Below are 72,089 nucleotides of genomic sequence, written 5' to 3'. Positions count from 1 at the left end.
GGTCTGCAAGGGTTAGCAGGAAAATGTTTCTCACGTTTCTGCCCACGTGCAACAAAAGGTCTGGAAATTCAGAGAGAGCTGGCACCACTGTGAATACACAGTATAGCACAAGGAATAGCTCAGAAGGTTAAGGCACTTGTGTGGAGTTAGTAGTAGATGTTTATAACAGATTTTGCAGCTTCCAGCTTTCCTGCCTGAAGTTATAGCTGAGTAATCTTTGGGGAGATATACTTTGTATAATCTTCTATAACACAGTAACCAACAGACTCACACTTTAGTATAACAGATAGAAACACTAGTAACTTTCAGAGGTCTGCAAATTCCTAGCAAGATTTTCTTTCAACAGTAGAGAAGTTCTGAAAATGCCTTAGCTAGGGAGACAACTTATTTAAGAACAGGACAATCAGCAACAAAAACAATGATATGAGCATATATCCACCCACAGTGAGGTGGGAGGAATGGCCTGGCAGACTCTGAAGGTCACCTGAAGACCTGTTTTCTCATGACTCTGCCATAGGATACAGCTCTGCTTCCACATCAGGCACAACATCACACAACCCAGTCCTCAGAAGAAAAAAAAACAAACCAAAAAACAAACAAACAAACAAACAAAAAAACCCAAAAGATTGACTTGGCTCAATCACTAAATTGGTATGAGAAGCATCAGTTCAACAAAGTCTTGCCCACTGGGCTACACAGCAGCTCCCAATAACTCAGTGTTCTCTGCTCTGGGTTAATCAGCCGGTTGCTTAGGAAATGAGACTGTGATGGTCACAATGTTTTTGGACACACAAGGTCACATCCTGCACAGCTTACAAGTTTGCTAGCAAACTTAAAGTCCAGTTGACAGAGGAATAGACGACTCAGAGATAAGTAAGATGGAAGAGGCAGTTAGGCAGAGGACATCGACTGACTTCAGCATCTGGCTGAGAGGAAAGATTCTTAGACATCAGAAAACATAGCTGGAAGGCCTCTTTTATAAAGTTTGCCAATGCAGAAAAGTTAAGTTTGCATAAATCATGAAGTAGAAATATACAGAAATCACATTTATTACTTCAGTTGCTCATTTTGTATGACAGAAAGAAAGAAATACCAGTTTTTTTTGATGGTATACTATTCCCATATTTGTTTATCAGATGTATACAAATCCTACTGCTGTTTCAAAGCACACATGACACCTGGGACTAAATGCTTCCCAACTGCACAGCAAGCAGCAAACAGAGCTGTTTGCTTAAGAAGCTAAGAGATAACTACAAACATTGAGACGAGTAGGAGTTATTTAAGCATGATTGATACTGCTTTCCCTCTCCCTTGAATTCTTGATTTAACTCAGTTTTCACAAACTTAACCCTTTTCATCCTTATGTAATTTCATTTACTTAATAAAAACAAGACTGAGTGTTTTCTTTTCTGTCTGCACTAATGAAACATGTTGGTATTAGCTTGCCACAAGACACGTGCATGCCACTAACAGAGGAGTTTATTGCCAGCATAACAGTTAATGTCATTATCAGTATAACTAGAAGCATGTTCCCTAAGCGTGTCATCCTGGACCATACAAAGGCATGCAATTAGAACAGAGAGATGTTTGTTTTAGAGAAATAACACAGTTCCACAAGCAACAGGAAAAGCGCATTTTACAAAGAGCTGGGTAAAGGTTATTTTGCTGATTTTCACTTGACAATATGCACTTTCAGTGTTGAAAAGTACCCTGTAACCTTCAGATTAGAAATACACATGCTAAGGCTAGCTGAAAATGTGCCAGTGCCCTGCTGGCTTCTGTCTCACTGAGGTGCTCAGGGTGTTGTGGTGGAACAAATAATCTTTCCCTTGGAGCACAAGTGGAAGACTATTGTTCTACATTTATTGTCTGTCATTTATATAACACTTCAGTGCAGTAATAAAAACAGTGAGGAACTTTCAGTTTTCAAACTAGTGTATATAGACCTGATGCATGCTTTACTGTCATTCTTTCAGCGTCAGAGTAAAGCCTCTAACTGATGCTGAAAAAAGTAAATATTATGCTTTCTCATAGTATCCATAGATTTCCACTTTCCTTTAAGTTTAACGTCAATCACAACCTCCACCTACAAAGTCATAGTGGAGAATTTCCAGAGAGGAATGGGTGTCAGGACACCAAATGCAAAGGCTCAGATATGACACTGCCTTTGCAGAATCTGTGTTCAGCAGTTAATGAGATGGAACTGGACAAACAGCAATGCAGGTCACTAGAGAAAACAAAAATGCTTTTTCTCACCAAGATACCAGAGCTGTGATGTGTTCCCACTGGACACTTCTGAATCAAACATCTGTTACTTCTCCTCTTCCAAACAGCTGATGAATTCAAAACAGCCCTTTTCTAATTAAATTCTTTTAAGAAAGGCTCATGAAGCAGATGCCTCGCAGAAAAATGGAATGCTGTGGTACAGGTGGATGAGCACAGGTAGGCAGGTAGCTGGTCATGTACTTAATTAATTTAATTAATTAAATCATAGAATGGTTTGAGTTGAAAAGGACCATGGTGATCATCTTGTTTCAACCCCCTCTGCTGTATGTGGGGCCTCTGACTGTAAATGACAAGGAAGTGGTAAAACAGTACTTGGTTTACATTCAGAAAATCTAGGTTCATTTTCCAGTGGTCAAGTGACAAATACTAAAAAAAAGGAGTATTTGAATTTTGAAAACACATTATGGGTGGAAAAAGGAAATACACTATGCTAGGTTCTGTTTGCACATGTTTATCCTCAGAAGCAACAAGACAGCTTCTAGTTCTTGCAATACCAGGCAAACCATTGGTATTACTAATAACCATACATAAAAAAGTTGACTCACTCAGCTACTGATGAGAGTCTCCAGTCCTCAGGAAACAGCCTTCATCCAGGAGACATTCTCCCCTTGGAAGCTAGCCCTTACATAAGGCAAGGGAGGGGGAAGACCCTGATTCTATCCTTCCCAGGCAGGTGGGAAGCACAGGTAAATTGTTTGTATCTGTGCTTCCTGCTTCACCAGGTGCTCAATCATCAGTTCAGGTCATGACATAACAGTTCTCCTACAGCACAACACAACATCTTGAGCCCCATTTTTGAAGGTAGAATAAAAATGCCTCATGACACACAGCCTTTACCACAGTGACTGGAATGGACATGCAAACTCTCTACAGTTCTCCAGTACAGCCCATGCAGAATCAGCCCTAGGAAAACACAGCCACTATTTCATTTTAACTTACAAGAAATTCTGTACTTTACACAGAATAGATGTATATTTCAACAAGAGCTGAGTGGATCATTAGAAGCTGTGTAGGAAAAAACATTATATTTTTCAAGAAGAAATTAAAAATTCTACAGCAGTTATATTAAGTGTCTCAGCATCCATACAACACAGAAATCGTTTGACAAGAAACACTATCTAGTTTGACTTTTTGAACTGACATAATTAGTTACGTTTTAGCCTGAATGTACAAGTTTTTGAAGAATATTATTTTGCTATTAAAAAGTTTTAAAAGCTATCTAAACACAATTATCCTAAGATTGTAAGGTTGGTAATGGAAGCATTGACCTTTTTGCTTCAACAAAGAATTACAATGAACATCTGGCCTGCAGTTTCATCTCCTAAATTAATATTTCTTTGCCATGGTTTTTTCACTTAGGTGTTGCAGTTAATTGAAATTCTTCTTGATCTGTTAAGCTGATAATTACCTCAAACAACTCGCAGCCAGACTACACATGTTCCCTGTTTTATGCTAAGCTGTACCATCATTATTTGCATCACTATAATGTTTAAATGCCCTAGATGTCACTCTGGTTTTCATCTTCCAGGTGCTGCACCAATGTATAGTTAGTACTACAGCATCAATAAAGCCATTTTTAATGTTGAAGTGCTCTGTTGCTTGGAGCTAAGTACACATGCACAAATCATTGGATGAAAAGCAGAACAGCCAGCCCTTTCTGTTTAGATGAAGAAGTAACATTGAATTGAACCAATTTCATCCAAGATCACATACAGCAAAGGAAAGAACCAATTCAAAAGTCTTCTGAACCAGGGCTGCAGCTTCACAACTCACTCACAACTTAATGCACTACCTACAAGTCTACAACTCGCGTGATACCAGTGCACCAAAAGTTAAAGACAACAGTGATTTATGTTAAATAAATCAAATCCTTTAATCAAAAGGAAAGTTTGCAAATGATTTGTTGATTGGCACAAATGAACAGTTTTTAAAGAACTTCTTGTGTAATTGGACTGCAGTAGTCAAACCGTGCTCTCATTTACTCACGCCAGTTGATCTGTCAGTAAATGAGCAATAGTGACATTATTTCCTGTATGCCCTTGGTTAAACAAATCTCAAACTAGCCACAGCTATTCTAGCTTCTTCATGCTCAAATACTGCCATGTTTGGAAGTAGTGCTTTAAAATAAAAGCTACTGATACCTACTCCTAGAATTTTTTGCCTGTAAATTCACATAATTAATATTATTCTCATTCTTGCTTCAGAAAACTACAGTGCTATCGCCAATTCATAAACCAGCTTCAAGATCTGTTCATGTTGGAAAATTCTCAAGACACAAAGAAAATGCTCACTAAAGTTTAAGGTCAACAATATGCCTCAACAAATATATACTAAAATGTACCAACTGCATTAAATACTCCAGGAAACTTTGTTGGTTATACTCAACTTTTACACATACATACTATATACATGTATATACACACACATTTCCCCCTCCCCCCAGATATTCTTCAATTCTCTGGCAGTGTAACTGTAAAATCATTAAGATACTGTATATGCCTCATTCTTGAATATCATTGGTATCACATGAACTTCAAAAGAAACAGGAGCCTGTTTTAATTAATAAAGACACAGAAGTGTTTACATAGCAGGAAAACCTAGAGATCTTATTAAACCCCGTCCTGCTCAGAGACAGTGTGGTTTTGTCATGTGTATGTTAAACTGGCATGGCCAAGTCTGGTCACAAACCAGCACAGCATCTGCAAGCCTTTCACATACTTTCAAATGTCACAGCGATAAACACATAGCCCTGTGACAAGCAGAGGGTTATGTCTGAAAATGACTGAAGAGAAAGCATTCACAAATGAGTAGGTCTATTTATGAAAGAAACCATCATAGAATTCTTTAGACTGAAATTATGGAGAGTTAGGAAGAGAAGAAACCTAAAACGTATTCCTACAGGCTTAGGCAGAAATTACATTTTGCTTTCCTTATTTCAGAAGCATCCCTGCCACATGCTTACTGGTGCTACGTGTACTGTTCAGACATTATTGCTTGTTGACAGAAACACATGTTTTACTTTGAAAGTAAGTATCTCTCCTTCTTAACTTCAAACTCCTCCTAAAGAGCAAGAAAAAACATCCACTCCCAAATCTACATTCAAACACTGAGGCCAACTCCAATGAAGAGTTCTCACAGTAGAATTACAGCCTGAGATTTTTTGGAGTAAGTTTAGAGTACTGGTAGCCTCTAATCTGCTTTCGTACATTCATATAAGCTCTAGAAAAGGATGAATAGGATGTGGGGGTAATTCATGAGAAATGTGTTTGGACAAGCAGTCTATATTATGTGCTTCTTGGATGTTGTCAGCTTCTTTATATTATATTTAATGAGCAGAATACTCAGCACATATAAAAATATAGCAACAGTCTCCTCTGACATAGAAAAATACGTATATTTGGAAGAAAAATGTTAATCTGTCAGGCTGCAGTTAATATTGGTATGCCCAAATTTCACATCAGTGTTAACTGTAAGCTGACTCTTCACTGATAACACCTCTTGCAAAGACAGTCAAGTAATCACTGGACAGTTTGCATTTACTCAGAAGTTAGAGTCATATTTTTAGGTCTGAATTTACAGAGCCTACTCTCTTAGGTTCAAAGAACCTCCAGTCTTAAGCAGATGAGGAAAGTCAACCATAATCGGACATGCAGCCCACAAGTGGGCAGCAACTGTACTTTCAAACCAACCTCAGATGTGCTCTAACTTAGAGTGAAAGAAGTAGGGATGAGAGAAAGCCTTAACTAGCTTGAAGGTTATGTGAACAAAAACAGCTACAACTTCTCACCACAAAATCTTCAGCAATTGCAGCCTTTAGGCTTGGCCTAAATGTTGCAGGACAACCACAATAAGTGGGATGCACTGCCTCTATGCTTTTATGAGACTGGAAAAAACAAAGGTATCATTTATGTTCTTCCTGCTCTCTCATCTCTTTAATAGCTATGTATTACTAGAAATTGATTGTCACAGTGAGTTGGAATGTAGGCCCTGCTTTCAAAACTACTCTCACTTTTTAGAGAAGGCCAAAATCAGAGCACAGTTTGCTGAAGTGCTGCTGAGCACAAAGCACTTGGAAGAAAAAAAGAGCAACATAAACAGAATAAAGCAGGTTGAATATTACATATATGAGCAAGGTCAAGCAACATGACTTAATGTCTCCCTTGATGTCCTGCAAATTATAACTACTCATTCTCTCAAATGACCAACTTCTAGGCAAACAGGCCATATAACTGAGTACAGGGATGAGTCAATCAAGCCCAGAGATGCTCATGGAGAAAGGAAAGTTTTACGTGTTAGTGAGCACTGAAACACATCCAAGAAATATATATATATATGTTGCATATGCATAGGAATTTTGAGAATCCAGCACAGCAAATTGAAAGAGGATCTTGAGAACTCTAATTTGTCTCCTTGTTAGAAATAATAATAAAAAAACAGCAATAAAGACAAAGCAAACACAGAGTCCTTAAACCAAGGGGGTCAGAACTGAATACATAGTAGTTTCACTGTTCTAGTGCACCTCCATAACATGCTCCACCATTAGGCTTGTGCCCGCATTTCTAACTTCTGTTTTGTTTAACTACTTATAACGGATTGGAAGGAAAACCTCCCAACAGGGACGTACACTAATTTACTGAAAACCCACAGGGACTCAAACTGCAGTACAATGAAACATACCCTGGAGCTTTCAGAAGACTAGCAGGATTTGATAGAAAGCAAGTACTCCCAAACCATCACTGTTCCCCTTTACAGACACTCAAGCTCAGTGGAAAAAAGTAACATTCTCATTTGTGAAGTAGATCCAATTTTTCAACTGGGCTGCTGTCCAAAGTCATGTAACTTCCTCAATTAATTTCCCCATTTCAGCTTTGTGGAAGTGGATTCTCTCCACTGACCGAATTTGTAATTTTGGTTATTCACCATTTCCAAAAGTAATGAAACGCTGTTTGCCTACATGGTGGAGGCTTTAAACCATGATTCTTCACAACGCTGATTTTACTATGTTTGCAACCGATCAAATTCTGTCAGTAGCATGTAATTTTGTTCAGTTCTCAGTTACTATTGTGCAGAAAGGGTTAAATTAATCATTGATATGAACATGAAAGTCTCAATTTTGATTTTAAAAAGCTGTTCCCAGCATCAGTCAATTCAGCTTTTTGCACACAGCATGATGACACATCTTCAACATGGCAGAATTCAGACAGCAGCTTTTAAAATCATTATTTCATACAGAGTCTCTCAGCCCTCCCTGCTACTCTTCTTGGACCAGTTATACTTCCTGGGCAGGCACTAGGTACACAAAACCAATCCCAGTCACCATTAAGAACCGAGATAATTAAGCTCACTGACATGCATAGATCACTTCCAAAAAATCAGATGAAGCTTAAAAGCATTCTTTGCTGAGAAGCAATAGAAAATATAGCTTGACAAGTTGTGTGGCAATTTAAAGCTACTGCAGTGTTTACAGAACTTACCTAATGGAACCAAACAATACTGAAGCACTGAAAACCACCATAGCAATTCTAAATCAACTTCTTATGAAAAGTTAAGCTGTTTGTCACTATATAAAAGCAACACATCAAGGTCACAGATAACATTACTTATAGACCAGAATAGAGAATACATAAACATAACTGTAAGAAGCTTGTTTGCACCTCTAAATCCTTCTTGGGTCTTAAATAGGAAGATCCTTTTCTGTTTTAAGCACATTCCTTCAGTGTTTCATGAAGGAGGGGCTCTCTGCTGCTTAAGGAGCTTCCCTTTACAGAATGTTGAACAATGAGTTTGGAAAAGTTGTGGCTGATAATAGCTTACACATGGTATTACAGAGGAGTCTATTTTAAGTATCCCTCTCCTTTGAGAAGGGATTTTAAAGAGGTGCCATGTGTTCCAAACATGCTGGCAATGTGCTGAGCTTTCACAGAGCCTTTGGATCTTGCTCTTGAGCTTGCTATGGAAACACGCAAGTCCACCCTTACCCTTACCAACGTTCAAAGACTGGTGGAAGTACATTTTATTTCCAACACGTGTTAGGCTTAGAGAGAGCTCCAGTACTGGGGCATAACAAGCAATACTACAGAAGAATGCTAAAAAAAAAGATTCGTTGTTAAGTATATAGATAATAGAGAGCACTCGATAAATTTCAGCCACATAAAAGTACGAATAACAAAACTGTCATCATTTCTGACTACCCTCCTCCTGAGCATAGGAGTTCTTAAAACTCACTATACATTATTACAAGGTAATAGCACTTAGCTAAAGACATTCTGAAAAGAAATTGTTCAGGAAAAAGGAGCATGAAACCTTTTTATTAAGATGAGTCTTCATGTTTTCCTCACTTTTCATCAAGTCCTAATCTAAAAGAGAACTTTAAAGGCATTACAATGAAACACTGCCTTCCAGATAAGAAGTTTACATTTCCAAACATCACCTAGAATTCCAGGAATTATTCTTTCAGCAAATAACAGGCAGGGAGGACAGAGTGACCTTGCAGTGTTTGCGCCTTCATGTAGAGTTGTCTGCCAACTTAAATCGTACCTGAGATTTCTAAGATGTTGAAACATTTTTATTTCACTTCCATTCTAGTCACACAAAATTAATGAAACTATTTCTAACATTAATTACACAGAAAGGTGAAATAAACGTTAGCAATTTTAGGATCAATCTAAGATTACTAAATTTTGCAGGAAAAGAAGCATTCACTTAGGTCTTTTATAAATGCCTTTGCAAACATCTACAGCTATGATAAATTGCTTGAAACAAAAGAAGCATGTAGGTGATTTTTTTTTTCTTTTGTCTATGAATTATCTCCAAAGTAAATGTTTTCAACAAAACCATTACCAACACTGTTCACATACACAATTAAGTTCTCATGATAACAAGGTCACTAACAACTATCTGCCATAGGTGACTGATCACTCTACAAACCAGGCAACTGCATTCCTGTTTCCTGCACATCTACATCTTCAGTAAAGGGAGTAACATAAGGGAGCTCAAAGTGGCTGGAGTGGGGAGGAAACAACGAACCTACCCACCTTACTTTAATCATAAACCAGGTGCTTTGTTTTCATGTAATGAGAAACAAAAATAAACATACAGAAAAATAATTTCAAAATATTATCTGATTGACATTTTTCCTCTATAGACACATAGGCTGATTACTTCCCTGCAGTATTCGCTCACTTGTAAGTCATCTATTTATTTTACTTACCCCACAGGGCTTTGACGTCATGATCAAACATAGGAGTTTCATTGGATGATTCTTCACTGTGAAGGGAAAAAGATGATGGCCACCAAGTCAGCAAAGCTATTAAAAAAAATAAAAAACCAACTCCTTCAGTCTTCACATACCTTTTCCAAACATCAACCATGAATGAACTACAGGCTAACTTGGTAAATACACCAGGTGAAAGTTATCTCTAAAATACATTAAATCTGCCTGAATTTTAATGCAAAGTGATGAAAAACTCATGTGCATATCTATGCTAATGTCAATATTTTTAATGCTTCAGGACAAACGTAGAACTCTGGTAGAAGAAAAGATTTGAGCTTTACTTCATGACTGTGACGTTACAAAGGAGAAACATCTCAGTGTCTCACAGCTAGGTCCATGATTTATTTTGTAAATAAGTATTTTTGCATTGCGAAGTTTTCAAAACACTTGCGGGAGCTCTTGCTTGCTTCTCAGTAAAACTTACATTTTATCTCCTGAGCCAGAAACGTGCCTAGAATTCTTTTTGGGCAAGTGGCACAATGGTATTTTGCAGTCCCAGGGAATATCAAAGAACCCACCAACTAATTTCTTTTCCCTGATATTTCCATCTCCAGGAATTATGTTTACAAAAAAGGCCATTCATTTCTCTGGAAGAAAGCAGGGACTGGATAAACATTACCACCAGGGAGCATTTCCTATTCTTTCTAAATAATCCATTCATGCTAGTGCATGAAAACTCACAAAATGCAATTGCTATGCTAAGGAAAAACATAAGCTTTCCATACAGAAAGGATAACAAACTGTTCCAAAAGTGTCTTTAAAGATTTTCTTTTTCATTTGGGAGAACCACGTAGGACACACCTGCCCCAACTGGTGCTGCATTGCTCCTTGCAGCACCCCAAAGCAGCACCCTTTCCTGAGAACTATGCTCATTACATCCTATCACTCTTTTCTTTCCCAGGAAATGTTTTCTAATCCACAAAACCAGTTTGAAACACCGTTGCTCTGTTCCTTGTCCTGCTGCCCCACCACATGAAATACAAGCACTTCAGGGAGCAGTCGCATACCACACTTGTCCCAAGCCCCTTTGTTACAAACCAAACAAGCTCACGGCCCAGCTGAGTCATGTCAGGACACAACTGGGGTCTTGCATAGTTGGAAATAGTGCACCTCAAAACCCAGCACCACAACCGATTATCTTCAAAACAACATAATCTGTCCCCTAAACATATCAAACAGACAACACTACAACTGGCATTTGGAACAAATCTGGGACTGTCTCCTAGAAAAAAGACATTTTATGTACCTGCGCACTTTTTGTTTGTTTTAAAATGAATGAAGTGACCATCAGAAGGCTTGTGAAGAATCAACAATTAGATTTACAAACTGAAAGTTGATTTATAACTAAAATGACCATGCACATATCTTCATATATGGATGCTTACTTAGGAGAGTGGGAGTATGGCTTGTAATACAATTGTTATAAGAATTATAGATTATGTTCTACACCGGAGAAAACAAACCAAGAACTTGAAACACAAAGGCATCCATCTGATCTTGTTTCTACACAAGAGAATGTTACACATTCTTACATTTCCAAAGATATAATTTTAGTACATTGTGAGGAATTCTGTGAATAGTCACACATCCATTAAAAAACCCACATTCTACAGCTATATATTGAGACTGCCAGTGATTCCAACGTATTCAAATTTTCCTGGGTTGGGAGGAGAAATATTTGGCCTTCCCAAAATAACTGAAGCAAGCTCACAGTTTTGATTCCTTATAGTACTTTACAATCTTCCTCACCCACAAAAGGTAGAAAAGCATAAGCCTCAGGTGACAGCAGCAGGCACAATTGCATTTAAAAGCTTTTTATTTACTGAGTACAGTTTGGGCAAGGCTGCTACACACTCCTTAATGCGAAGTACATTGCCCTGATAGAAAAATGGATCTTAACTGCCAACACAGATGGAAAGTCCTTCATTCCACAAGGAGAGTCAGCCAGCTCAGACATGTATATCATCTCCATCTGCAAACAAGATCCAGTGATGTTATTGAATCCTGTTACCAACTGTTATGCCTCACACAGATCTGAAACCCCCACATTTCCTAGAAGCATATGGATTAATTAGTCCCAGTGGCACTGGATAACACACAACCCTAACCCCCAAAGTCACAGAAAAACCTTCAAAAAGACACCTTCAATGAAAACACATACTCTAAGTATGAATAACACAAAATAGTTTGTAGAGCTTTGTCTCTTTGATTTATTTTATTTTTTTTAACAAATATTAAGCCACTTACACCATTTCTGACTGCATGAAAGCCAACAGCTGCTGGGCCAGGCTGGTACATGAGCAAAGGGCACAAAGATTTCTGAGCAGACCATAGTCTTTATTGAATCAGTTCTAGGACATGCTCTTTTAAACAAGAAAGAAATAGCAGATGGAATAGGTAGTCAAGAGGAAAAAAAAACAGGAGATGAGAACACCCTACTTTACTCTTAATTAGCTTGTTTCTGGTGTGCAGCAGCAAGCAGCATAAGCAGTGCTGTGCCAACTACTGCCACATGTGGATCCTGAAAAGCATCACATCCTGCAGCAGTAATCTAATCATAAGGATGAGCACAGAGAGTTTTGGTCACCACTGGCTATTTTCTATTTTCTCTAAGAGAGGAACAGAGGTGCTTTGTTAACCAGAAACCTACATGAATCTGGAAGTACTTTCTGCTTTCCTTTTCTAGTGTTTCAGGAACAATTAACAAGAAGGTTGGGTTATAGTGTATAAGATGAAGCTTTGTGGTAAACTAACAAAGAGAAAAGCTTACAAGAGACACCAGGGGCTGCATTTCTACTTTGGCAAGTAGTACAGTGCACACATCTCTGAGCCAAAATGCTACGTGTTGCACTGTTACAAAGTCTGCTACTTTATATCAGTGCCCTGCAGAGACCTTTTCTTCTCACAACGTGACTGCCAAGAAGTCTGAATTTGGCCCTTTGCACATCGCAGAGGACTATTATACAGGAAGAAGAATTATAGCATAGAAAAATAGGCCAATGATACTTAAGCCTTAAGTCAATATTAGAAAAGGAAGCTTTAGTCTGCTATATAGGTCAGTGCAGTATTTGAAGCACAAATATTGGGCAATTTGATTCATGGAGAGGGCTGGCTCAGAGTTCGGCTGCTCTCAAGAAACGACAGCACACAGCTGCTCTGAGCAGCCAGGCTGCTTCCTACATAACACCTTTGAGCCATTTTTACTGTTCCAAAGCCATGTAAAGATAGAAAAGGTCTGGTTCCACAACAAGCAGAGCTCTGAGCTGCATCCAACGATGAGAGATAAGTCATTGCTCCTGTTCTGAGACAAAGCAGCACACATAGAACACTCTCTCCTCAAAAGGAGAAACCAAGGGTAATATTTTTGAATGGGTATTAGCAACTGGTAAATCCAAAGTGCCCTCTTTTACACATCTGATTCCTATACACTTGCTTTCAAAATCTGGAATTTGAGTTATTGTGTGACACTGCTATATATAAAAAAAAAAAGTAGCACATGCCCTAGAGAAAAGAAATTGAGTCTTCTTAAAAACGAACATTAAAACTATCACCTGTGTTACAATACATGCTAAAAGCACAAGAGACAGGTGAAAAACCACAAAGATATAACTCAGTATGAACAGACTTCCACTGCGTGTTACGCATAAATAATGTTTCCCAGAACAACACGTTATTTCTACCCTGTAAGAGCACTATCTTAAATCATCTCTCCTTCAATACAGAATGGTGATTGTGCTCTGCAGAAACATAAGGGCTGTTTCTCAGTGTTACTCACAATGGCACACAGCTTTCTCTTTCATCACCTCTCTTACCATCATCAAAACCATAAAATGCTGGTCTGAAAGTCAAGCTCAAGAGAGAGTGCATATTTAGACTTGAAAAAACTCAAAGAGCCATGTCTGTATTCCTGTGTCAACATCAGTCTTCAAACCTACCTGACACCTTGATTTAACAATTTACAAGAAAACTGTATGGCCTGCTTGCTTTCCCAGGAGATACTGTATGATTCAGGGTTTGAGTTTGCTATATCTTTTTTATATCACATATATTTCAATCCTCCTTCACAGAATGAAGTCCAGCTAGGAATGCTTGACTTGAATGGACTAATTCAGGTATAGCTGTGATTTGTCTGCTTGATTAGGACTCAATCCCACCTGTGAAGTACAGCTGGCATTAATTAAAATTAAAAAAAACACCTTTCCTTCAGCACATAATACCATCTCTCTGTAGCCTACTGTATTTGAGCAGCTGACTAGATTAGACCTTTGTGTCTAAGAATGCCAACTACATCAGAAAAACCCCCCACTATTTACATCTATTGCCTCTTCTGCTGTACAACCACAGATTGTGGTCAGACAGAAAATATAAAGCAGTGCAGCAATCACAGTAACATACATCTGTTCTATAGTAATTTCACTACATGTGAGAACTAAGCATGAGGAAAGTAGGTACAAGGTGGAATGATACAAAGATAGTAACAAAGATGATAACATATTCAAAATGTTATTTATGAGGAAAAACTCACCGATATGGATACCTGCGCTGGGAAATACTAAGGCAATCTCCACCAGGGAGCAACCTCCAAGAGATGCTGCCTTAGTGGTCGTCAGCCCTTAAATGAGGTCTAGAGGAGGTGGAGTCAAGCTCCAGCCTCTCCTGAAGCACAGCTAAATTATTCTCACCTGTGCTCCCACAGCTGACCTGACACTTGCCTCAGCTGATTAATCAGAGGTTCAGGCTGTGATTACCAATTTCCCATACAGTAGGTAAAGTGAAACAAAGCTTTAAAGGGGAAGATTATTTTACTATGTCATGCATTTACACATGCCTTCTGACCCTTCTGGAGAATTCATGCGTTATGACACAAGGACTTCCTTGGGCGTCTCATTCAAAAAAAAAAAAAACACAAAAAAAACAATAAAACACATTAACAAAAACCTGTCTAATGATGCCTGCACACAGCTGTACAGTGGAGTTTAATAATTCCAGCAGGTCCATCTCAGTATAAAATCAATCACTCAGTAGCTTGCACACTGTCTGCAGAAACTGCACACAGTGCACTCTGCTCTTGCCTTGCAGGACAAAAGAAAAGAATTACTAATCCAAATCTCTCTCTTTCCAAGGAAAATGCTTTTGTCTTCTTCTACACTTGGTTTTATTCTCATTTGCATTGGTGAAAATCACCATTAAAAACAGCGGGATGGCATAAGGAACTGAGAATCAATGATCTGTATCTAGGGACAGACTCTCAAATATCACTGAAAATGGAAAAGTGTGGAATACAGAAACTAAAACATAAGAACAAGCAAAGAAGCATAAAGAAATTAACTGAAGTCAACCTTCTACAGCAAACCATAGGACTCACATGCAAATGCACGTGTTTGATGTGTACTACAGATGCCCAGATGAGAAAAGGCATTCAAACGCAACATAACTCAAAATAATTCATGCTAAAATAACAGGATATGCATGACTTCAAGCCTGCGAATACCAGCCAGGAAGGACTGCAACATGTAGAACCATGATGGTAGAAGTTACAAGGTTAGACAGTGAATCACCTTGTGAAGTATGTTGGATGCAGCATTTAAAGGAAAAAAAAACAAAACAAAACAAAAACAACCCAACAGGAAAACATTTCTAGAAGTCTTCACCAAAAATCAGGACTATCAGCTTCAGAACATGCAAAGTAACACAACCATGTCACTTCCCTTAAATACCCTTATGCGCAATTACTGTGCACTCAGTTAAGGCACACTGCAATATGATGTCAAGACTTCATGAAAAAAATGCAAGAGAAATGCAAGCAATGAAAATGGAAATATGCAGAGATGCACGTGTGGATTTCATACTGGTGCTGTTCAGGACTAACTGAGGAACACGGAGCTTTGACACACACCTGGGAGAGGGATATATCATCTGGATAAAATCTCCAAAATAGTTCTTCAAATCAATCAGCAAGAAAGTGAAAACAGCAAAGCAATTCCATATGGTGCTGTTCACAAAGAAAACAGGAAATGTGGTCCACTGGGGGAAATACAGAAGACTACTAAGCAGGCAGCCTGCTGTGAACGTAAACAAGAATTTAAAGGAGATGAGAAAAGGATTTCAAATTCCCCCACGCTATTGCTTACAAACCACAAAGCGCAGCAAACCAGCTAGAGAAAGCAAGCAACAAAGCCAATTAAATCCTTGGCATTACACCTCATTCTACACCCAAATGGTACAGACAGCAACAGTTCAAAAGCAAAATAGCAATAAGGAAAAAGTCAAGTTACAGGGGCATCATTTCCATAAAGCAGGACAGAACCTAAAGAAAAAAGTATTTATGCTCACACATGTGGCTAGATTAGTGCTTTTGAATGGACAGAAATTTTACCCATCAGGCCTCAAATTAGCCACTGTACAAATCTGATTGCAAACTGAATACATTGCTCTCATGAGAAGGCACTGACTGTGACTAAAATGGAAAAGCAAAGGTCTTACATGACAGATTCTGTTGTTTATTTTGGTTGTCAATCTGTTAGTTGAAAGAATAATTTCTCATTTAATTTCTGATACGATTCTCCTATAAGGTGGTATCCAAACAAGTACAACACTGACAATTTGGAGAAAGTTTAACATTTAAAGGACTTCTAGCAGAGAACAGCAGAAAACAACATTCAGTTAAAACACTGGAGAGGCTCTCCATGATTTTGTTTTGCTCAGTTTTTCACAACATACTTCCTACCTCAGGGCTGTTACAGCTTCTGCTCTGAAAAGTCTGAGTTTCCTCTTTACTTGAATCTCACATTACCAACAACCTTTGGTTCCCTTCCTCTATTTCTGCTATTATAATTTCAGTTTTTGCTAGAAGCAGCTATTAGATTACTTAAGGGAATCTCTGGTACAATGCAAGGACTACATTTCATCCAGCTGCCCCAGCCTGAAACCCACACGCTTCAGTGAAACAAAAGCAAGCTGCAAAATGCAAGAGACCCTGAGCTGTGCCCAAGGACGCTGTATTGGAAGAAAACCGACTGGGAGAGACACACTGATGATTGCATGAGAAAACATACAGCCTTCACTGCAGAAAAAGATAACGAACATTATCAATTTGGCATTCAGAAGAAATCTTCTCTACAATCCAGGAACTGGAACTATAACCCAGAGCACATGAGAATGGCTTACCAGGAAGAATCTGGGATTTTTGTTGTTGTTTTTTCCCCCTAAGAAGTCTGTAATAGCAGCAGCAGAAAAACAACTTTTCCATCCCTAACCCCTGGTGTTTAGGAAAGAATAAAAAACAAGCAAAAAAAAAAAAAAAAAAAGAACATCGCAACGTGAAGGATACAAAAAAAAAAATAATAAATAAATCACTCTCCCTCAAAACAGAAATCATGATACCAAAGGTTTTATTATAGTTACTGTTTTAATGCAGAGCTCTCTGTTGAGACAAAGATGAAGGCTGACATTAATTGAATTATTTGTTAATTTAAATTTAAAATATATCCCATTAATTTGCTTCTAAAACTGCACTACAGTGGTAAGTTCTAAGTATAACCCCAGTGTTTGGAATCCAATCCACAGTGAGTTTACCATCTTCACAAGTACTTGTACAAATGTTTTACCTTCCTCTGAGACCAAGAGCTGGAACGTGATAGCAGGAGTGCAACCATGCAGCTTAACTTTCCTCAGTGCTGGGTTGCACCATGCTTGAATGACAGCAGCAGGAATTATGTCTTTTGAAAGTACTTCTCAGCAGACCAGCAGAAACCCTAACCCTTGCCAACAAACTCTGCACACAACACCCAGAGGATTAGTGAGTTCTTATGGGTTTCTAAGGCAGAAGCTGTGGGATCAAAAAAATAAGAAAAAGGCTTAAAAAAAAAAAACAAAAAAAACCACAACCATTTTGTTTTACCTATGAAATTACCTGCTACTTCAGAAAACAGCTGGCCTAACTGGCTAAAGGCAAAAGCACAGGGAACAGGCCATCAGCTCAGAAGGTTCTGCTACAGGGGCTTGAGCCTTGCGTGGAAACAGAAGTTGTGCCAATAGTAATTAAAAAGCACAAAGTGCCTGCCTGAGCTCATTACAGATTTTAATGCATGTACTTTGAACATAAAAGAAATGAGATTTCAAGCAGCTGCCAATTCAGGACAGACCACCTTATGACTCAGTTTCCATCTTGAACAAGCAAGCAGTGATTAAATGTTCACTTGTTCAGTGATCAATGCCTTGCATGACATCAGTTATGGGCTACACAAATCTACTTCCATTAGCTTGTTCTTCCTCTCATACTGCAGTTCCTCAACTCTCTTTTTTTTCCAAAAATAAATAAAAATCCCAAATCTTTACTCATATTAATCCATTCTCAATTTATAAAACCATTACAAAAGAAAAAAAAACATCAGAAGTACTGACCTGGCTGTACTGTAGGTAGGAGGATAGGAGATTGCAAACCAGCATAACAGCAGGAAGCACAAACTACCACACTAAAACCCATGGGCTTTAACAATACCCACATGCTCAAATTGCACCAATGATGAAGCTTCAGGTCTCCAGACTGAGCAGCTGGTACTTAAGTTATGGATGTTGCTCTTGCCAAGAGGTTTCAGAAAATTCAAAAGAGGGATTATTGAGGTATTCCTTTTCTTCCCCCCCAACCTTTTTTGCTTCTGATTTCTAAGGATGTGCTATTCCCTAATTATTGCAAGGCAGAGACAGCCTGCAGCTGCTCTGATTCACTGAAACCTTACCTGGGCAGTTTCCCAAACATACTGAGAAACCTCTGCAACCTCACATTTGAATTTCAGTTCCTATTCTGGAAACCCAAATAGATCCTTCATGTACAAATCACAGTACAAGAATAGCATATTGTGTAAAAAGTTACTGTCAAATGTAACATATAATCTATAAAAACATTGAAGTCAACACTTGACTCCTACACATACTAAATCTTGCCCTTGAGGCAAAGGGTTACATCCTTGCTGAAACACCATCTCCTCTGCCAGGTGCAATGGTTAGCAGATCAGAGACACAAAACTTAATAACACCAAAACAGCAGATTTGTCCATGTGGACAAACTTGACCTGACAACCTGACACCTCTGTGATCCAACCTTGCTTACACATGTACTTTGCTTGCTTGTCCTGGTCACATCGCTCAGTTCCTGAACACTATGAAACAAAAATCGTTATGAAGAGACCTGTTCTATGACAGCAGAGGAGAGAGAAAATGGCACATGAGGGAAACTACAACTAATTTTAACTCTCCTGTACTTCTAAGGGAATCACTCCAAAGGCAGCAAAAAAGCTACACTCTGCCCCTCCCATTAAAACTCATGACAACCCTCCCACCAACTTCAATAGGAGCTTACTATGGAAAAGCTTATGTCATTTAATTCAGATTAAATATGTTTAAGAGACATAGTTGAGGAGTGTTTTGAACAGTGCTACAGATGCACAGTGACTAATTCAACATCCCTGTACAGCAGGATTGTAAGAAAAATGAAAGAACACCACATTCACATCAAAATAAGTGAAGGACATGGAAGTACATCCCTACAACATATTGTGGGCAGTCCTCACTCTGAAACTCCATTTAGGCCAGCTGCTTTTCCCTTAGACAAATAAAAGCACAGCTATATAGGCAACGCTCAATCTTCTAACTGCTTCTAAATGCTTCTTCCTGTGCTTGGTGAAGTGCTTCAAAGCCAAGGCTTCAGATGCACACATGAAAGAGGAATTAAAAAACACACCTCCAGCACATGCATTTATCTCAACCCATGCAAGCCAGAGACATGATGTGAATACAGCCTACACCCAAAGGCACCCAGCTGCAGTCAGTGTGGCTGGAGCACATAGGACAGAAAACAAGATTAACCACAACATAACTGAAGGAAAATATTTAACTCACTCCCTTTCAAAGGGCAAACAATTGATTTTCACTTCAGAACAATTTTGAAGCAATAAGACTTGAAAATAACCAAGTATAACCTCAAATAAAGGTAAGGTTGCACTTGAACACGCCCTACAGACTGAAGAAAGCTGAATGCAGACTCCAAATTAGTCAGGACAACACTGGGAAAACAATCACAATCCACATGAAAAACAGACTTTAAAATGTGAATGCAAAACTAAGGTTTGCTGTTTTAGACACTAAGGAGCCTGAATGAATTCACATCTACAGCTCATCTCTCACACTGTGAAATCACCACTTTCAAATAGGTTGGCACTTCACAGAGATGACGCTATGGCTGACTCAGGATGAAAGCCACTAAGAACATCAAGACTAATGTTCTTAAATCTAAATGACTTAAACAGTACTGGAATGGGAATAAGCACCTCTGCCATTTTATCCTTTATCCTGCTTACATTCATTAACGTTTCCCACTCCCCAGCTGTGTAACCAAGGCCACCTACTGGTGAGTGAGATGCACAAATTAATAGGGCTTTGTCAGCCAGAGCTAATTAACACTCAACAAAACTTAGTTGGATACATGAATTGAAAGTGCACCAAGCAGCTGTTTACAGTTGAGCAATGACAGAAACAGGAAACACATCCACAGTTTCTGAGGAACGTCTAGTCTTCCCAAGCCCCATATGAACCTAAATAAGCACAATTTTACACAGGCAGAAGGCTGTGGTATTTTACATCTCAAAGTTCAGTCCTAGTCCAGACACCTTGCAACCTCAGTGCTCTGTGTAAAATCAATCAGTAGTGTCAGCCTGGCTAACAGGTATGAATTTTACCCTACAACTTACTAAAAAAAAAGCCAAGTAACATTGTTTTCAACAATTACAACAGCCTGCGTGAAAAAGTCTGCAAATGTTTTAGATTTGCATGTATAGGATGCATAGACTGTAAAACACAACTACAATTATCCATGACTTACAGCAGAAAAAGTGGAAATCAGAAAACGAGACAGAAGGCAAATAAGGCACACCCAAATCCAAACATATTTCTAAAGTGAAGTCTAAGACAAAACAGCAAGAGAATTTAGGAGCAGGAACACATACTGCGACACAGAACCCTGTACTGTTCCAGTGATCCCTTTCAGCATTTTTGGGGCAGTACATTCATTCAACGTACATTTATTCTCTTTAAGTCAAGAACTAACCCTGGGTTTACCTTTTTCCCCCACCCCCTTATTTCTGGCAGGAAGCATAGCAAAACCCCACACAGTATGGTATGTACACCTTCTTCTTTCAAATGTCTATTCCTTATTAGTAAATCAGGAAAACATCTCTAACAAAGCACCTTCTTTAGCTCCTTTTAAAGTTTTGTAACACAAATTCTCTGTATGAATTTTGGATAAGGCATTTGAGTGCTATCACTAGAAATTACTGAAGTAAAGGATGATATTCTTCTCCAACTTAACCTGCAAGTCTTGGATCACAATCACATAAAATAGCCCCATATCTTTTTAGCCATGAGAACTTGGGACAATCTTTATAGTACCTACCAATGTATTCACAAGGAGTTAGCATGAACACACTAAATCCATTTTGTACTTTAGAGTGGTTGGGGTAGCTACATTTGGCTGGCAACACAAAACCAGGTGTTTTTTTGTTGTTACTGGTTTTTTTTTGTTGTTGTTTGTTTTTTTTTATCCTCCAACAGCAAGGAGAAGTAAGTATTTCCTTACCACCCAATGAATAAGACTGGTTTAACTCTAGCAATTAACATGCTCTTATTAAAGATTATCAGACAAGGAGGAATAATTTATAAGTTTAAGATAATTGCAGTATTGGAAACCTATATAATCAAAATGACTAGAGATAACATTCAAGCATACTTCAAAGCCAGCTATAGTTAAAAGAGTGGAAAAAAACCCTCAGACAACTAGAAGAATTGAAGAGCTCAAACTCAAAGACCACTGGCATTGTCCCTGTCACACAACCACAAATCTCTATCCCAATTCTGATTAGAAAGAAATGTAAAAACTTGGTATAGTCATAATATTCACTGATACCTGTTCCAGGCAGAATGAACATTCTTAACATAAGTCATGCAACTCATTGTAACTCAGGCAATAATAAGCACTGAAAGTCCAGAGAAATGTTTGCACTTTTCAGCAGAGTACTATGGCAGCAAGTAAGTCTTATCATTGTAGTTCTAACATTGACTAATTCAATCTTCTATGATAAAAAAAATTTTAGTTCAGAACAAGAGAAATGGAACAGAAGTTACAGACAACATAACTCGTATTGCAAATACATCTAACATGAGTTTGATTCACTCTGTAAGAAATACTCATCTTGCTCGACCTTAGTTGTGATCTATGAGAAAAGCACATTCACCAAATCTTCTTTGAACTGCTTCAGAGGTGGCCAGCACTGAAACACAGCTCCCCTCCTCACCCTGACCATCTGTGCTGTGCTTACATGCCCACTACTAACAACTGAATGAGAAGTTTAAAAGAGATTTACAGATACTCTGTCCTTTATACAATGATTTGCCCATTTCTTCTACAAGCAGTTCCAAAGGTTCACTTAGCTCCATTATCAGGTCCACTCAAAATTCAAGTTTTAGACCGAACACAAACTTCTGAACTTGGAATTACCTGTGAGTTACTGTACAGAAAGGAGCACTGTTTTTGTTAAAAAAAAAACAAAACAAAAACCTACAATCCATTTTCCCAGTGAGATATTAAAGAGAACTTTTTTATTCCAGTCTCACATGAAACACTATTAATGGCTCTAAGTTTCCTAATCTCAAACATATTCAGTAATGACATCACTCCAAACTGAACTGTTGAAACTAGACAATCTAATAAGTCCATCTACCGCTACTTCATCTCACATATTTTTCAGTTACATACTGTAGAGTCCCTGGGAAAAAAACAAAACAAAAGAAGGTAATTTAGAAGAATCAGCAGCTATGAAAGTGTTGAAGTACCATTTCTTCTCAGAATACAAAAAGTCAGCATCCCTATTATACCGGCCTTAGTGAAAATGTTCCATTTAAATACCTTGGATGAGCACCAGTACCAATTAAATCTGTAGCAGCCTGTTCCATTGAAAAGGCTTTATTGCAAAGTTTCAGCATATTGTAAACTTTAGAAATAATTTTGGGTAAATCAAATATACAAACTTCTTCCCTGCTTTTGGAAAAGAGGGAAAAAATAGACCAAAATATAGACTCATATTTGTAACAAGAGGGCATTTTTAATGTAAAGATTCTGCAGAAGGCAATTATTCTAATAGCTTTGGATGTTCAATTCGTGTAATTGTCCAGTCCGGTTTTGCTCCTTCTGTAAATTCCCTTTGGAACCTGGGAAAAACAAAGAAATACTTCTGTATTATTCCTGTGAAGGCTCATAGAATGATGCTTATGCACCCAAGAGGAAGATACACATTCACTTTTTACATTCTTTAAATACTTAATACATATTCTGCACTGATACAACACATTTTCATTTCCAAACTAGTTTTCACACCGCTAGCCCTTGGACATACAAGGGGAGAAAAAACTTACTCATAATTTGCAGTTAAAATATGTCTTTTTTCCTTAGTGTTTTCGTCTCCAAACACAATCTGGAAGACTTTGGTTTCACCTGGTACTTCATCAGGTAGGTTAGCACCATTCAGATACCAGAAACGCATCAGGATACTAACAAACTTTCTTCCTGTCAGAAATAAAGCATTATATAAACTTCATGTTTCTCAATTGTCAGATGTTCTTTACCCACTATTTAGCTCAGTGCCTACTGAGACCCACAAAAGGTAGTTGACTTCAGTCAGAAAAAGTATAACAGAATAATTAACAACACAGCTATTTAAAGCAGCATTCACATTGTTAAGCAATAACAGAAATACCATCAAGAGAAAGGCATGTAATTTATGAGCTCTACCTCATGAGAATGTATACAATCTATCTGTATAAAAAAGTTGGTTATCACATCATCAAAACCCAACTATTTGTACTACAAAAGAGGGTAGAGGAATTCAATCTCAGAAGTTAACAAGGGGAAAAAAAAAATCTCCAATAGCAGGAAAAAAAGCCCACTTGGTTTGAGAACATGAATTTCTGATTCCAAGACTCAGGTCAACTTTGACAGAAGATATAATTCAACATTAGTACTTAAACAAAAGAAAACTTGTTTGAGCTTAACACTAGCTTAAAAAAAATAACCAGTGTTCTGTAACTATAACTCATGAAAGAAAAATAGTAGTGAAGGCAGTAAAATGTCTTCCATTATCCAGCTTTAATTATTGCTCCTGGAAGGTAGGTATTTTCGTATTGCTAAATAAATCACCCTTCTGCATATAGAAGAGTCACTGCTCGAGTGGTTTGAGATCAAGGACTAACAACAGAGTTAAAATTATAAAAGAGGAATGAACAAAACATACACAGAATTCAAAACAGTACCATAATTTAGTAACAGTACCAGGTTCTGGTTTAAAAGGAAATTAGGGAACTAAATGCAGGTGAAGTACAAGCAAAAGAACAAGGAATGAAAAAAAAAAAACCAAAAAAAACCCAAAAAAAACCCAAAACCTATTGTACAGAGAGCAAAGCCAGGAAAAAGACCGCCCATTGCATAAATGTGTTAGAATTCTCACATACCATCATCATCATAGTAAATGCGAACATCTCCTTCTGTTGTGTACATGATGCATCCATGTCAGCCGCTAAAAGCATCCCTGTGGTTCTCAGAGAGTGAAGAAATCTTTTCCTTCAACATCTGAAGTACCTAGGTTCAGAAAAAACTCGTGCTTAGTTCTTCATTCAGAAGCTGAAGTAGCAACCTTATCTATAACAGTTAATAAAGAGGGCTCTATTGCTGTAACATTTGTTTAACATTGTAAAACATAGAGCAACTGTGAGCAAAGCACTGGGCCCTCCCAAGCCCTAGCTAACCATACTACAGAGCTATTTAATATTCAAGTCAATGAAAATGTTTAGAAAATACACTGTGAAAGCAGAAGTTGCACAGCAATACATTTAAGTCCAGAGAATACAAGTTTAAGTTAGTTTCCACCATCATAATTATGCTCTGCCTTAACACCACTGACTTTGCTATATGCATATTTTTTACATTTCAATTCAATCATTTCTCAGTTTCTCAGTGATTTCTTTGTAAATCAGTTCCACTACCACTGAGTTTAACTTTGCAATTTCATGATCCACGCCCCCCACCTAGAGCAATGTTTAAACATTTCCAATCAGTAAAGAGTAGAAAAACCATTCCTTTAGGACTTAACTTACAGATTACACTCACAGTCGTAGCTTTTGAGCATTGTACGATATACACAATATTGTTATATAGAAAGGGTGTGGTGGATGAGCTGCATAACCTCAAGCACCACAAAAGGAGACATCACAAGGAAAGATGAAGTTATGCAGCATGTCTTTAACTCATATTCAGTTTTTAATCCTAACTTGAATTTCTTCTTTCAAAAGACAAATTCAGAGGTTGCATGGAGGTTCAAGCATTGTTACCAGACTCTAGCTTCTAGTGCATGGTACGTATGAATTTCACTGGCCAGAGCAAGACACTAGCATGGTACCAGCACTGGTGCCTGCACACTTTGACCATGAGCTACCTCAATGACCTGAAGAATTTCAGATGACCAGAGGAAAAGGAGATGCTTTTTCAAAACATCTGTAAGAAAAGAAAAACCACAGTCTACTGTGCTCAGAGAGGAGGTGAGACTTTCCAGCAGGGATGCACTGTGCCAAAAAATTCTGTAGCAGAGGAATTGGTGGCAATAGGACAAACCAAGCTGAAATCCAGGAACAGGGCAGGATACCAGTCCTTGAAGACGTCCTCGCTTTGCTGAATGCAGCATGCACCTCTGTCCCAGGAGCAAACAACGTTCGAACAATTTGGAATTCAAATATGACAGGTACACCAGAAATCCTATCACACAAAATAATAGGGCAACCGATCCAATGCTTAGTGGCAAGAACATCTTTTTCCATCATAACTTTACTTCATAATAGAAAACCTCAGCTGGCAGAATTAGAGATTGAAGCACTTACCTCTGCTGAAACCAGCCGTCCAGCAGGTCAAGTTTTCGCTGAGAGAGAAGCTGTGAAACAACGGAAAAGGCCTACAGAAATAAAAGAGAAATACACAAATAAACTATTTTCAGTTTGCATACTCTTCGGGCAAATACATTGTTATAGGGTGAGCTACGTAAACATTATGATTTAAGACTTCAGTGTTTGCAATGTATATCACCATTGAAATGAAACCCCTCACAGCATTAAAAAAGTGATTTTGTTAACTAATAAAAGCCTAAGAGTTTTTCCTATTCTCTTTTAGAGCACATCAGTTTTGGTAATACACAAACAAGTGCCTTTCTGTGTAATGATTGCAATGGTCTACAGCTGTTTTCACCTTTTTGTTGAGTAATGTCTTCCCAGCTGATGTTTCCCTTCCCTGACTGACCCCTGCCCAGCCCCTTCCCAAGCCACCTCCCAGATGCTCAACGTTGAAAACTAGGTATCAAACGTACTGTAGCCCCAAAATCTTGAAGGCTCACAGCCACCCATCTCCCTCAGTTTTGTAGGCAGCATCACATCCATGTATCCAAACGGTGCACATACAAAACGCTGACGGTATGTTTCGAGATATACCGCACGTACAAAACGAACGAGAAGAGCAAAGCAACAGCGTCTGCTCACATCGCAAACAGCGTGCCGTGCTTCTGCCCGGCTGTACCTCGGCTTCCCAGGCACTTTAAGGCCACCCCCGCTCTCAGCTGCTGTGTAATGAACCCCGGATCCTCACCTGCTTGGCGCCGCGCGTGAACTCCTCGATGCTGAACTCCGAGTCGAAGTAGAGGCGGATGAGGCAGGTAGTAGAAGCGGGTGCGAAGCCACGCAGGGGGTTGGTGATGCGCACCACCACCACCCGCCGCTGCGGCCCATCTCCCTGCGGGCCGCTGCTGGTGAAGCGTGCGGAGGAGAGAGTGGGTACAAGGCCGGGCAGCGGAGGGGCCGGGACGCGCTTAGGAGCGGGGCTGCTCGGGCCGCCCGGGACCAGGAGCGCGCGTCAGACAGCGGCACGGCGGGGAGCAGCGCGCAGCGCAGCATGGCGGCCCTGCGCCCGCCCCGGTACGTCCGAGCGGACAGCGCTCCGCCGGAAACGCGGCAGGAGTCGGGGAACGATTCTGCTCCGTTCTCCGTTCCCGGCGGACCGAGGACAGCGGCCGTGGGGGGCGGGACATGGGCGGAGCGAGCAGCTCGTAGTGCAAGTGCCGAGTCTGGACGGCGTGACGAGGGAGCGCTTCGTGCGGGCCGTGTACCCACGGGTACGAGCATGGACACGGGGGAGCGGGGTGCCGGGGATGCGGCGGGGGATCCAGCCATGTCTCCTCCTTGGAGGTGTTCAAGACCAGGTTGGACGGGGCCCTGGCAACCTGATCTCAGTAAAGGTGTATGTTTGTGGCCCTGCCAGGCAGGGGGGTTTGGAACCTACATGATCCTTGAGGTCCCTTCCAACCCGGGTCATTCTGTGATTCCTCAGCCAGCAGGCAGGAATGAGTGTGGCTATTCTTTGGCTCAGCTAATGATTCCGCAGTGATCCGAGAACACCCCGCCTGCACCACCACTGGATACAAATGTCATTCTCTGCTGCTGTTTCTCTTTCTCTCCGTCCTTAGAGAGAGCCGGTTGTGCTGAAAGGAATGGAGCTGGGCCCTTGCACAACCAAATGGACAGTAGATTACCTGAGCCAAGCAGAGGGATCTAAAGAAGTAAAGATCCACGTTTCTGCAGTACCACAGATGGATTTCCTCAGTAAGAACTTTGTGTATAGGTACTTCCATCCCAAATCTCTTGTATTGGATGTTTGTCACTTTTAGAAGCAATTGTGTAAACTTGAAATGCTGTAGAACTAAATAAGTATGATTAAAACAAAATAAGTAGAACCAAAAAACCAAACACATAAGTCTTAATGTGAAATTCCACAATGTAAAACTGATGTGAGTGTTGCTGCAGTCCCATTGTAAGCTTCATGCTGCTGCCTTGTCTTTGTATTGGTTTTGGAATTGGCTTCAATGGCTGTTGGATTTGCTTGCTAGGGTCTGTACTGAAGACAGTTTAGTAAAGCAGAGAAGTTTGTAAGATATGGTGAGAAAGCTTATGATTTTAAGCCTTGCATTTAGATCATGTTATGCTCACTGACTGTATGAATTTCCACGTTTGCGTTTCAGAACCCTGCCTTTTGATGTGTTTGTACGAAGGGCAGCTGAAGTCAAGCACAAGGACTACTTTCTTTCTGAGGTAACTTCCTTAGTGACACAGCTTCTTTTCTCAGTTTTGTATTTGGAGCGGAAAAAATAATTGCAATGTAAAGTCTTAGACCAGTAAAGCACTGGATTTTAGAGTTAATTATTTTGTGCGGCTTGGAGCCAAGAGAAAAATGTGAGGGCAAAGAATTCTTCCTGTGGAAATTGCTGTGTGTGTGTACAGTATGGTTAACTTCAGCGGTGCTGTTCCAGCTATTGAAACCTAACTGACATCAGCAAAAGCTCCAGCAAGAAATTGAGCGACCTAACCTTGCTTTAAAATACTTGTGTACTTCAGGTGTTGTATAAGAAAACATCATGAAGATATGAGTTTGATTACACCTGCTATCAAAATATGAATACAGATTTATTGTAATAAAATTTCTGAGTAGCAAACTCACGGCAATCTTTATGCGACTATGTTCAAATTGGATTCTTCAGATAATTATAGTTAGCAAGCAAACTGTTCTAAATGCAAATTTGCTTTTCACTGTTTATGCTACATAGGATGCCATGTGATTTGAAGCCAACTGAGATAGCTTCCCACATCAGCGTTCTGAAGAATAGGAGTTAGAATCTGCCTTTCCTTTGAATTCAATAAAAGCAATGCTGAAGCAGCTGACAAGTCTTCCCCTTCACTCCTCGCTTAATTTACATTTCCCATTTGTTGAGATGAACAGCGGGGAGCAGTAAAGTATAACAAAGTAGCTGAATTTCTGCATCTGTTTGTGTAACATTTTAATGTAGCCCTACATTAGATTAATGAAAAAAATGTAGGCACTTAAGTGTATTTCTATCTCATGTTAAAACCAGAATGATTATTTTTGTGTATTATCTACAGGATGAGAAGTACTATTTGCGATCAGTGGGTGAAGATGCTAGGAAGGTGAGTTACCTGAGACTGCAGTTCTAATGTTGTGAAGCAGCAATTTTTATTGTCACCTGGCTGTGTGGTATAGCTTTAAAACTTGTTCATGGTCACTTTCTCTAGGGATCTGAGTGGATTTATGTCAGAATATTTAATCCTAGGTGTCCAAAATAGTTGCTGTTAAGAGAACTTGGCTGATCATTGAAGAGTATATCCTTTATATTCTATTCTCTAGCCATTGCTGTAATCTAATCTAAAAGGATTTCTGATGATCACTTCTTTAGTGTGATTTCTAGCAGTCACGGTTCACAGCAGCTCTATTTTTGTTACCACTGGTGACCAAGACTGAGCTGAAAGAATGGCAAGTGAAAAGCTTTGTTTGCTGAATGAAATTCTGGCCCTGTGTTCCTTGTGACATGAAACGATAGTAAGGTGCCTCCTTATTTTAGCATGCATAAATGATTTTCTGACTGTTTCTTTTGTCCAGGATATTGCAGATATCAGAAAACAGTTTCCTGTTTTGGCAGAAGATGTTCAGATTCCAGAGTATTTTGAGAAGGAACAGTTTTTCTCTAGTGTCTTCCGCATCAGCTCAGCAGGATTACAGCTATGGACCCATTATGATGTAGGTAATAATATGGTTAGCATCAAATGTTGCAGATGTGGGGTTGGGATATTAAGTTACAAATCTCTGTTGACAATCTTCTGTTAAAGACAAACTTCTCATAGGTAATAGTACGATGGTTTGGGCAGTCTGTTGCTGCAGTGCGGTAGGTTCCAAATAAGATGGTCTTCTGACATGCAGTGCAATTGCAAATAAATGGATTTGTAAGAAAAACAGCTTTTTGCAACGTAAAGGAGATTTAAAAAAAATCAGTAGAAACTCAGCAAAATGTGGTAGAGGTAATACTGAAAAAGAAAAAATGTATTTTGCATTATATTTTGCTGTTTAATGTATCTAAAGAGTGGTGTACCTTGTGTTTTAAGATGAAAGAACTTGATTCCTGTACAAAGGAAAAGAGTAAAGTTGCTGGAAAGTGGTGTTATTTTTTTCGAACACAGTATTTTTAAAGAATCTGCAGCTAAGGGATAAGATTGCTCACATTCTTAAGTTTTTTTAGCTAGTTCTTAATATACGAGGGATTTAATGCTCTTCATTCTTAACTTCTGGCTGACATCTCTTACTGTGCTCATTTCAGGTAATGGATAACTTCTTAATCCAGGTAACGGGTAGAAAGCGAGTTGTTCTGTATAGTCCTCGAGATGTACCATATTTATATTTGTCAGGTATGTACGCCATGCACAACTCATTCAGAGCTTGGTGACCATAGTTGCCCCTCCAGTTCATAAGTGTTGTGCTGTAGGAAAACAATCTGTAACTGATAACTTTAATTGTAAGAAATTATTTGGTCCCTCTGATGCAGTTTGCTGTGATCAAAGCCAAGAATTTTAGTGATGCAAGTTAGGAAATCTACAAGTGAGCCCTGCAGCTTTGCTTGGTTCTGTCTTCAAGTCTTAACTGTGGAGCACTGTGCTCTGTCCAGTTTTGAAATGAAGTTATATATGTCAGTGGAATTATCATTTAGTTTTAATAAGGTTGTGGTTGCAGGAGAAATACAGACAAGAGAATATTAATCTTCAGTAAATGAGGAGCGCCAACAGATTTGCTTGACTTTTGGACGAGTTACAGAACAATAAACAATACTAAACTGTGCTCAAAAACTGCCGTTTCCAGCAGTGTATTAATGCTTTGTTTCCATTTATTCCTTACTTCTGAAAATGTCCCTAGGTACTAAATCAGAGGTGCTAGATGTTGATAACCCAGACTTCGAGAAATACCCACTTTTTGTGAAAGCCAAGCGCTATCAGTGTCATCTGGAAGCAGGAGATGTGCTATTTATTCCAGGTAAGTAACAAATAGATCCTGTCTGTAATACAGTAAATACAGTAGTGGAGGCTTTTCATCAGGTAAAATTAGCTTGGGTGATTCTGACACTTGTCATGAGTCACAGGGAAGTTTTAGATTGCAATTTTCATTTCAGACACTTTTCTTTCACAGCTATGTGGTTCCACAACGTCATTTCTGAGGAATTTGGAGTGGCACTGAATGTCTTCTGGAAACACCTTCCTGCTGAGTGTTACGATAAGAGTGACACTTACGGAAATAAAGATCCCACAGCAGCCTCTAGGGCTATACAGATCTTGGACAGGGCCTTGAAAACACTTGAAGAACTGCCTGAAGAATACAGGGATTTCTACGCTCGAAGAATGGTGTTACGGATCCAAGAAAAAGCCTATAGGAATGATTATGGATAAAATAACACATTGTAAGTCACAGACTTCTGCGGAAGCAGAGAACTATGTGTTAATACAGGAACTGTGCATGCACACACAAACACGCTTTCTGTAAAGATAAAAAGCAATGTTGATAAACTTTGTTATACATAACTGTTGGCCTTGTAGGATGTTTTGTTTTTCCTTATGTGATGTGTTCAGTCCCTTTTCTACAACAAAACTCATATCTGCAGTGCCTGCACTTGTAAATCTACATTTTTTAAATTATTTACATACATTTTTGTAAAAGGAAGTTTTGGTATCTGGACAGATCTTAGCAGAGTGTACACTTAGAAATAACTGCACGTATTCCTGAATGCCTCCTTCTATACTACAGTTTAGGAAAGCTGTAGAAATTTCTATGGGGTTCAATAGAGCCATTGGTGGTAACGATGATGGTTTCTTTCTCACTCAGCCTGTGTGGGGAGCTTTTGCTCCCTCTTGTGGTGAAACTCCAGAGCATTATTTAAGGCTGAGCTGCGAAATGTGCAGCAGCTTGACCACAAGGTAGATGGTGTATCCCTTTCCAAGCTGAATGAGGCGTTATGCAGGAAACTGTGTTGCAACCGGTCCCGGCCTCAGTGCACTTAGGCATCACTTCCGCTTCTGTAGCTGTAAAATATGTGCAATTAACTTTCCCACAAATTCAATCTTCAGCCAGAAAACCAGAAGTGAAGATCGTTATGGAGGAGATATAGGATCTGTTGGGAGCAGTATCTGGAATGCATTACGTTACCATCTGAAAGGAGGCTGCAATGTATCATTTGGCAGCCAAAACTATTTGTATTTACAGAAGCCATGTAGAATGAAGGTGTGCATGTCACAGAAAGGGTTTTATATTGCCCCTTGGAAATCTGTTACATGAGCAGTTTGGAAGATGCAGTATTTATCTGACATCCAGGTCAGTCTGTGACTTCCAGCAGTGGGGCTATTTTCTGGAGAATGGTATATTTTCAAAACCCTTTTAACTAGATATGTAGGGCTAATAAGGCACTGGAAAAAAACTCTTCAGAGTAGCAGGGGCTTGCTACACTGTGCCCATTCTTTCTCTAAACCTATTCTTCTTGGCAGTTTAACCCAGCAAAAATGGCTTGCTGCCATGTGAATGGGCACCCAGCCATCGGAATGAATAGACATGAACTGACTCAGTCAAGCGATTCTGATGGGCATCATTGTGCACTTTGTGGGTAGAATTTAGATCTAGAATAACAAACAGGTCTGTAAAAATTTTTTCTGCAGTTGAAGGATTGCTTGTGCAATACTGCTTAGATGGAACCTGTGCCTGTTGGGCTGGGAAAGGCTTTGGCGAAGTTGTAATGTCAAGAGCAACACACGAATTGTTTTTGTATGTTAGGAGTAAATGGAAAGGCTCAAAGAGCCTGCAGGATACTCAAAGCTGTTCCAGCATTGTGCCTTTGATGCAGCTCTGTTAACTCTAACTGGCAGCAGCTTCTCATTACACTAGTACAGAGGAAGTACTGTGCTGATCTCTCATTCTACCACTTCTTAATTCTCTGTTGCAAAAAGAGAGGCACAAACTAGCCTGGTGTTCTCAGGCCCTCTCAGCATTCGGGTATAAATAAGGAAACTGTTCTTCAGATGTAGTTAACCAGTGTGGAGGTAGCCCAGCAGAAAAGCTGCAACAATTTGCTCGTTGGGCTAGTGTGAAGTTTGAATTGGAAAATACGTATCTGGCTGGGCAGAGACAATCATGAATTAAACGTCAGCCAAGAGCTATAGGAAGTGCAGCTACTTCTGCTTCATATTTCCAACTTTACTTTTATATGACAGCAGATGAGGTCATCTCACTGTGACCATCAGCTGGTGGTCACCCAGCCCTGCTCATGCTTCTCTTCCATTGTGTTATGAGAAATGTGAGTGAACACAGTTTTTTTTTTCCCCTCATCAGTGAATACCTAGTGATGTAAGCACATATTTGAGAAAGACAAACAAATAGTATTCCATGCAGATCAGTGAGAAGGTCAGCACAGCAGTTATTCTGTCAGCATCATAAGATTTTTTTTCCCTTTGAACCAATTTCTTGAGTCTCTTAAAAAATTCATATAAAACACATTGCTCTGAAAATGCTGTTAAATTAGAAACCAAGCAGTTTATAAGTGTATTTTCTTAATCTGAGCATAACGTGTCTAGTGATGCAAATACTGAAGTTAGTGTTCAGAAATAAAACATTAAAAATAAAAAAACCTTGGTGCTTTCAAACCACTGCGATAGATGTTGTGAAGTAAGCAGTAGTGATGAGTGAATGGTGTAAGTATTAAAGAAATAAGCTCCAGCTAACACAGTGAGAGAACACACGTAGCCACATTGAAAACCAATGACTGAAATAACATATTAGAGCTGCTAATGTTCTGTGGAAGTCTGTCCTTTAGGGAACCACAGCAAAATGGGATCATTCCACAGTAAAACACATGAAGTTGTATAACTGCTGACCATCTTAGACATTTAAAACAGTCACTCTTAGCATACATAACAGGCTAGTTAGCTGATACAGGCTGCTCTGGACCAAGTACTTACAGTATCTGCAGTCAGTAGTAACCATATGTTTAGGGTGAAATTTGAACAAGTGCTTTTAGAATGTAATCAAGTTCACAGCAACAAAAGTATCAAAGTATCAAAAGTATCAAGGATGACACACAACTTCAAAAAAAAACACTTCTGAAGCATTTTTCCTAATGTTTCCGGTAATAAGAATCAAATGCCAAAACTGATGTCAAAATACTCTTTTAGCATCAAGATTCTGCCCATCATATGCATGCTGAAGGTTTGATGGACCTCCCTTGACTACATGGTTCTCTCCAGGTGTGATATAGATAGAGTGTGTGTTAAATGTCTAATTTAAAAAGACTGGATTCAATCACAAAAGATCAGAAATATTTGCAATTGCTTTCAAATGTTCAGGATGAATATATTTGCCTCATTCACATAGTTAGTCTCACAATTAGTCTATTAACCTGACAGAGGCAAGGATGATTTTACCACAGTAAAGGTTATATTATGTATTACATATATATCTATGTATTACTTTACAGCTTTAAAAGATTCTTTTATTCTCTGGCCAAAATGTCTCTTTACATACCTGGGACATTTAGAGTCAGCCATAGCGTCATCTCTGTGAAGTGCCAACCTATTTGAAAGTGGTGATTTCACAGTGTGAGAGATGAGCTGTAGATATGAATGTTTCTACATCTGTGCAGACAATATAGGTGTTATGTACGCTCAGAAGTATTAACTACTACTATAGAGACATCACTATTTTAAAACCCAAAGTACTCTGAGCAAAACGCCTGCCTTCATGGTGAATCTTAGTGATGTGGAGCAGCCTGTACTGTGTGGGAAACATCTTGGTGGGATTTTTTTTCTTTTTGTCAGTGGGAGAAGTGAAATATGTTATGCTAATACTGCTAAAATGAGTTCAGTCAGGAGTGTCTGTCTGGCACTGGCAAAAGCAGTATCTGTCTCCTCCACATGGGTGTTACATGACCTTACACGACTTGCTTACTTTATGTGATTTTAGTGGAGTTGAGAACACACATCTTGGACCCTAACAGAGTTAAGAGACCAGTAAGATCAATGGACTAACCTTAGCCTCAAGGTTATCATCAGCAATATTTACATGTGCCTAAATATCTGTGAAGTTAAGAATATTATAAGTTGCGTGTTTTATTTTTTTCCTCCTTCAGTCTACCTTCTTTACAAAAATGAAATTAGATTTCAATACAAGATTGCAGAGATTCTGAAGAAGTAACACAAACTGTGATTTGAAGAGGCTGTCTCCTGCAGATTGCAGTCTGAGACACGAGCCTTTGCTTTTTGTTTTGTACAGGGACACCCTGCACCAAATGTACATTTGTAGATCCTGCTAGGCAATACCTAAAAATACGGCACACAGGAGAGCACAGATTAACAGCTATATTGCTACAAGATGGGTTGTGAGGCTCTTGGCTTCTATGCTACAAGGAATACAAAGCACTGCTCAATAAGGGTTTTATGCTAAAGCAACTATAGAAGGATAGAATCACCAAGGCTAGAAAAGACCTCTAAAATCATCCAGGCCAACCATCCACCCATCACCAACATTTCTCACTAAACCACGTTCCTCAGTATAACTATGCTGGCTGCTACTCAATGTAGCTTATCAGCTACAGAGTACATTGCATATATCCTGTATTAAAACACACCTGGCACTATTGATTATTTGTGTTATCAAGAAACAGTGCAACAAATACCTCAAGCAACATGATTAATGATTAATACATGATTACATTAATACACGATTAATATATAATACAGTTATGCCAGAACCATATATAAACTCTGTAAAAACAATACAAACCAGTTGAGACATCCATAATTTTTCATGAAACGTCTTCATCCTTTCCATTATTTTTTTTTAATCATTATTATTGCAGGATCACATTTACAAAACAGTTTAAGTTACCCAGATAGAGAATATTATGCAAATCCAAAGTATTCTTAAAACTTAATGAATTATTTGAAAGAGACAAGACAGGATTATCCTCGAAAGTACAAAATTCAAGACCAATGAAATCACCTGACAGGGCTGAGATTGACATCAACAAAGGCAAGAAGAATAGTAATCAACTTCCAATAAAGTTTAATGATATCTTGGAGGGTTTGATTTTACCCACATCTTTCCTGCTGTGTTTCCAAGCGATACCAAATAAGTCAGTGCAGTCTGGTTTTTAACAGACCTTCAGTTATTTAGTTTATTTGATAGATACCTGCTTTGAAACCCTAGAAGCAGATCTCAAGAAACAGTGAATATATACCATTCCACTGTTACACTGAGCATAGATGAAAAATAAAACCCCAGTATAATTTAAGATATGCACTAGAAGTATATTGATAGATCTGGTATAAACGCAGTACTTCAACTTACAGTCTCTAAGACAGAATAAATTCCTTCACTCCACACAGGCAGCAAAGTAACTTCAGCTGAGAAAGGACAACATTCACAGAAGCACCGCAAGAGGGAGAGGTAAAAAAAAAAGTGACTTTTGTGTCTTCAAATAGCTCAAAAAGGCTCTTCTAGGAAAACTTAAGTGCACAGTCAGATACAAACACATTTATTAATGAATAGCCAGACTTCCTAATTCCTGAAGTGACTTTGCAATAATTCCTATGATTATTTAAATACATGTAACTCCTAAAAGTTATCTCTAAAGCAGCAATAATGTAAATTTAGCAAGCTAGAACAACTTACTTTAAAGTACTAGTGCTAACTTACATATGGAGGCAGAAAGATGTTATCACTGGGAGAACAAAGGATTTCAGTAACATTTTAGGACTTGGACCCTCGATCACCTCTCAAAATTTGGGTCCAATTTATTACAGAAGCATCTACAGAAATGTGACTATATTACCTCTTGGTAGGAAACAAGTCAGCTAAGCTTCTGGTATTTAAGACACAATCAAAACGGAATCATTTACGTTACATGTAATTTGGACAATTTCACAGAACTGAGCACAGTCTTAAAGGGATTTTTAACAGCTGTGGCTTGAAACATATTAGCATTCCTCAAAATCTGAAGAATCTCTTTCCTATTATCCAAGAAGCAAGCAAGTAACATGAAGGATAACAGCTATTACATACCTGGTTGCAGTAAGGATGGTGTAACATTCCTTACTCCACTCAAAAATATAAGGGTAAAAAAGAATGGAAGCCACTCAACTTCAGGTATTTACATCTAAGCATACTAAAAATCTGCCTTTACAGCTATCCTCAAGAAACAAGCACGTACAAACTATGACCCATGTCATCCTAACATAGAAACATTCACACCCTTAGGTACTTTACCAACAGCTTTCCTATGTATGCAAGTTTCCAGGAGGCTCTTTTAGAATGCTGGATGCTAACTGTGCTAACACAAAGCCTGCTCTGCAAAAAAAAAGATGCTTTCAAATAAAATCATTTTTAAACTAGGTCACCACAAGCACCTGACATAACAAACAGAACTCAACTGCTTGTTTAAGCATTTTACACTCACGTTGAAGTGTTTTCACCCATTACAAATAGTTTATTTTCTATATTTTTTTGCATATCATTTTTAACATGCATTGTAATAAACGATGCACATCCAGCAGAGTACTACAACTGTTAGAGAATGAAAAAAAAACAGGCGGTTTTCCCTCCACAACATCACAGTAAGTTTAGCTTTATAACAAAGTGCTTATTCTTCAAACTAATACAGCAATGTTTGAGCTGATTTTGCTTAACAAATTATTGTAAGCCACCTCCACCAAACACGTTAGTGTTATTTCCAAAGGGCAGCTGCTCAGGAACTTCTGAAGATGATGCCAACATTTTAATAGCTGTTCACAAAAGCTTGTAGCAACCCAGTCCTGCTGTTTTGGCTGGCACTCAGTTGGTTAGAAATGGATCTATGATCTGGTAATTAATATGTGCATCAATATTGCAACAGATGTCAGAATACTGTCTCCAGTGAAACCCATATATTCAAAATATCCCAGTACAGGAAAGACGACCCAGGTCTTTCCTTAAGCAGTGTAAGAGTAACAGGAAGCAAGAAACAGAGGGAAGGGTACGCTAAGCAATCAAACATGGGAACAGTGTTGAACAAAAAACTTCTCTTCAGAACTGAGCTGTATTTGTTTCTACAGTTTTCACTAACTTGCTTTTGTATTTCTATCCTTCAGGAAATCCAAAGCCATTTTAAGCCACAGGTTCACTGTTAAAAGCTGCAGTTGTCTTTAAGGATTCCCCAAGATTTATTTGTAGATAAATAGAAAACGTTGTTTACAAGAATTAAAACAAACAACTGCATTACGTCCATCTTCCATGCTGAAAAATACTCAGGTTTGAGGCAAGAGCAACATTTGCCTGGCTTTGATTTTAGTTAGAATTGGGTGTTGGTTTTGTTTTGCTTTTTCCTTTTAATTTCCTGCCTAGAACATTAAGCTCTGAATGCAGATCTTTGGACAGCTCTACAAGCAGCTACTGCAATATGTGGAAAGGAGAAGAGTTCTACAAACAGAAGAACTACAAAACGGCTACAGGCAGCAGACTAAAATTTTTAATGCAACTTCTCATACATCATGTACTTACAGCTTGATCTAGATGAAAACTAATGCTACACTTTGTAAGAAAAACTTCACCAGTCCAAAATCAGAAGGGCTACAGTTACCCCTTGAGTTGAAAATGCAGATATTACTGCTGGTCCTTACAGAAGTTAGTCAAAACAATAGCAAGGTAAGTCAAAAGAGCAATAAACTACACCCTTACAAACATTCTTGGTCACTCAACGCAGCTAAGTCTAAATTTTCAAACTCAATGCAAAATGGCTATTCACAAGCAGATACTGTGCAATGAGTTAAGGAAACTTTGCAGGCACAGAAAAGGAAAAGAGCTCACAAAGAAGAAAAACAGATTGACACTATTGTTCCAAAGGGAAATACTCATGACTTTCTCAATTAGGAGAAACATTAAAAAACTGGAAGATTTAGTTAACTAAAGGAAACAATCTTCAACAAAATAAAAACTAAGATAACTAACAATCACTACCCTTCCATCAAAAAACTAATGTGTCTGCCATGGACACAGACCAACGTTTTTAGCCCTGGAAGCTACCAAGCTGACATATCCAGACATGTGAAAGTCTAGAGTACTTATAAATCCCATTGAAGGCAGCATATGACTTTAGATACCCAAGACTAAAAATTCTGCCAGTAATTTGACAAGACACACTCACACAACACAAAACATTTATAGAATAACTCTTCATAACAGTTTTGGGTTTATTTTTTTCCCTTTTCAGGAACCGAGTGATGACGTCTTGCAGATGTCCACCTTTTGAAGCTACTGGAAATGTGTATATGGCAGCTATTAGCAACTCAGGACTGATTTCATATTCTCTTCAGAAAGCATCTGCTCAAAGCTGTAAATCTAGATAACAGGATCTACCACATCAAAAGTGCTTTTATGATGAATATACTATTTCGATACAGTCTCAAAATACTTCATGTACTCTGAAATGGTTATCTAGGGAGGGAAGTTCATCAGCAAAATGTAGTTGATCATTTATTTCAACACCAAATTCTTCAAGTACCTGTACAAATTTCTCATGCTCTCTCCCAATCCACGACCTCATTGTGTCAAACACTTGATACGGCGTAACATGAGAATGAACTTCAACTCCTGTCTGTGCGAGTTCTTTCAGCACTTCAGGATAAGTAACCCAAGTATTGCTTCCTCCCGAGTGACCACCATCCAACCAGTACATGGCTTTTATGTTTTTTAGGAAGGCAGCTGTGTTCTTGTCTTTCTTCGCTTCTTTCAGCTCATAAAGCAGCTGGTTCAAAACCACACAACCTTTACTGAAGCCAATCAAAGTAAACGACACTGCATCTACAGCAGACGGTGCAACGAAGTTCATGGTGGAATTATTAGAGCATTCACAATCCTTCTCTCTTTCTGTGGCTGAGCAGCCATTCGCTGTAGGAACAGACTGCGGCTCTGATTTACAAGCAGACACTTTTGCATCCTTGCTGAAACCATGCACAGTTTTCTGGGACTGCAGAATATTCTGAGAGAGTCTGAATGCATTAACTAGCAACGCGTGGAGATGCTTGAAAGCTCCAAAATCGGTGCTGTGCTCTGGTGCCCCAAACATGTTGCTAGTCACAAAGTTGTCATAGCAAGTGAATTTGTGCAAGTGCATTCGAGAACATTTTACAACCCAAATAAAACTATCAGGGAATCGGTGAGCAAGTATGGTAGCAACATTTTCAAAACTCCAGTGCTCCCACTGAAAGTTTTCTGGGTGGCAAGACATGATGTCATAATAGTTCTGAAAAATTAAAAGATAGAAAAGACGCATTACTACATTGAAAAAACAGCTCAGCTCCATCCAGCACATCCACAAGGAGGGATCACAACCAAGAGAACCATTTGGCACTACAGAGATGCTCTCTTACTAGGCTCTAAGAACAAGAAATATGTTAAATATTCCATTTAATATAATTTAATTAAATACTCCATTTAAATTCACCTATTCTACTTCAATTTTTTTTTATCACACATTTTTATATCCCCAAAATCAACATAATTAAAGTAAGTATCTTCGAGTACACATCATTTCTGTAGTATTCACACTCCAAAAGGAAATTAAAGTATTACTCATTCTAATATGACACAGAATAATAGAATTGCTTACACTGGAAGGAATTTTAAAGTCCATCCAGATCCAATCCCCTGCTATGGGCAGGGTTGACAACTGGTACATCAGCCTGCTCAGGGCCCTATCCAACTAGGCCTTCAGCGCCTGCAGAGATGGGGCATCCACAGCTTCCCTGAGCAGCCTGTGACAATGCCTCACCCCTTTCTGAGTCAAGATTTTGTCCCTACATCTAACCTAATTCACTCTTCTTTTAGTTTAAAGCCATTCCCCCTTGTCCTACCATGCAAAAAGTCAATCCCCTCCTGCTTGTAAGCTCCCTTTGAGTACTGAAAGGTTGCTGGAGACTTCTTTTCTCCGAGCTAAAGAAACCCATCCTTTAACCTTCCCTCATATGAAAGGTGCTCCAAAACACACAGTTATAACATATTTACTCCATTTGCAGAAATACCGTTTCTCTTACTAACAGACAAACGATAGACCTAATCCTTCAGGAATAGGTTTTCTCACGCATGATCCTCACCCCTGAATCCCTAAAGGCAGAGAACACGGATCTGTTACAGGTCCTGAGGGCAATACAAGCACTGGACAAGCACAAGCAGCAGTGGCAACTTAAAGGGTATTCTTAGTCCGTGCTGACCGTTGAAATGGCAGTTACATACTACCTGATGTGTGCAGTCACCGCGTGCACTGCAGGCTCCTTTCGACGTCTGTCAATGCAGAGACAACACGTGCCTCCTTACAGGCACGGTCATAAACACCTCGAAAGCAGCCAGGTGACCGTGCTATCCACAAATCCGCTGTGGAAAGCTCCCGTTTTCTAGCTCCCCCATCTTTCCCAAGTCACGCTCTGACACAGCTCCACCAAAAATGCCGCCCCGAGCGCTGTTTACAGACGTTTCCCCCAGGCTGCAGGCAGGGCCGGCTCCCTCAGCCGCAGGATTCCAGCTCCCTGCCCCGTACCTGCACGTCTCCCGGGAAGTACACGACGTGATGCTGAGGCGCTGCCGGGCCGCGCGGGGCCGGAGGCAGCAGCAGCAGCAGCTCGTTGGCCCGCTGCGGCTCCGCGCCCGCCACCTCCGGCAGCCGCAGCCACGGCGGGTTCAGCCGCGATGAGGAGAAGCCGCCACCACCGCCGCCACCGCTCGCGGGCCCAGCGGCACAAGCGGCCGGTGTCCCGCAGAGGCTCATGCTCCCGCCCAGGCCGAGGGCGGCGGGGCCGAACAGCCCCCACAGCAGCGACGCTGCGCCCGCCCGGCAGCGCCCGCTCATGGGGCCGCCGCTCACCGCCCGCAGCTCAGCGCACTGCGCGCCTGCGCCAGCTGCACTCACTGCCCGCCCTGCACTCACTGCCCGCCCTGCACTCAATGCCCGCCCTGCACTCACTGCCCGCCCATCGCTGCCACCGCCCATAAGGAAACCAGAACGGCGCGGTGCTCGTGCCCATATAACGGCCTCCCACCTCAGCTGTGGCGTCATAGAACTTTGAAAAAGAGCGCGAGGGGCTGCTCTGTGCTAATGCCGTCGAGGTTCTTTTTGTTGGTGGTCACCTCACTGCGCCTTGCTACCTGTCAGCAGGGCTCTGAAGTGATTATTTGTTGAGATGCTCCACTGATGATCCCTTGGTCTCATCCTGTGTTTGTTAAGTGATGCTGAGATGGTTGTGTCTGGTTTATGTTCAGTGTGGCCTTGTTTGGAAAGTGTACCAGACTGAAAAAGTGATGAGGAAAAATTGGGCGGTGTTTGTCTCTGGATTTGCCGCTCTGACCAAGAAGGCCCTTATGTGTGCTGCTGTGGGGCACGTTCGGTGCTGTGGGTACCCTTGGTTCTGTGTGGAGCAGTTCATTTCGAAACACATATGTGGGCCCTTCTCTTTCCCGAATGTACTGCTGTGTTTATCAGAACACCTGTATGGGAAACTGGCAATTGTGGCCTAAGCCTCTGGTTCATCAGATGAGGCAAGTGTCAGGTCAGCTGTGGGAGCACAGGCGAGGGTAATTCAGCTGTGCTCCCGGAAGGGATGGAGATTGACTCCATCTCTCCTAGACTTCATTTAAGGAATGACCACCACTAAGGCAGCTTAGAGATCACTCCTCTGTGGAGATTGCCTCAGCGTTTTCCAGCCAGACTGAAGGAATCCGTTTTGGTGAGTTTTTCCTATAGCAGCCTTCTGGATATTTATCACCATCCTTCTTGTATTATTACCATCTTCGTGTTATTTTCATGTTATAGCACCTTAGGTCTATCTGTTTCATTTTAGTTAAGTTAGCTTGAATATGTGAGGACGGACATTGTAAGAAACATTTTCTGTGTGTTTTGCGTTAAGAAAGTGCATTATTCACTGCAAATAAGGAAAAGAGCCTTTCCACCCTCCTATTTTTCTATATTTGTTTATTTGCTTTGGTAGTTCTACTTTGAGCAATATGTGGGTTTTTTTTTAGTACTGAAATCAGAAACAAGATTGGAGACAGAACAAGGAGTAACAGCCAGAAACTGGAGCATAGGAAGTTCTGCACGAATGTGTGTAAGAACTTCTTTACAGTGAGGGTGATGGAGCACTGGAACAGGCTGCCCAGGGGGGTTGTGGAGTCTCCTTCTTTGGAGATATTCATGACCTGCGTGTATGTCTACCTGTATGATCTGGTGTAGGGATCCTGCTTTGGCAGGGGGGGTTGGACTCAATGATCTGTGGACGTCCCTTCCAACTCCTGCGATTCTGTGATTGGTGCCTGGTGCTTTTAATGAAGGCTGGTCCTTCATCAAAGGCTTGAGTTATTTTAAAGTTATTCTTTCTGCTTTGTATTTCCAGGAGAAACTGGATTTTATAATTTTTTTTTTTTTTTTTTTTTTTGTGATTTATGTGACTTGTAGATTTTTATATTTTAAAAAATTGTCTTAAAACTCATTTCTACTATTTCATGCATGGAAATTATGTTTGGCATAGTTTTCTTAGATCTGTAATGAAGAAAATTTGCACCCTTTCCTGCTCACCAGGAGAGGGCGGTATGCAATGCAAAAACCTTTTGTGGAGCACCCTCTGCTTATAACCGTGGCCATGTTTTGGTGGCTTGATGTTGGAGGTGTGTTTCATTAGATCTAGTAGTCAGTTCCAGAGACTGCCTTTAGAGCTGGAGTCCCTCTGGAAATTCAAGTAATGCACCCTGACTATGATCCCAAGAGTTTAAAGCTCTGAGCAATGTAGAGCTGTGGAGTGGTTATATCTGGAAGACAACTGCTTGAAGCACAGTCAGCAAGAACAGGTTGTTCAGGATTCTGGAGACTCCACAACCTCCCTGGACAGTGTGTTTTAGTGCTTGATTACGCTCTCAAGATATAAAGCTGCTTTAATGATAAAACAGAATTTCCTCTTTCAACATGTGCCCACTTTTTTTTTTTTTTTTTTTTTAAAAGGGAATATTTATGGAATGCTTTTTTGATTTTTCTCTGTAAATATGTCCCAAGGCTAGAAGCTTAAAATTGAACCTTTCAGAACCTCTGCTAGTGAAGCAAAATTAGAGGGGGAAAAAGCCCTCTAGCTCTCATTGTATAGATGTTTATTCCAGTTCATACAGACAGTTTTTCTTAATCCAATTTGAGCAGTTCTGGTCCACACTGACATAAAAACTTTTAATTGACAGAGCTAATAAAATGTTGTCACTACTATGTTTTATTAGGTAGGAAATACTAAGACCTGCTCCATATATAAGCACATGAAAAAGCACTAGTGGTTTGGTTTTATCAGGGATATGTTTGTAAAATTGACCAGTTGTCTGAATAGCAACAATAACACTCCTGTACTCCAAAGTCTGGTTACTTGGACTTTGGTAGCTAAGTTTGGTTTGCACAAGGAGAGCTCTGTTATGACTACTGAAGTTCCACAAAGTAGTATGGATCCATCTAAGAGAACAGGGTAGGAAAATGGGAGGCACTCTTTTAGTAAATACTTCTAAGTGATGTGAAAGATTATTATCAATAGCAAGAAAAATCTGTGATCTTGCCCACATCTTGCCTATGTTGTTTCCTCCTGATGGGTTTGGCTTATCCAAAATTTCTTCACAGATACCAACATTTTAACAAATGTTTTAAAGGTTTAAAGTTAATATATGAGGTAGTATACAGGGCATTCGTCTTCATGCCAAATGCTACGTGAGGTTCACAGAAGATTGTGAGCACTAGTCCATATATTAGGCAGAGATCAGGTGCACAAAAGCACCAAAATAATGAAATGGGCTCCTTTTTTTATAGGAAATGATGGTCCATATAATGGGAAAAAATGGAAAGTACCAATCTAGTCCTAGTTTTAAGAAGATGAAAGCAATTTCACTTCCACGGCAGAAGAAATTTTAGTGGGACTGATTTCTCTGAGTTTACTTTGTGTGTTTGTGATTGGTATCTTCAATGAATCTCAATATCGCTGCTCAGCGTGAAGCGAAAAGATGGTGATTTATGCTGCTTTGGTTTCTTAGTTTCTAAATTTATTACATGTATATGGATTAAAAAATTGAAAATAGGAGCAAATGTGACACTAGAAGATGAAACTAAGTTTTTTTATTATTATTATTTTAGAGTGCAAATGTTTTTGTAAGGAGCTGGTTTTGGCTTGGTGATGTGTTTATATGTGCTAATAATGCTAAGGATATTAGACTATTAAGTGTAAGTGACAGCACCTCAGTACGGTGTTAAATAGAATATGGGCTCTTTTGTTTCATAGGCAGGTCAGCATAATTGGTTTTTTCTACAGATGCTCTTTGCAGTTGCTTTTGCTTCTTTCTCTCACTTTCTTTCTAATTCCTCCCAGCACACTATTTCTGTGGAAGTATTCAAGCCTACTACAGTACTTATTATATCTTAGAAGATGCACGTATGCACGTGGTCATCTTTGTATTATAATTGATATTTTATTTTCAGACTGTGTTCAGATTACTAGTTTGCAGCTTGATAGAGGACTGGAAGAGCTGTGAAAATACCTGTTAAATACTGACAGGAAACTCATTTTAGATAGCACGCAGCTGTGTCTTTCATTGTTAAGTAACACTTAGAGAATAGAGTTATGTTTCTCTGTGGTGAAGCGTACACAGAGGAATTCCCAGCAGCTACACATTGATGGATGGTGAGGTCTTGACTCAGATTTCTTACTGTATTAGCGGCAACAGTTCAAATGAAATGACTTCTGTTTTGCTCCATTTCAAGCACTAAACAATTCTGCTGAAATTCCTACTGATAACTATGCTTGCCAGCAGCCGTCTTTTGTGTAAGGATATTCAGGAGAGCATTGGGGAAATAATTATGTTCCAAACGATTTATTGAGTCGTGTGAAAGTGCGAGTAAAACCTTTTCAGGATACAAAATAAATCCCTGTTCTTTTTCTGTTAGAGTTCTATTGGGAACCTACTGAAATAGCAGGGTGTGTGATCTCATTTCCTTTTTTTTCCACTGTTGAGAAAAAGAAACAGGGAGTATAAAGAATTAAAAATTACTGATGCTTTTCTCTAGAGTTATTTTCCTGTGGCAGGTTGTTTTCTTTAATCGGTCTGTCTGCACTACAGTTTATCTATATAATCTATCAGTTCTTCCCAATGGCCCTAGTGACCACTTTCAGTGAAGAATAAGAGTTTTAGAGCAAATAACCTGCGAGTACTGGGAAAACTGCTAAATGAATAGATGAGGATGATTCAAATGAATGCCTTCGCTGAAGGGAAGTGGGGAGGAAAGTTGGCCTTGGTACCTCCTGTTTGGAAGCAATTGGCTGAAAATTCTGCCTGTGCTGGCTTCACATGTGCTATCTGTTGTCTGATCTGGTTCTTAGAGGGTGTAGTGCATAGAAAGGACTGGAATTATTTAATAGAGAAGTTTAGGACGGAGGTCGTGAGTCTATTTAAAACTAAAACTTAAAACTTTGGTACTTCTGCTATTCATGGAATGCGTAATTAAATAAAAAGCAAAGAGCTTGTGTTGCAATTTGTCTAAGAACATGGGAACAGCTTGTGGCTTAAAGAAACTGCAAACTGTCTGGCATAAATCAATATAAATTGGAAATCTGGTCAGGATATAAATGAACACGTGGTGGCCCTAGAATTGGAAGGAGGTTTTTATTGTTTAAAAGGAAAAAATGGGCCAAAGCTCAGCCCCTAACCATTCCTGTGGTCTGAGATGTATCTGGCAGTGAAATTAAGAAAATCTGGCTTGTTCTTGTCTGCATCTCAATTTCCATTCTCTCACTCTTAGCTTAGCTACTGCGAGTACCAGCCTTTATGTATTGAATTTCAACATATCAGTGATAGCCTTAATTTGTTTTTATATCTATCCTGGATGCCTTTGAGTTTGCTCATTGTTCTGCAGAGCTGACTAGAGTTGTCCTGAAAGAATTAGGAGTAGAATTCCACCCTTTGATAATTTTTTTAAGTTTTAAAGATGTGAGTTTTAGTGAGAGCAGATATGATTGAATGATGACATGAAATCTGATGGAAGGTGTTTGAGTGGCGAGATCTGAACTTCCAGCAGACAGCAGCTAATTCATACACAGTGCTTGAGTGCTGCCAGTGAGCTGTTAAGGTAGTCGTCTTACTGAAAGGCCCTTACTGGGTGATGTTAGTCCACCAAACATTTATCCTGATTAATGGGAATAACTAAGTATAAGAATGCTAACCTCTTATTATGGTTGTCTGAGACTGATACTGTCATAAAGCTAGACATCAAATTTCCTAATAGCTGTTCTAGTCCAGATATTTATCTAAATATTCAATAGTCAGATGTTTGACCTCAGTCATTAGACTACTGATATCTAAGCATCTATTCGAAAAGTAATATTGTCTGTTTGTCACACTGAGATATTTAGCTAAGTGGAAGATGCATTTACAGTGATGTAAATCTGGTTTCAGATGCTCAGTTCTTTTGTTAGTTGAAACATAGAACTGGTGCAAAGATAAGTGGAAATAAGGCAAGGATATTTTAGTGGCAAGTACTAAATTTGTAATGAATAAAAATTACGGAGAAAATGTAAAACATTTTTCCTTACTATTAATTTCTTGTTAAAATACTTGAGTTTAGCAATGAATATAAGTGCATTTTTGTTATGTACCAACTCTGACTTTTGATAGAGAAATAAGATTTGTCTTTTTTTCCCCATTAAACGGCACTGTTACTGTTATAACATGCATAGTTAGTGGTACTGATATTTATGCAGTATGTGAATACCACAAACCATCAAATATCAACATTCAGTGCCTGGAAGGAGTCGTTACTGAGCTTTGCTCAACACCAAAAACAGCTGCATAAAATGTTGATTTTATCACATGTTCTGTCATTGCATTGTATTGATTTTAAAAGTGCTTCGTGTTTCCTAGGAAGTAGTTTACAAAATCTGTGTTTTCCCATTCTTATGTTGAAATACTTCATTTGTGTAGCAGGTGGACCTTTAGTTCAAACAAAGTTACAAACTTACAGGACTTATTATCCAAATATCAAAAGCTAAGAGAACCATTCTTCAAATCAGTGGCTTCAAATGAGTTAAAAATGAGTTTAGTAGGTCAGCTCCTTGGAGCTCCTTTGGGGGCCTTGAATCCTTCTTGAGGAGAAAAAGCATTGAGAAGATTTGATAAGTATTTCAATCATTCTTCCCATAGCTGGGTCCAAATATGCAGAGAATTCTGGCTAAACCACCACTCTTGGTTTTGTTTTCATTTAAAGTTTCTCTGCTATTCAGTTAATTCTGTATTTTTGTTCTGAATGCTTAATGGGAGCGATGGACATGCTTCCCCTCAAATAGGCTAAATGTCTGTGTTACAACACACTGTGTTTAGAAATTGCACAGAGTTCTTTTTCTATCAAAATATAACACTAAGCAGACTTCTAAACTTAACAGATTAGATTCTAATTTCATTATTTTGCCATCAAATTAGAGGACAGAACTTATAAAGTAGATTTTGTGTTTAGAATTCCAAAAAGTTTATTACAAATGGAAATTGGTGATGAGCAAAGATGGAAATAATCCTTCTATTAAGGTCCTCTTTAAATGTTACAGCTTAATTGTGAGTTAAGTTCTGTTGGTGTGGCTTAGTACCAAAGTAAACTCCACAGGATAGCTGTGCATTTTAATAGCCTTGATATCTGCCTGCATTGCAACTGATACTATTTCATCTGCCAATACAGGATTTTCAGTCCTAGCTATGAGTTTTCCATAACCCATTTATAAGAAATAGGTGTTATCAACTTTCTCACTCTTAACCTCTTTCAATATCATACTTGTGAATGGGCTACTGATAACAGTCCTTTAAATTGGCTTTGAAGGCATGAGATGAAAATAATGCTTGAAGGTGGATACAATTATGACATTCTAGAAACATACATAATTAACTAAGCTGGTCAAGATATAATTGCCAGTCTTGGCTAGCCTGGCTTGTCAAGGTAGGTCTAGCAAGGTGTAGCAAGGTGTCAGCTTTTACGTTTTTTGAGTCATGGTCCCTCTTATTATTTTCCAGATCAGACTCCAGAATGGAGCTCTCACCCATGACAGAGATGATAAACAGAGCTGAGATACTGTGGATATATTTTCCTGCAAAGAGCTTTCTTCTTGCAAGTAACATACCTACATGGGATTTTTGTTTGGAGGTTTTGAGAGAAGAGGAAGAAGAAATGAATTGAAGGAGGTAAAGGACAAGGAATTAAGAGTTCAGTCTGTAACAAGACTTTGAATATTTCTTGATAATACTTATGGGTGAGGAGGAGGTTGTCATTACCACAGTTAAAAATTGAAACCCTGTAAAAGGAGATATTTGATATTATTCCAAAATAAAGCTGCCAGAATCAACAGTAATACTTGTAAGAGGTGGCTGTAAGAGGCTGAAATTGTTCTGAAGTAAAACTTCAGAATCCAAAATTTGAGGCGAATACACTTTTTTTTTTTCAAAACATGTAATATTTTAAGCCCCTTGTGAAATTTTGTTAGATAAGCATTACCCTTAACAATGATATGAAGCTTTGTGTACTTTGTGGTTTTAATCTCCATGTTTCATAGCTTTCAATTGCCAGACAAGCTAATATTGATGAACGAAAGCTGTCAGGTTTTTTTTTCCCTTTGACAGCTTCAGCTGAAGCAAATGAAATGCAGCATAATTCATCTGAACAGAGAGTTCAAGTGTTTCACAGTTCTTACAAACAGCTGATCTCAAGACTTGTATTATTCTAACTTTAAGGATTTGTTGCTTTTTATCAGTCCTCATTCTAGAGCTAACGTGTGTTAGTGGGGTTCTTCTTAGAAGATGTGAAATTAAAGAGGAAAGAAACGGGAGCTTCTTCTACATGAACATTTGTAGTGCTTGCCTCTTAATGTCTAATCCAATACAATTTCTTAAAGTGCCAATCCTTTCTGAAAGTGCTGGAATTTGTGAAGCTTAATTTCTGAAAGAAATTAACCCATTTGTAGATCATGTTAATATTGGTCATCTTTCAGTTTAATAGTTGCAGCATTACTATCTGCAGTTGCTGTTAACTTTTTCTTCTAAATAAACCAACCTGATTGAGGATGTAATTTCTGTAATGTCCTGAACACATGAGCTCTTCTGCCATTTCAGAAGAGAAGCAGTGTGCGTCTTTTACTCTCTTGTTCTCCATCGTAACCAGATACACAAAGAGACAGTGAGCAGTTACACCCACCTGAAGTGTATGCTGCTAAGCACTCCAGTTCATTTCCCAGCACTCTTTCAAGCTGCATTGCTAGAGTACGAGTCACCAAAAATTCCTTGTGCTTGGTCCATTGTGTGAATATAAGTAGAAGTTTACACTGCACAATATGGTTATGTACAGTTCATGCTTGTGTTTCTATTTAGTGTTATGATTTCCTGTCATAGTTTCTGGCTTTTGTTTGTTAGTGCCCTGAGTTTATTTGCCCAGGACTAGTCACTTCTCTATGTTTCCAATGTGCTTCTCCATTAAAGCAGGATGTGAGCACTCTGCTTGGAATGGAGCATGTGGGTCTGCTGCAACTTTAGTTGGGTTTGTATTGATATTGGACCTTTCTGTTGAGGATATGCTAAATGGATGACCATAAGAGAAGCTATTTCCTGTCTGCTGCAGAGTGCTATGGCTCAAACTTCACAAGTGTTATAGCAGCATATTTCTAACTCACTGAAAAGGACTCCAAAATAAATTTAGTCAGCAATTAAGACTTTCCAAATTCTGTTGAATGAAAAGTAAAAAGAACAGCATGCAAGATCTGCAGATGGCAAAGATGCAATTTGGAGCAAGCAACTCAGATTTTCCTTCTCTTTCCACTGAGAACAATCTGATTTTATTTTATTTTTTATTTTTTTTTCCTCTCTAGCTTACTCATTATTCAGATAACTGCGGGCATTTATTTGTGGTATCTTTTTGCAACCAAGTGACTGACTGCATGTATTTGACAACCCAAATTCTGATATAATACTTTTAATTGGATGTTTAGGTTACACGATGTGTTTCCGTTCTCTGACTCAATGACCTTTATTTCTATTAAGACTTCCCAAATAAATGTTCAGTTCCTAAATTAGCAGCAAATAATTGTTTGTACTTGTACAGTTCCCTGTCCTCATCATTTCTGCTGGGAGCTTTGGGTACTGTAGTATCTGCAAACAATGGCCGTGACCTGAGATTGAAATAAAAGTTCAAGTGAATATTTTGGGGAAAAATATTAAACCATTTTCCAGTTCTATTTCCATCTGAATTTGAGAGTTAATGTTGATCACTGAGGGTGGAGCACGGTGTCATATATGTACCATTATAGAATATCCTTTCTAGCTGTTTTTTTAAAAAAATAAATTGATCATTTTATGTTTAGACAGATATTTGTACTTTTAAATCTAACTGTATCTTGAAGAGTCTTGAAGAGAGGAGCACTTTCTTTGCTTTCAGAGCATGTTGCAGTGCTGCAAAACATTGTTAGGCAAGCAGTATGTTTTCCTGTCCTTGAAATACCTGTAAGCTAGAATAACTTCATCTGAGTATAAAATACGAAAATATCTCTGCAGGAGACTGGTTCAAATGTTGCAGTTACACAGTCTGTTAAGTGCATCATGTCTGCACTCCTCATACCTGCCCAGGTAGAAATATCTGCAAAAATACCAAGCTCAGATATGAGAAGTAAGGAATATCCCCAGTTCTTGACTTCGACTGGAAGTAAAGGCACTCATGCTTTTTTAGAGTGCTGGAGAACAGAAGTGCCTTGCAAATCATCATTCTATGGCTAGTTGAATGTTGTTACTGCTTCACTGACTTTATAGGCTTTGAAATCTTGAAATTTCAGTTAAGTTTATGACTATCGTGTTTTGTCTTTGAAAAAACAACCAACCTGGTTCATATAGAGCTGTATGTGATAGGTCAGTGGGATAAATAGACTTTTATATAAGTGTCAAAGTGAGTTGCTTGAGAATATGGCCAAGTGCTAGAGATACTTATTTTCTATCATACTTAGAAGAGCAAACACTCATTTTGATATGGTACTTGATTTTGCTTTAAATGTTACTGCACTTCAATACTGAGCTGTTCACTTTGATATTACTTGCATGGCTTTAAGAGGAAACCTTTCTGATGGAAAGATGAACATTTGGAAGTAGAAAAGCTTAGCAAAAAAATTGATTTTTCTTAACCTTAAACTTCTGAGCTGTTTATCAGTTGTCTCCTTTTACCTGTCCTTGTTTCATTCATATTAGTTATTGACTTGAATTCCTAGTCTTGCATCTCTGTACAAATGAATGCTTTGTTAACCTATGGATTACTTTATAGTATGTCAGACTTTGCTGCGGTCATGGAAATCGGAATCTGCTGCTTTTCATTTTGATCAGTCGTTATGGTTTCCTCTCTAGCACTAAGCAACATCGTCACTGTTTTGGTCTTTTAGCTTTTAAGAATCTGTTGATTTTTCTGTGCTACGTTAGAGGGCAGCAGTAGGCTAATAATGCGGGAATCTCACGGCGTTCTTTTGCTGTCATCTTGCCGCCTGGTGGCAAAATGTGGAAGGCTGTAGCATGTGAAAAGATTGCTTTCAGAGAGAGAATTTCTTCTACTTATATTCACACAGTGGACTAAGTTCGGACTGTTTCCCCACAAATCTGGTTTCTTTGTATTCAAGTGAATATTTAAAATAACCACAATGATTTTCACACAAATGCAGAGTTGAACTCTGCTTGAAAGAGGGTGGAGAAAAAGACTGTCACAGTTTCTTTTCTCAATACCAGCTTAAAATGCTCGTACTCTGCCTTAAAATTTCAAGCCTAATTCTGCTTTTGTCAAAGTAATTGGTAAAACTTCTACTGACTTAAGCTTTTGTGCATGTTGTGTATATTAGAAGTATCTCTAATTTGTTTAGTTGCAGTTAATGTCTTCAGTGTTGTTTCAGAGTGGTCATATTCGGTCTTCTCTGTTTTTTGAACAGTTACCACTCAGTAGCAGCTGAAACACTCTTGAAACAGTTTATCCAAACTGAAGGAGACAACAGCTTTGGTGTGTTGAGCAGCACATGGTGAGTTTGTCAGTTTTTTTTTAATGGTTGCCACTGTAGTTACTTTTATATTATTGCAACTGTTCCTAAAACACAACATTCAGTTCTTTAAGATACAGTAGTGAATTAGTCTCTTCAAAATTGATAAATAAAAGCTAATACAGAGTTGATGACAAGAATTCTCGAGGTCTAGGGCTCTTCCAGGTACTCCTGTGACATTTATTAAAAAAAAAAAAAAAAAAAAAGCCCCCCCCAAAGAAACCCTTAACGTTTGCAATGTCTTGTTTATTAGCTTTTAAAGAGATAATTATTATAGGATCCTATTTTTACGTAATTTTCATCTGTTACTTAACCAGAAAAATGTGTGTATATATGGAGAGAGAGAGAGATCTCTCCTCAGTTTTAAACAGATTTTTAATGCATTACTATTTGACTAATTGCAAGCTTTATCCCTACCCTATGGACACCATTACTAAGGCAGTTGTCTTACAAGTGATAAAGATTTAGAAGTTTATATTAAATATATTCTTATCTATTAACATTTTGAAGTAGACTTAGGTAGATTTTTTCCAATATTTTCATAGGTAATGTAGGATTCTTCAGAAGTGTACTGCAATGAAATACTTCATGAAATGGTTGTTGGGCTTTTATTTTTATGTATAAATATAAAGCATACGGATATGTGTGCATATATTCAAACATACATTCTTCAGTGAAAATGATTATTTCGCCATATGCTCAAAAACGCTGCTTTCAGTTAATGCTGTTTTGCTGTTGGTTCTGTCATGATGCTTAATTTTTAATGAAATTAAAATGTAGTCCTTCCCTGATTCTTGGACTGTTTCACATTCAATTCCTTAAGGAACTGCGTAAGGGCAACACTAGGTTTGCATTAGTGTTATTTTTCAGATCATGCACATTTTTGCAGTCATTGAGGGTTCAAAGCCCATGACAGTTTAAATAAGGTGGCTATTTAAATTGTAGACCTGAGAGGTTTTCAATTTTTAATGTTTGTTCTCTGAATAAGATGATGCTGGTATAATTTAAGGTACTATATTGAATGGAACACAGTGACCTGTTCATGATGAAGTAGGCTCACTGAGGTAACCTTGGCAGTGATTTAATGCTGCAACTTTCTGATGTTGGTAAGGTAAGTCAGTGCCCATGCATTAGGCCCTGCCACCTAAATGATTTAATTACTCCTCACTATCAAAATACATTATTTCTTGGCCTCACCAATGGACAAAAGCAAGTATGAGATTTTTCTTATTTCTTTGAGTATGTATGTACATAGGTCACTCTGAAAGCAATACCTCCTATTTATTTCTGTGTAAATTACAGTAGATAGGAAGAAAACAGTAACACTATTCAATAGAGTTAATTCTGAAGTACTAGACATTGTTTTTTGACATAGTCACAGCCATTATGTATGCAGTGTTGCCAGCAATGAACAAGAGCCTGCATACTGTACTTGTAAGGAATCTTATCCAGTAGAGGCGATCATCTGTTTCTATTGCTAAAATGCACAATCTGCCAGCTTGTTGTGTTCACATCCATTGTTTGGTCTCTGTAAATGTTGAGCAAGTGTCGATTAATGTCAATTGGTGCCATTTTTTCCATGTGAAGGAATTCAGTGATACACCTTTGCTTCATCTGCACTTCCAATGTCAGACACATTTTTGTCAGACTTCCCCACAGCTGGTATCTATTGCACAGTGATAACATGTAATGGAATATTGGTAGGAAGGTTCAACCTTTACTGCCGTACCACCATCAGTTTCATCTGACAGTGTGAGCAAACAAGATAAAATAGAAAGTAATACTTTAGAGTAGCCCTTGTGTATGGGAACTATTGAGTCATGAGTTCACACTTTTCTATGCTATTATTTGACAATCCCATTTTTTCTAAATTGTGTATGTAATGTGTATATACTTATATGTATATATTTGTGTGTGTGTGTGTGTATATATATATACTGAAATGTTATTCACTGCTTTCTTAGCCTAGCAAAGTGAAAGCAGGATGTGATGGTTTTCAATATTGAAGAATTAGAGGTGGAATAAATGCAGAAGCAGGAAAAGTTGTTTAAAATGAAGGACAATATAGACAAAGATTTAAAAAAATAAATCACAATACCGTTATAAGTGTGTTCCTGTAGGATCTTAGTAGGAGGATTCAAACCATCACTACTGATAGTTTAGAATCGAATTTTGTTAGATTAGTGGGAGCAAGGAAACCTCTCTAGTTTTAATTCAGATCCTGACAAATTGGAGTGGAACTGAAAATTGTATCAGTCAGACTGGATCTGTAACCTAATGTGTTCCACCCCCCCATACTGTATTGCTAAATGAGAAAATTTGAGTGCTACAATATGACACAAATATAATATAAAATTCAAATTAAATGCAATGACACTCTTAAATGTGTTAATACAACATGTTAAATGACCAATTCTTTAAATTTTAGTGTTTAACATATTTGTTTTGATAGTACATAAGGGAACTGCTAGAACCACTACGTAAAGCAGTTTTACAAGTTGCCATAGTGATTACATCGTAGAGTTCAACAGTGTTCTTTCTCCTTTCTTATTTCTCTTGCATAATTTTGAAAAGCAAGCAGTTATTTCTCTTTGACTGTAGCTAATGGAAAGTTCAAATAGATCCTAACTGTTGTGAATTTTGATTTGTGCTCCTTGCCCTGACTGTACTGAAATAATGACCTGTTTCAGTTTTCCTGTGATTTGGGTTCTTTCTGCCTGCTTAACTTGCTTGTGCAGGGTGCAGATCATACAGGGTGAAGTCAATAATTTCAAAAGATCTCTGGTGATGTGTCTATCCGTTCTTGCGTTTTAAGCTTTGTCCCCCTGTGTGACTCCATTCAATACTTCTAAGCTATATATCTGCTTCATAATTGGGAGAAGTGATTTTATTTTCCCCCCAATCTGCTTTGATGATTATCTTTAAAATTATGAACTCAGGCAGAACTTAGTAAGGAATGTATATTCAGACTGTCTTCTTACTGTTGCTCCTTCCAGAGGCCATAAATTAGCGTATGCAATTAGTGTTGCATGAGATGTTATCAAATGGGACCTGTACGAGGGAGAACTGTTGTTTAGCAGAGGGTGGGGAGCCCAAACACCAAGGATAATATTCAGTAATTATACTATAGTGACCAAGGTAAAGAGCTTTTTCCTAGTTTGAGCTACCTTGTGCACAAATCGCTGCACCCTTACCAATGGAGGTGTGTCAGTGTGAAGAGAGTGACTGTGGTATGAGTGGGGCATAAGATATTTTAATGAAATATCTCCTCTGAGCAAAGAATAAGTTCTGCCTAAGCTTTATTTCTGTAAGGATCTAATATGCCTGAAGAGCACAGACAACATTTAACATCTAAGCACTATTTTACATGTAGAACTTACCATATGTCTATACATATCTGGGAGATCATCGTCCCCCGTACTCAGCTCTGGTGAGCACAAACTATGAATTCTGTGTTCAGATTTGGGCCTCTCGCTTCAAAGAAAGACATTCTTGGAAATTTCTTTCTTGAAAATTTCTTCTCAGAGTGGTTAGGGATTGGAGCAGGTTGCCCGAGGAAGTGGGTGGAGTCATTGTCCTTGGAGAAGTTTAAAGAAAGTGCGGATGTAGAGCTTAGGTATGTAGTTTAGTAGGCAGTATTGGTGGTATGTAGACTATTGGACTAAATGAGCTTTAGTGGTCTTTTCCAATCTTAATGCTTCCTCGATTCTATATATTTATATATTTACATGCATGTATACATGTATGCATACTCATGATGACATAAATAGTGTGCATGTATTCGTGAACCTTCTCAATCTGCTTTTCCAGGCTTTTACTGGGAAGGAATGGAAGCTGGGTATGATTCTGAGACTGTTGGCTTGGGGAAGCCATCTGTTGGCTCAGATCCAGTATGTAAAGTCTTTTGTATTATTTCTGTGCCAAATGTAAAGCATGTGTTAAAGTGACAATCAATGAGTTTACAGTAAGAACATTCTTATTCATAAATGCTTAATGTTTAATTTTGAAGCAAACAGTGTATCTATGGCTATCACATATTCTTTCATTAATTCAGATCAGTAACCTTAAGCGTCATTATTTATGTGAACTACGAAAGTTCAGGTGATGCTATAGTACAAAGCTGGTGGAGCCGAGACCTGTTTTACTGGCTTAAGATCATATCATGATCTCAGAACAGCTCAATGTCATGCCAAATGATTGAGAAATTTGCTCACAATGTAGTTTTTGTGCATACTTTCAAATTCAGTAGCTATTTTAGCCATAATAATGTAACTGTTCTGAGAGTTTTTGAATGACTGGCAAGCATCTAGAAGTACTTAACAGCTTATATTATTTTATTTGTATTCAAGTTACAGTTTACAGAGGGAGTTGGATATAATATGCCACCTCCTCTCTTTTCAGCACAGTGCAGAAAACATCATAAATTGTCAGAGCCTTGGAAATGACAATGACTGCTTAATCACTCCTAGAAAGCACTTCCATTGACATAGCAGAGAACAAAAATACTCTGGAAAGTGAAAAACAAAAAACATTGCTGTATTATTCTCTTCCCATGTACATGCAAGTCCTGCTTTTCAGAGTTAGTGTGTTGGTAAATAACAGGAAACGATTTCCTAGCTCAAACCCTTCTTCAGGTACTACTTGAAGACTTATTTTTTTTTCTTTCAGGTTTGTGAAACTAGTGGTTTTTTGAGACTGCACCTTGGAGTTTTCTCTTTCTTCCTTGGGGCTTTCCTGATCCCACACCTTTATTTGCAATTGGAATGGCGCTGACTGTTGCTCAGTGCAAGCTGTAGTTTTGCTGACCAGGATCTGGTGTTGATTTAACAGTGGACTCTATCAATTTTTCTATTCCACAGTGGATTTAGTTCTATTCTTCATAGTAATTCTTTCTCATTACCTGGCATACCTGAAGAAAAAAATGAAAACTTCATGTTTATGTTCTTTCTAGTTGCTTATTAACTCATTTTAATGCCACATCTGATGCAGCCTTACAGGGTATTTTCCTGTGGCTACTCCCAGCATTGAGCAAGCTGGAGAATCGGCAGTGATATACTAGTACAGGCAATGCTGCTGTCAGGACAGCATGCCACTGAAGTGCCTGCTCGTTAGACTGGAACTGTCATCTCTATCAAATAGCTGTTTAACTGTGATTAACATCCACTATTTGAGATATGCTGTTCGACTGAACCCTATTAAACTTGTCTTTTTTATATTGGATTAGCAAATCTACAGCGAAGTTGTCATGGCAGATTTAGTAATTTTTCTCCCAGTGAGACTTGTGCTGTTTCAGTGTCTAATGATGTGGATTCTAGGAATGAGTGATGAATCTGTGAGGCAAGTGACCTTGTATCTCCCAAACACTCTGGGCTGTGCAGTCTGCTTACCCTGTGAAAAAGCTGGTGTGTGGTGCTGTGCTCTAAAAAGTAGGTTCATAGACTCACTCACAACTGGCTTCAACAAAGACAGAAGCAACATCAAATGTGACAGTTATTGCTAAGTGAGGAAATAACCTGTTGTTTTGCTGCTTGAGCCTAAGAATATCTCAATTTGTCATTCTGTAAGAGAAAAAATGTCCCAGGTTATTTTTTTGTTTGTTTTGTTTTATTCAGAGGGCTTAATGTAGTATTTTTAAAGCCTGGATGAGCTAATCAGATGAAGCAGATACAGTCCTAAGTGCAGTAATTGGAGTTAGTAAATAAAAATGACATGCTTTTTCAAGGCTATTATTTTCAAAGCTACTGTTTCTCAGTTCAGGTATTCCCTTCCCCACTCCCCAGCTCCTGCAAAGGCCCACCTAATAATTTTTTATTATGGTATTTTTGTCAATTCTGTAAAGCTAAAGAACTTTCAATATAAAGAATACATTTTCTATGAAATCAGGAAAGGGACTGACATTACAAAGCTTACTGTTGGTGTGATTCAAGGAGATTTCCAAAGCTGACAAGCATGGGGCAGGAACACTGTAGGAAACCCATGTATGTTGTCTGGTGTAATAACATTCAGGCCTGGCCCCTCCTAGCGGCTTACCTCCCCACTGAATATTTGTTTGCTTTTTCACTTGCAAATTTAGCTTGTGACCTGCATCTTTTCCATTATTTTGCATTACAAGCAGCAAAACTTCAGCAGACTGGATCCTTAAACAATTTATGCTAACGTGGTGGAATTCTAAATGAGTTTATGAAACGTAACTTAGAAAACAATAAAGAAAGCTGGACTTTCCAACTCTTTTTACATATTTGGATTATGTCAGGATTAACTGTGATCAGGAGCAGCATAACTTTCTTTCAACACATGAATAAAGCATTCAGCATCTAAGCACTCTTTGGATAAAAGTTGCTTTGGACTTGTTGGGTGCAAGTCCCTAAATAAATATCTTAATAAGTCACTTTGATATGTTTATTCACTTTCTGTTATATTATAAACAATCAAATTTAATGTCCATCTGCACTGTAGGTTTTTGCACTGGCTGCAAAATTCACTGACTACAAGCTATGCAGTTGCCTTATACAGTCAGTGCCAAGAAGGAGCATACTGCTAATGCACCTTCAAGTGCTTGGGCTGGTGTATGTATGGGAAACATCAAGAAAGGGAGGAACCTTTGTTTTAAGAAAGTCACTTGGAGAAAACACTAAAACTGAATCACCTTTGCTTAGGTTGCCACTGGCCCTCAGGACTTGTGTTATCTTCTAGTCTATTGTAATGCAAGTTGCAGTTTTTAAGATGACGTGTAGTAGTAAGAGCAATATAACTGCATAAAATCTCTACATATGTATGATTTTGATGTCTACATCTGAATGCTACAGTTTCTCACTTCTCTCTGTCTTATCTGAATTATCTTATTAAGAATCTTATTCTTATCTGAATAAAACAGTAAACCTTATTTAGCTCTGAAATGTGTAACTAGCTTTGTCAGCAATAAACATTTTAGAAGTCCTGCTTTGGGGGGATTGGCGTGTTGTTGGTAAGTAATTCAGAATTTACTTAATGTCAGTCGCACTGCACAGTAACAGCATATCACCTTTCATGTAATAAAAGAGAAAAATAAATAATTTCCACCACCATCATATCCAAAGAGATACTCTGATCTGATCGTGTTATCTGCTGTGACAGCATGACTGCCCTTGAGGTTAATGTTTGTATGTGCTTTCCTGCTATGCTGAATGAGAGCTATGGTTCTGTCATGCAGTCCTGACTTCAGTGTATTGGTTGTTTATGTGGGCTCAGTAAGGAGATGTTACAAGGTATAATCTGGGTAATATCAAACATGTCAAAATGGAAACTGCCAGACACAAGTAGAAATAATCTCTTGACATTTAAAACAGTGGGATACAGGGACATTGAGACGCAGAGAAATTGACCACTGATAGTTTCCTGCTCAAAACCTTACTGAGAGCAGGGTCAAATTCAAATACAGCATCACCTCCAGTGTCGCATCAGAGAGACTGAAGATGCTACAGCTTCTGGCTAGCATAAAGGCAGCCATTGGGTTCTTGCCTGTTAGAGGTGTCTGCAATGAGACTTACTTTCTTCTTACTGTAATAATATTTGATAGCATATTTTGAAAAATGCAACCCTCTTAGCTTCTAGTCCTGGTTACTGCCATGTGTCTCCAGGCAGTTCCATACCAGGTTATGATGCTAAATACAGGTAATAAATAGGAACTGATTATATCACTGTATCAGAAATTAGAAACCTTTGTCATGCATAATATCTTCACAAGAATTTCAGTTTTGGGAATCAATTCCTTGAAGTTGATGGTTTATCTGCGTTCCTGCTCATGTTAGAAGAAAGAAAGAAACACCTAAGTACTTCCTAATCTTATTCCAAAATTAGGAGCTTTCCTAATGATGAGAAGGATAAAAAGCATGGGAACTTAGCCTCCTATGCATTTACTAAGCAAGCCCTGTTGAGCACTGCATTGAAGTTTGCCTTTCCTTATTTCTCAGATTAGCACGTCTGGGGTTGCTCTGTTGTGCTCAGGTTGTCCTGAAAATGGACATACTGGAAAGTGTGGAAATAAATATGGTATGAAGCAATTAGAGATGGAAATCAGTGGAAAGGCTTACCAGATGTTGGAGCATGGACATGTCTGACACTTTCTTTCTAGTCCTTACTCTGCTCTCTTAGACTAAGTGCACTTCAGGTTGATTTTTGAGGTGGCCTATTGAAGGGTGTTAGATTCACTCTAGAAATGCCGTGATGATTGGATTGATATTCAGTAGGAAAGGAAGCTGTTAATGTGTGTTCTGCCTCTCAGATGTTGGCTCTTGTAAAAACGTACAGAAATCAGCAGATTTACTTCAAAACAGAACTCAGTCTGGGAATGTATTTATCCTAAGTCCTGGATTCTAGAGTTATCTACTTTTAAGTTAAGGCTCAGAAATTCAGCTACCTCCAGTTTTCTGGCTTTCATGTTTTGCTTTCCAATGTATATGTAAAATGAATTGTGCTTTGGGATCGCCATTCTAGTAGCTTGTTTACTCCAGCATCAAAACTAGTAACCCTGGCATCTGTTCACAGTGAGGTTATATAAAATCTCCATGTCTTTATGGTGGACTCAACCAACTTCCAAAAACTGGACTTACCCGGACACATTCAGTTTGGTCCCATTTCTATTAAAATCCATTTTGCGGTAGCAGGGTTCTACTATCAGCTTATTTTCAGGAAAAACCAATGGACTGGACACATCTGTCATGATGACAGGGTGGATGTTGATGTCTAATAATGATTTTGATGTTTGGTGTACTGCTTACTGCTAAAATGTGGTACGGTAAGTGCCCTGAAAGACTTTATTCCAGTATTGAAATACGACTCACAAATATGAAACGTTTCTAAGAATTTACAATTAGCAAAAGATTGCTTTTGAAGAATACATGGCAGTATAAAGCAGCTAATTGAGCAATATATGACATAAACACCTTAGAAGAACTCTTAAATAAGGGCACTTTGAAAGCTGACTTTGGAAATTCACCATCAAAATAAAGAGCTGATATGAAAGACTTGAGCAGCTATAGGGAATTGCTGAGATATTGCCAGTATAATTGTACCCGTGTAGTAGGATTCATAATAAAGTCCCAGTTAAATTCCCTTTGGAGGCAACAGAAGTTTCATATGAACCTGAAGAAAGACTAGAGTGGGGATGAAGCTTCAAATGCTACACAAAGAATTTGGTAATTCGAACACCACTGAAATGAATAGAAGCTAAATATCAAACGCTGTAGGTGGTTTGCAAACAAGTCTTGAATTTTAAGTGATCTCTTTTAAATCTTACTGAGACATCTAGTAGGTGATAGAATAAACAGGAGCTCTGACCTGAGTTTGTCCTCTTTGTAAAGACAGCTTGCTGTACTGTATTTATTACAAAATTACTGACTGGGCAAGGATATTTAATATGTTAATATTGATGTGGTTTTTATGATGGCAGATTTTGTGGTCCCACATTTAAATCCATGGATATAGCAGATTAGAAAATACTGCTGTCCTCATTTATTTTTCATATCGCACAGCAGAACAATTTTTTTTTTTCAGATCTCTACCTCATTTTTTAATTTTAATTTTTATTTTTTCTAAGCAATTTATATAGATGTATAGCTTCAACAAATAAGATCTTAACCATCTGTGGCCAGAAACATCTTAACTATTTGCATATGGGCGATTCTATTGTTGTTATCAAAAGTGCTTGTGATCATTCTTTCTTTATTTTCTTGGATTTTTTATTTTTTTTTTTTAACTCAGTGTAACAAGCCCCTCACAAGCAGCTCAGCACTGTTTGATTTTTTAGTGCCTGATAACAATAGAAAGGATTTTAAGTTTGGCATCGATTATCACTATATATATCATGATGAGTTTATATATTGAAAAAGCAGATAATGTCTCATTTTAAAGTAATACTTAATAAGAAAAACTAGGAAACACTACTGGAAGTGGTGCTTCATTTTTATAATAATACAGAAGAACTGATCTATTTCATTACATTCCTGAAGAACAAGTTGTGTGGTGTTGAGGACATTAAAACATTCAACATACTACCTACTTTAGTCTTAGTATAATCAGACTTGCATCAAAGCATTTTAATTTGAGAGAAGAGTCTAGTTCTCAAGGTACACCAGTTAAATCCTATATTTTCACACAACACTCAGATGAATGAAAAAACGTTTACTGCTATTATGAAACTCTTGACTTGGGTGATGAGGCTTAGAATCCCTTAATTTTGGTGTGGGCAGTGCAGTGCTCCCTGGTGGTTTGTATTTTTCTTGAGCTGTGCACATACCATTAATTCATGCCAGACCCTGGAAGAAAAGATCAGTTCACCGGTAGATAGAAAACTGAGATAAAGGCAAAGTGATTTGCTGAATGTTGTTGCCCAGATGATGGAATTTAGTGCCCTGCTCAGAATTTTAGTTATTCTGGGTTTGAGATAACTTGTTTCATAGCAGTACGAACTCTCCCCTTCCTCTTTTTCACCTGATTTTCAGAATTTGAATATGTCTGCCTGCTCTAATCTCTAAGTATGTCATGCTTTCCCTCCTTTTTGATAGCGTAAAAAGATCCCAGTACTTCTAAAGCACAAGGAGGTATTTACAGTTCTCAAAACATGTTTCAAGTCATTAAAGTCTCTGAAACCTGGTTGCTGGAAGTGCTGAGCTTCTTTCCGGTGACTTCAGCTGAATTTGTGAATTGACACAAAAGCAATTCTTAGAAATCGAGCTTATTTGCATACTTAAGGGTATGCTTAGTTACCTAATTTTATTGAAAATGTTCACCTTAATTGTCCGTATGAAAACATTACAATGCCCACAGAAGCCTTTTGTACTCCATGTAGTGCAATGGCTAGTCAACACAGCCATTTCCTTTTCAACAGAGAGGATAACAGGTACTCTTAAAACTGCTCTGTTTGGTTAGAAGTTATGTTCATTTCTTTACAAAGAAAACCATACCTGAAGCATGTGCTTGCCCACCTAGTACTGCTTCAGATGCATACAGAGAAGCGTTCTTTTGGGGACTATGGTAAGATCTGGACCTTTGTACCTAGTCTAAACTCTCTTTGTTCCAGATAAACTCAGAACTCACTATTGCCCATGATACCTAACTACAAAGATAGCCTGAATTGTGTAGTAAAAGGTATTTCGTATCCTTGTAGCACAACAGCTTATTTTCAGATGATCATAATTATTGGTTTACTTAAACTGTGTTTCACATCTTTACATTGTGTCTTTACTGTGATTACTGATCAAGTTAATTACAAAAAATACAGTCTTCTAGTGCTGGCAGTTGAGAGGTGTGTTCTCTATGCGCTCTTTATGGAGCAGTTGTTAGCTCTGAACAGGTTAGTAAGCATCAGAACTGGGTGGGACTGGTCAGGATGAGCCCACCAAAAAGGAAACCTTTGTGTACTTTAGGAATAGCTCCAATGCTAATATGGCCTAAGGCACAACAAACTTGGTGGTTTGGGTGGATTATCAGTTCATTCGTATGTGAAGCTCAAAGCAGACCTTAGGTGGTGTGAACACAGGTGTGAACCGAGGACGGAGTACCAAGATAACCGAACCTCACTTTTTCTACTGTTTTCCTCTGGAAGTGAAATATATCAAGAAATGATACTTTTGTACTACCATCTTAGTGAAGAAAGATGCAGATATTTTTAGACTTCTGGAGATACAATTATCTGCTTTGAGTGGGCTGCACGATCACTAAAGAATAAATAGAAATCAAGCTTGGGGGCTGAGAGAGTAAGGGACTGAAATTTCTACTCAGACTTGTACCAGACTGCTACGCTTTTATTCAGGTAGAGCAAGAAATCAGAAACTCAGGTTCTGAAGATTCCAAAGGTTGACATTCCAACCAGATCCCGGATTTACTCATCCTCAATTAACAGAATGAGTCCATTTCTATCAAACTGCCTGACTTAATTTTTGTTTTTGAAGGGAATGTTATCATACCATCTTCTTTCTTTGCTGTTCTTATTTATTTATTTATTTATTTATTACCATTTGTATTTATCAAATCTTCAAACATCCTTAGAACCAGATTACAAACTCTAGTGGAGATGGATGTATATTAGTTATATGAGGAATCAATAATCCTATCCAGGTGAGCCCATAATCTACCACAGAAGCATAACAAATTAGCAAAGATATTAATCTGTGACTAGTGTTATTTCTTTTTGGTACAAGTCTAATAAATGCATTATAGCAACTAAGGATCTCTAGTGAGAAGCATACTGTACCAAGTGCTGATTACAATCAGAAAAAAAAGGAGATTCCCTGCTTCCGAGAGGCATATAGTTGGTGTATAAACAGCAGCATGTGGGCAGAAAAGCACAGTGAAGTACTGAACACGGGTATTACAACAGAAAGTGTGAGGTGATGTGGAAGAGAACAGTGAAATAGTTTTACACTTTTCTCATTTGCAAAAGGCTACATGAGACAAAGATGGTTTCTCTGGAACTATAAGAAGCAGATAATGAATACTGGTATTACTTGCAGAACGGGGAGCAGAAAGCTGTCATGACAAAATACAAAATGAAAGAAGTAGAGCAAGATTGGTCCTAGATGCCTTTGAAATAAAAATGTCGTACTCAAATTCTTTCTAATAAAACCATGTAAAAGTTGAAGAGCTATGTGAGATTAAAAAGAAAAGATTCGTTCTTTTTTATCGATTATTCCATGAATTGACCATCTGAGCGTCCTAAAGCACTCGTGAAGTGACTGTCATAGTACAGTGCGCTCAGAAGAGGGCAGCATCAGACTGAATAAGTGGGGAGAACAAATTCTGAGGATTTCAGTCCAGCTGGGAGAGATCACAAAATGTAGCACAAACTCAATTGGTGAGTTTGTAAAGATTAGAACCAAGATCCGTATTCTGATGTTTAAACAAATTAAATCCAAAATTACAGGATTAATAGAATATCTCTGTCATGACATGGCATCATTTTGTTATCTTACAATAGTAATACATTCGTAAGAGTACTGGTTACTGGACCGTCTGGCTGTGATACCTAGTCCTCTAGCTGTGGGCCTTTTGAAGTCTAAAAATAGAAACAACACGAGAAAAGAACCAAATCCTATGCATTCAATGATGAAATGCTACTGAAGTCATAGCCAATCTAAAGTAAACTAGATATCAATACAGGTCGCAGTCCTTACACTAGTCCTGAAGAAAGCTGTCAAGGACTACAGTTTGGCTTGGGATCAGGAATTGAATTAGATGGTTTTGGACTAAAGAAGTCAAATTTTCACATAATTATGTTACGACTTTAGTCTTAAGTGAACTTACTAGAAGTTTTTACTGTACAAGTACTGGACAGAATCCAGTGTTACTGGGTTAGCCGTTCTCTTCTAGCTTCTGATGGCAAATAATGCCTAATGCAATGGGTTAAATTCTGTTCCTATTTGAAGAGCCAGTATAAGAGGAACAGATTTTACTTTAAAAAAAGTAGCTAGAAATATGGTGAAGTCATACTGATGTCAGTATGTGTGTGGAAGTGCTTTTAAGAGGACTCCAAAATGAATTCCAGATCTTTAGGTCATTAGTATAGCTAGACTGTCAACCTGCATAGTGGCAATAGGTGACTTGGGGAAAAATGTGGAAGTTTTTGTTGCAATAGCTGTCTAACTACATTTTTAATCAGGATATAGGGAGATAACAGTGTACGCTGAGAATTCCTGCTGGCTTTGATTTTGAAGCATTTCAGTAATTACAGATATTTTGCTGAATGTACTTAGGGTTTCTGGCTGAGGAAGATGCATTATGTTTCACTTGATTCCATTCTTATAAGCTAAAAGAACTGGAATGTGTAAGCTGTTCTATTTTCCGAATCTCAAGGTAGGTTATTTAACCTTGTATTATGAGTCAAAATCCTGTTTCAGTAAAGGCTGCATGTGTATGCACTTAATGAACAAGACCCTAGAGGTTTGTAAAGCACCTAAGTTTATATGTTCCATTAAATATGATCTTCACAGGCTAATTAGTTAGAAATTTCACCCTTGCTTATAGTATACATTGTTTTATGGTCAATAACACTAAAATCTGTGTAAACCGTGTTCTTTATTAATAAACATTATGTGCTTCTGGCTTTCAAATAAGGAAATGGATTACTTGTTTTTCTCTTGTGTCTGAACTGCTGGCACTGTAAAATTCAAAGAATTAGAATGATAGATTAACCACTTCATGTGACATATGAAAGCTGTACAGATAATTTAGTTTTATAAAAGCAAGACTCTAGCAAGGACACTAGTACAGTAAACTTAGATCTGCAGGATCCAATCTGGCACACTTCTGGAAGGGTGTGAAATCTCTGGGGATCAGTACAAAATAGCTTGATTGTCTTCCAGTACTACAGGTTTGGATTCAACCAAGATTAGTACTTGTTAAAATTGATTATTAGCTACTACTTTTTGGATAACTTCTGTTCAGTTCCTACCATATAATGCATATAATTAAAACTTTCTCCATATATGGCACTTTTGGCTTTGTAACTGGAAATGGAATGATTCTGGATGTGTACCACCCTCCCCATCCCTGCAGAGGCCTCTGTGGGTTAGCATTTGAAACAAAATGGTGAAAGAAAGGTTCTCTATGGAGCTATAGACTTATGTGATAAACTCCTGTTCTGCCAAGGCATACAGATGTGATCATTCTCCCAGTCCAAAGGGGCTCCAGATGATATGTACTCAGGGATATATATAAACAACAAACTAATTTTAGCTTGTCAACTGATAGGATTTCCAGTTTCTGACAGCAGAAAATACCAGAAACCCTAATGTTTTCACCCCTTACTTCCCCAAAAAGTGAAATTATTGAAACAAAATGGCCACTTATCCTAGAGTGGCAGATTTGCTGTGTACAGTTAGCCATGTATGCGTATATGAAGACCTGAAATGTGTGGCAGCCCAAACGTATTTATTAAATACCTCTTGCAGTAGCAGTCTCTTCTTTAGCCACAGTTTATAAACAGATGCTGCAAATATTTTAATGATTTAATTAGAGAAATCAACCTAGTAGTTACCGTGGCAATGAATAGAAATGTAGATTGCCTTTGTATTTTGCAAACGTGGTTGTTAAGCAGCAAAGACAGACTGTGGACCAAGTGAAGACCGATTCCTTTTTGTATTGTATTAGTCCTGTCTGAACTAAACAATTAATCTGATTATGAATATGGTTTTGTTTAAAGCAGCAATGCTACCACATGCTGCATCTGCCCTGGCCCTCCAAGGATGTTTCCTAAACAACTATCATAGTTCTGAGACGCATGGAGAAGCATACGAGCCAGTATCCAGTGGAGAACTACTCACTTTACAGAAGTAGTTCTTAGATACCCAATGTAGACTTTCTTTCATCTTATACATTCCATTTTTTCATTTCCTTTTTTCCCAAGTGTGAAGTATGTTTAGAAGGACATTATTTAGAAGATGTTTCCAAAGGTAAATCACTTTTTCTCTAGGGAGAGGGAGGTTTTCAAATCACAGAGCTGAACTTCCATCTACTCAAACATTGTCTCAGTGTGCTAAAAAAACAAACAAACAAACAAAACCAGAAAGTAGGGGGTCTGTGGGATTGAGCAGATGCTTTTCTTGCTGCATGTGAAAGCAAAATTATATTTCTACTTGGATGATGGAATTCCCTTAGTAGGCAGCCATGATCTTGTTTACAAGGAAATCTCAACCATTAGTGTATATGCAGACTGCTTATGGTTGGCTAGTTGGCTTTTAGCAGAGATGTTACAAAGAAGAAATGAGACGTCTATTTGGTTGAAGTAAGCAGTCTCTGTTACCACATCCATATTACTAACTTATGTTTAATTGCTCAGCATTTATGAGGTTCATAGTTTATTGTCTTTCTTGCCACACAATCGCCTAAGCAAGTTTAAAAAGCTCCAAGTTTCAAAGGCTGAAGTTTGGGTGCCTGCCAGCACAAACAGGCAGCAGGGTGCTTATTAGTAGGTTGTGGTTTGCAAACTGTGAAGCCTTTGGGGCCAGAAACACTGATCAAATACTGGATCTATAGATCACTAAACCCATTAGATGAAAAAGGGGAGTACCACTGCATATAAATATATTTTTCATAGGCTTCAATTAGGCCAGCATAAATGACTCTTGTTAATCTTTCTGTTGACCCAGCAGTCCAAATACTAAACATTACTATAAGTAACAGTTCCAAATTGCTTCTCTTAGAATATCCCAGTGACTTTAATTATATAGTACTTGGTACTAAAAGAACAAGTGCCAAATTCCTCCTATTATTTGTTTATTTCAGTGTAACAAATAGCGCCTACATGCAACTTGAAGTACTTATATATTATTCATAAAAGCATAACAAAAATTGGCAGTAAATCAACCACTGCAACCACCAGGTGATTAGCTGGCTGTAGTCAGCACAGTTCTGTGAAAGTCAGCATGAGTTTGAGTTCCCTAAAGTCACTGAGGCTATGAAAATTTCTAGTTGCACAGTATCCAAACAAAGGACTTTACAAATGACATTTCACCCCTCTAATTTTGAGCTTCAGTTCTAGCTGCACTAATGTCTGATGTCTGTAGCTGTCAGTAGCTGCAAGCAGCAGCTTCAGCCATGAAGTTTCTGAGTGTAGGTTTTACTGAGTTAATTAATTTAACTTCTCTGGCTTTTTTTTTTTCTTTTTTCTTTTTTTTTTTTCTCCCCCACAATTGTTTCAGGCCGTGAATCACCTGTGAGTTATTTGTGACAGCAACTGCTACAATCGTTGTTCATGTTGCACCTCTGTCTAACAAAAGTGATGTATTGCACCAGTCTGTAAGGAATTTGTTGCAAATGTTACTATCAGAAAGACATTTAGTTTCAGGTCTCTGCAGGCTACCGGAGAAACATATTTACATAGTATAAAAGATGATCAAAAGCTAAGTCACCTTATGGACATGCAGCTTTGTTTTAGGTCTCATTTTAGCAAGATACTTAAGTATGTGTTGCATATGTTAGCAGATCCATACTGACATGCTATGGATATTTGTGTGTTTAAAAGTCAGTGCCTTTATGTTGCTCTGGTTAGTGCAAACTGGGGCTTCACCAGTTCTCATGTCATCGTTTCAGAAGAATTAAAATACATATGTATTATCAGGGTGGCATTTTTTGAATGTGTGCTTTACTTGGATGTCTTTAACTCCTCAGTTACAAGTCTAAATCAGATCATTTAAGGGCTATCTTAGCCCTATCAGGTAGGAAACCAGAGTCAATTGCTCTGAGACTTAATTAGGACTAGAGGCCAGATTAATAAATAATGATTCACGTTTCAGGTTTCTTAAATATCACTCTGCAAGTATACATATCAGAGGTTTATTAGCCTCATTATTCCTGTGCAGAACTGACATCTAAGAGCATAAACAGGAACAAAGACTAACTGAAAAAGAGCCTAATGCTAATGCAGAGTACCTACATACCATTTATATAGGGCAACCTAAAACCCAGCAATTTATCTTATCCAGCGTATTTATTTTTTGAGTTCTAGCACTCTTATTACAAGGGAAATGTAATTACTCTGTGACCTTTGTGTTAAGCTGATCCTTAAATTAAGATGTTTTGGTTCCCAGTTTCTCTTTGGGGCCATCGGCTGTAACTCAGCCAAAGCAACAACTCACTCTACCGTGTGTGAGGACTGATAGCATTTTCCCCCAGTCCAGTTGACAATACATCTGTTTTTGAAGCCTACAATGTTTTAGGTGTGTTGCATGGGAGAAGGGTAGGAGCCAGCAGGCCCTGCGTGTTATCATCTTTTTTTCTGTTATATTCCCTATGGCTGGAGAAATTTTTGTCTCTTTGTACAGCTGGAGCAATATGAAATCCTTAACAAAGTAGCTGTGTGGGAGTTAATGCTTTCCAGTACTTACCTGGGCCGCTAAAAGGGATCCTAAGTAAAAAGCAGTAGTTGTTTTTTTCCTGCTAGATTGTCAGTTCAGAATAAAGAAAGCACATTACTCCCACATTCCTCTCTGTGTTAATCTTAAAACTTCTGTCTGTGGCTAGCATCTGCGGACAGCAATTGGTCCTGTATGGGGAAACCTCTAGCTGGAGTACAGCAGTATTGCTGTAATACACAGGTGCAGTAAGGAAGGAAGTGATGTAGAAATTAGCTTCGCTCATCTTTCTCACGTTTCAGCTCTTATTTACATGACATCACAACAGACAAAAGGCCAGAACTATTTGCACTGCTCAGATCGAAAAATTATGCTCTATTAAACCAAAGGATTATGGATAATGCTGTGAAACCGGACCAATGTTTTCATGAAAACAAGTCAACCTTATTTGAATTCAGGCCATCTTGCTTTGCCTTATATACACTTTTTGGCTGAAGTTCAGCAGGGGCATTAGGAGCTGCTACTAGCTGAGTGCTAAACAAACTCTCACAGCCAAAATTAAGAACAGTGCTGTCTTCTGCAGGGTTTTTTTGAAACCTAATTAAAGCAAATAGTTGAGAATGATTAAAAGGCATACAGCAGTTTAAGATAAGTTTATTATAGTTAAAAAAGGAAGCTCTGTAATTTAAAATGGAAAGTTTGTGAAGCTTCGGGATAAACTTCAGCAAGGAAAAATAACAGGTTTCAGATATTCCAAATATCATGCGTTATCCCCATATGATTGTTTTATAATACCAGCTTCCTTAGTCCACAGTGGTCAGTGTTAGAACACCCGCTCTGCACAACACCTCTTGTAGACAGCACTTAATCACCTCATGCCTGTTCCATACCAAGGCTTCAAGCTTTGTGTTTGAAAAGGAGATGATGATTGTACGTGTATCTCAACTGAATCTGATTTCATCATGTTCAGGTATGCTTTGAGCAAGATGTTGGGCTAGAGACCTCCTGAGATCTTTTCCAACCTGAATGATCCTACCAGTCTAATAAAACAATGAGTGCTAGAACCAAGATACAATAAGATCAAATAGCCAGGGGATAGTATATTTTGCAAGGGTTTTGGTATTTCAAGTAATATCTTTGCATGAGAGGGAAAGAGAGAGAATATTTAAATGTTATTTAATTGATAGTAGCTGTTATTTAATCTACAGTGTCAGATTTATTTGGTTAGATACTATAATTAAATTCCAACTGACTATAGAAGCATACTGAAAGTTAACAACTATGTAATAAACTTTCTAAGAAACAATTAAGTGTATTGGGGAGACAAGTCTGCAAATCTTGTGGTGCTTTAAAAAAGGAGGCAAAGTAGTATCTGACAGCAGTATAGTTAAAATTATGGTAGTACATTAAAAAAAAAAAAGCCTTTGTTTTGCCATTTTGGGAGCACCAATCTGATAGTGAGCAAAAAAATACTGTGCAGTAGACTAATAATGTAGAACCTGCAGCCCACACTTTGAGGCTGTCAGTGTTCTGTAATTGAAATCAACCAGAATATGGGAGCTAGAGTGTTCTTGCTGTAAGAAGAGGAGAAG

At 38.4% G+C, this 72,089-nt stretch overlaps 3 protein-coding genes across 3 annotated transcripts; 1 reads left to right on the top strand and 2 right to left on the bottom strand.

Annotated features, from left to right (window-relative positions):
* Window positions 1–22,555: 22,555 nt before the first annotated feature.
* On the bottom strand, window positions 22,556–26,627 carry MAIP1 (matrix AAA peptidase interacting protein 1; the record flags this gene model as incomplete). The annotated part of the gene is given in 8 exon segments (XM_015868187.2): window positions 22,556–22,816; window positions 23,021–23,171; window positions 24,113–24,239; window positions 25,288–25,304; window positions 25,548–25,602; window positions 26,286–26,348; window positions 26,350–26,381; window positions 26,384–26,627. Coding segments are annotated over 8 exon segments (768 nt in total), but the record flags the coding sequence as incomplete, so codon positions are not given.
* Window positions 26,628–26,650: 23 nt separating this feature from the next.
* TYW5 (tRNA-yW synthesizing protein 5) lies at window positions 26,651–31,102 on the top strand. Its single transcript, XM_015868180.1, has 8 exons — window positions 26,651–26,808; window positions 27,160–27,314; window positions 27,712–27,781; window positions 28,628–28,672; window positions 29,142–29,279; window positions 29,854–29,941; window positions 30,444–30,560; window positions 30,714–31,102. Exons 2-8 carry the CDS (start codon window positions 27,184–27,186, stop codon window positions 30,968–30,970), a joined length of 846 nt encoding a protein of 281 aa, XP_015723666.1. The 5' UTR covers window positions 26,651–26,808; window positions 27,160–27,183; the 3' UTR covers window positions 30,971–31,102.
* Window positions 31,103–35,232: 4,130 nt separating this feature from the next.
* On the bottom strand, window positions 35,233–41,565 carry C7H2orf69 (chromosome 7 C2orf69 homolog). The gene is made up of 3 exons (XM_015868178.2): window positions 41,551–41,565; window positions 41,128–41,513; window positions 35,233–39,837 (listed from the first exon to the last, which is right to left on the bottom strand). Coding segments are annotated over exons 1-3 (1,227 nt in total). The 5' UTR covers window positions 41,552–41,565; the 3' UTR covers window positions 35,233–38,997.
* Window positions 41,566–72,089: the final 30,524 nt, after the last annotated feature.

This window comes from Coturnix japonica, chromosome 7 (genome assembly GCF_001577835.2).
Source record: "Coturnix japonica isolate 7356 chromosome 7, Coturnix japonica 2.1, whole genome shotgun sequence".
NCBI classification, from domain to species: Eukaryota; Metazoa; Chordata; class Aves; order Galliformes; family Phasianidae; genus Coturnix; species Coturnix japonica.
Note: the sequence above shows the minus strand (reverse complement) of the source record. Positions and strands in the feature narration are given on the sequence as shown.

Excerpts from the sequence above, each read along its gene's own strand:
- TYW5 (XM_015868180.1), top strand. The coding sequence starts at position 27,184 with ATGGAGCTGGGCCCTTGCACAACCAAATGGACAGTAGATTACCTGAGC. Across the intron at positions 27,315-27,711 it reads AGTAAGAACTTTGTGTATAG|AACCCTGCCTTTTGATGTGT; the intron begins GTACTTCCATCC and ends TTTGCGTTTCAG. Across the intron at positions 29,280-29,853 it reads AGCTATGGACCCATTATGAT|GTAATGGATAACTTCTTAAT; the intron begins GTAGGTAATAAT and ends TGCTCATTTCAG.
- C7H2orf69 (XM_015868178.2), bottom strand. Across the intron at positions 39,838-41,127 it reads ACTTCCCGGGAGACGTGCAG|AACTATTATGACATCATGTC; the intron begins GTACGGGGCAGG and ends TTAATTTTTCAG.